The 72,089-nt window shown below is 44.8% G+C and overlaps 1 protein-coding gene across 1 annotated transcript; it reads left to right on the forward strand.

The window, feature by feature from the left end:
- Positions 1-19,275: 19,275 nt before the first annotated feature.
- Positions 19,276-59,346, forward strand: LOC120838167 (cytochrome P450 3A14-like). Its single transcript, XM_040207944.2, has 14 exons — positions 19,276-19,411; positions 25,480-25,576; positions 26,634-26,686; positions 27,707-27,803; positions 31,423-31,548; positions 38,213-38,450; positions 39,786-39,916; positions 41,410-41,485; positions 43,064-43,133; positions 44,147-44,255; positions 45,234-45,325; positions 53,548-53,688; positions 55,015-55,177; positions 59,189-59,346. The coding sequence occupies exons 1-14, from the start codon at positions 19,353-19,355 to the stop codon at positions 59,264-59,266; spliced, it is 1,530 nt and encodes a 509-aa protein (XP_040063878.1). The 5' UTR covers positions 19,276-19,352; the 3' UTR covers positions 59,267-59,346.
- Positions 59,347-72,089: the final 12,743 nt, after the last annotated feature.

Consider the following 72,089-nt stretch of genomic DNA (forward strand, 5'->3'; position numbering starts at 1 on the left):
CGTACAAGCCAAAGCGTGCACGTGGTGTCCAAATTCTTTGCCCATCACGTGGCAAGTCACGGAGACGTAGCGATTGTTTGCGCGCGAGGTCCAGCCATCCGTCATGATGGAGTAACATTCTGCTCCGCTACTGAAAATGTCTCGCAGACTCTTTCTAGTTCTTTCTTTTTGAACTCGTATAGATCCGGGATGACAACCCGCAAGAAGGTCGTCCGCGATGGCACGATGTAGTCGGCAATGGCAAGCTTCATCATTTAAACGAAACCACTTTCTTCTACGAAGCTGTACGAATGCATTCCGCTAGCAATGAAGTTCGCTATTATCGCCGTCATTTGTTTCGCTTTGGGTGCAGTCGGTTTCAGTTTGGGCTTGAAACTGTCGGCTACGGACGGTTGCTGATGATTCGGTTTACTCCCGCTCTTGTGTTTGACGCCACTCCCGCGTGCTTGACGCTCACATTCGAAAGTCTTGTACGACTCAGGGTGCCTTTTCAGGTGCGTTGCGAGGGTCGTTGTCGTACCCGTTGGAGTTTTCAGCACTGCCTTGCATTTGAGGCACCGGGCTTCATTTCCCGGTGGCACTTTCAAGAAGTAGTTCCATATCGGATTTCGATAGACACCGGCTCCACTTTCATCGTTCCCGGCTGCCGTCGATGACCCGTCAGCCATACGAACGAACACGCAGCACCTAGAGCGAGCACACTTCGGAATCCTTTGTGGAGCTGCGACGGCTGCGACGCAAGATTTTCTGATCGGTTTAGCATGTCTTGGATTGGATTAGACATTTTTTTTATTTCTTGATGCCGATGCAGCTTTCAACAACCGAAACCGAAACTACCAGATACAATCGGCCTCCCTTCCGCTATTCGTTAGTGCCGAATACTTCGAACTTTTTTGAATATCGGGATTCGCGTCGAAGCGAATACCGAATAATGTACTATTCATTCGAATATTCGGAAAAATCGAATATTCGCACATGCCTAGTCCTAGGCGATCGTAGACTCTGCATTCTTTGACATATGGCACCACTTGCCATGCAACGTCGTGGACAGTGCCGCTAGGGTCATCCATTATACAGAGTTTATGTCTTTACAACCGCGCCGTCACGTAACAGAGTTGAGTTCGTGTATTACCATTTTCGAAGTGATCGCAAAAAGCTGACTCACAAAAAGGGTGACTAAGATGCAGAAAACCTGACTGGAATTCACAAATAAAGTAGGAAAACCCTAGAAGTTGGACTACAAAAAAGTAAGAAGCTTTTAAAAAAAAGTTTAAATAAGGAGGAAGAAGGAGAAAAAAATACATCCTCCTTTTTAAGAGATAATGATAAGTGTGCAGCAACGAATGAGGATGCTTTTGGCAATAACACCTTCATATTTTATCACATCTTTTTTTAGTAAACTTTAGGGTAGACGGCGCGCTGTCTCGTGTTGTGACATTATAAAAATGGTCCTATGTTACTCTAACCGAGAATGACATTGTTAATTCTTGTCTGTGCACTTACCCCTTCTAGCGTTTCAAAGAGGCACAGAATCACTTGGTGTCCTCCTTCCTCTCCGCGTCTTCGATCGCAAAGAAAAAACAAAAAAACTAAAAAAGCGGACATAGCGGACATAGCTTGCCCCCACTTCTTTTTTTTTTTTTTTTTTTCTAGAAATGCCTGTTTAGATTTTCTGACATTGTTGCTAGAGTTTAAAAAAATTAGAGGCTTGGTTTTGTAAAGAGGTCTTAAAAAATCAGAGGCTTTGTGTTGTAAAGAAAGGCTTTGGCAGTGTTGCCAGATTGGGCTATATATAGCCAAATTGGGCTACATATTTTTCTAGCTGGCCTCAAAATTTCCTGGTTTGCTATGTGGATATTTTCGGCTATTTCTAAAAATGCGGCGAACCTTTGTCGAACCTCAGGTTCGACGTCGAACTCTAAGGTTCGGCTAGTTAATTTTCGACCTTTTAATCAGTTTCAGGAAAAAAAAATTGTTTCTCTTTTGGCTAGTCAAGCGGAGAGAGAGGAAGGAGGAAGGCTTTAATCTTGTCCAAACTTCGGGTTTTTCTCAATGCACAGTGAAGCAATGCTTGCAGAGTTCAAGCGGTCTCCCTACAGCGCAGTGGAGCGAACCAAATAGATTGCACTATTACCACAGGCCCGGTAGCGCGTCTTCAACCGGACGCATATGACCACTGATCTCAATGCATATGACTCTGCCCGGACGTAGACGGAACTCTCCAAATTCGGTTTTGGTGCCCATTGCGAGAATCCTCAGGCACCCAAGTTTGTAAAAATGAGAAGTCCGCAGATTCACCGCTGAGCAATTGACTACCTTCCAGTCGTTGCCCACCCCAAGAAAGGACAACGCAATCAGAACTAGCGCGAGCCGGAAAGAGTGACACTTATATTCTTCGCAAAGAAAAAGAGACGGGTGAGATATTGGTAAGGATTTTATATATTGGGGTTCTGGTTTGAAACTCCCAGTGTTCTGACTGTTCTGCTTCTGTATTTTGCTCCTTTACTGTATGATCATATCTCCCGGGCTTTACAATAAAGCTGTCTTTGTGTGTTTTGTACTTCTAAAAACCTACGAAAAAAGGGTCAGTGTTGTACCAACTTTCATTCTTCCGAAGCTTTTTTTTTTTTAATTCACAAGTACCATAATGTACACAAAATGTGGTGCATCAGAGGGTTGAAACAGATTGTAACGTGTATTGCATGACTGAGAAATTGTCAATATAAGGCGTAAAAATCATTGTTTTTATCATTGGCTAATTTGGGCTATATTTTTTTTACCACTTTGGCTATATTTGGGCTATACCTCCCAGTCGTTTGGTGGTCTTCTGGTGGGACCATCTGGAACGGAGACAGTGTCAATGCGCTCGACTTTACCAAAATGCAAACAACCTTTCTTTTAGAAGAGAAGGAAAGGGGGGGTGGTGTCCTGAAAAAAAAAATGTAGCGGATTACAACGAATTCGTTACATAAATATCTAAGGGAATTACTTTAAAAAACGTTCAGCTTATTATAAACTAATTTAACTCTTGCTCCGTTTTCTTCCTCCTCAGCCTCACTTTTCAATAATTGCTTTCGAATTTCGCAAACTCTTATTGAGAAGTCCTCAAATATCGATATCTTAGTGGCTTTTAGTTTAGTAATATTACCTTAATATTGCTCATTTTTTCCCGGTAATCGATGAACTTGAGGATAGTTGGATGGGACTCGTTTTCAACTTTTCGGACAAGTCTATGGTATCTCTCAATACCAGTGACCGTTATTCCAGTTTTTGTAGAAAAACCTCGTCTTGGGTGTAGCACAAGGGTGCCCTGGAATATCTCGGGTCAAGTAAGCTTGATCTTGCGAGATTCACTCAGTTTCGGTGACCTAAATTTTGGTCCAAAATCGTTGCTTCTCTGCATGTTATGCCTTATTTGTCGACACCTTTGCATGGGATGGGGTACCAGTTCTCCTAAAGATGGTGCAATGTCCATCGCGTACGCACTTTATCCCAGCCCATATTTTGCATGGGTAGCGAAAAAAAAACTGAGGTGAGCTTTTTTCCGTGTTCGTGAAAAAACGGGTGAGCTTCTGTCCGGTGAGCTTCTGTCCGGTAAGCCTTTGTCCGGTTACTGTCGTTTTTACGGAAAGTTACGTTAATTTTCCCAGTTCAGGACTGATAAATTCTATTTCCTGTCTTGATGAGGTAACTGAGGCCGATGAAACGTTGTTTTCTGCGTTCTGGATGAGGAAGGATTCGATGATCTCACGTCCGTAGTGATTGCGGTGTCTCCCCTTTGTCTTTGTTCCCGTCAAGTCAGGCGCGCATCCAATGCACTCTTTCGCGCGAAGTGCGATCGGATGAATGGGGCTGTTAGTTCTTGAAGTGGCCTCGTTTTCGTGCTCTCGTAAGCGGTCATTGATACATCGGCCGGTTCGTCCTATGTACTCAGCCCCGCATTTGATGGGGATGGAGTACCCTTTTTTTGTGCAGCAAGCCCGAAAAGCCTGGTGTGCTTTTTTTTCGCAAGCTGGCTTGGCTTCTTTTCGGTTGATCATGTTGCACATGCTTGCCGATTTGAATCTACTGGAAAAGACAACTTTCGTGTTATAGCGTGAAGCAATGGATCGAATACGATGGGAAGAGTTATGAATGTATGGTATGCTGGATGTCCTCTGCCTGCAAGACGCTTTTGTAGTTACTTTGGGGTTAATAAGCAGATAGAAAACGGACACAAGGCGTTCCATTTTATATTCGGAGCTTAGGAGTCGTAGATTTTGGCTCTTCGTGCTATCTGTTGCCAAATGCTGACACGATTTCGTTTTGGCTGATGTGATTAAAATCTTTATACCTATTTTAACAGACTGAATTAGCACTGCGAAAAGGCATTCGGCAACAGATGCGACAAGAATGCAATTCAGAGCACAAGGAAGATTGGTCCTGGTATCACACAATCCCACAACCCTCGTATATATCCCCATTTTCTAAGCCCCCGACTCAAAAAGCGTTCACATCCACCCCTTTCTTACTAATTCCCCAGGTTATTGCCCTCAACTCTCGTTATCGCGTGACCGTTTCCGGTCAAGCCCAGGCACCCATGCATCCCTCCATTACTTGTTTTAATTTGGAGGTCACAGTGGTCAACACATGACTTATGCCTAAGCCATATGTTGCCGAGATCCTACAGCTGAAAAATGCCAAGTCAATTAAATATACCGCCAAAACAGCCGAGCACAGACAAACAACTAGAAGGAGAGCTGGTACTGATGATTGTGTTTTCTTAGATTATAAAAAAGCGTTAGGTAAGCTATCACGCCCACTATTTTTACACAAATTACCGTGCTAGACATTGACACGGTTATTCTAAAGGGGATACTAGAGTGTCTATCACCATGTTATAAATGTGTTGCTTTAAATGGTAAACTTAAAAATCTGTTGAGGTAACATTCGGTGCACCGCAAGGCTCTGTTTTGTGACCCTTGGTATTTTTTAGTATATGTTGATGGGATTAATGGCGATGTAAATTCACGCGCACGATTGTTCGCGGATGATTGTGGGGGCACAGACATAACACATGAGAAGAGTTCCAGACAGATACAGGGTGGCCTCCACTGAAATGAACAATGATATAAAAAGTGGAAGATTAAGTTAAACGTAAAAATATGTTTCCATATTAGTTTTACTCGTAAAACGAAAACGAAAGTTCAAACGTGTTATCAACTGAATAGAGAAACCGTACCAATACAGCAACCAGTTAAATATCTAGGCGTCACGATATCAGCAGACTGCACTTTAAAGGCACATATTGACGATGTTCTTGTGAGGACCGGCACAGCGCTTGGATTTTTGAACCGAAATTCAAAGTTATCAACTCCAGCTATATAAGAGCTCGCCTATTATCTTGTATGTACGACCAGTCTTAGAGTACGCCTGCACCGTCTGGTATCCTTCTCAGAAAAACCAGATTATTGCACTAGAAGGAATTCAGAGTCGAGCTGCTCGTATCGTCCAGTGCGGTATGACCGTTTTTCGAGTGTAACAGGCACAAATAAAGAAGTAGGATGGTCTGCATTGACATTAACACGAAGAAATATGCGCTTGAAGTTGTTTTACAATTTATGTCACAATATAACTTTCATTGATGGCTCATCCTAATTATTGCATCCAAATTATATTTCGAAAAGAAAAGATTACAGTCGTAGGGTAAGACAAGGCAGCACCGCTATAGGACTGAATTTGGCAAGATTTTTTTATATTTTTGTTAGGACTACTAAGGAGTGGTATGACCTGTCTAGGGAGATTATTTGTGCCTCAGATTTAGAAATATGTTTCTCAAGTTTATCAGCCCCCTGCGAAAATGCCTGAGGCCGCTGCAGGACCATGATAAATAAAGAATACAGAGCTTAAATATCAAATTATTTTTGACCCCATGGTTGTGATCCTTCTGATTTGGACCATTACCACTGTCCCCAGGAAATATCATTTTAATATTTACACGTTTGTGGAGCTAATCAAGTAGGACAAGGCCATGAATAGTCATATTTCTTAATATGAAGGTTACAACAGCAAGCTGAATCTCGTTCCTGAACTTGGTGCACCCCTACTCTGGAATATTACTCCTAAAAATTGTATTTTAATAGTGCCTACGATTCATGTAAAAAAACGCGTAACGATTTTGAAAAGCTGAAAGGCTTCGAACTCGCTCAGAATCACAATGTGAAAAATGTCCTAGGAAAAGGAAACGGTAATAGGCAATAGCGTAATAGGGTAATTGGGCAGGGCTTTTCTTACTCAGGGAAAACAGCCTGTGCCAGCAAGGAAAACAGGAGGACAAAGTGAAGAAGCATACAGCATATGTGCGAGTTAAATCGCATGAAATTGAGAACATCCGGACACCATCCAAACAGTAGGGAAAAAATGTGAATAGGCTACCCTGAAATCCCAAATACGGCTTCCAAATAGGCGCAATTCATTTCAAATTTTTTATTGCGATTAATTTTAGGTTTTTCATTCCGTGCGATTTGCGGCTTGTTCTCACACGTTCCCCTTGTGAAAAGCCTTATTTGTATGCGAAATATCGTGGTCCAATAAACAGATGTGATCAGAAAATGTATAAAAGAACATATAAGAACTATTCAAGAGTACATAAGTTATAAGATACTAATGAAAATTGTCTTATAATGTTTTTGCCTGTTATTTCATAGTCTTATCTAACATATGCGTTTGTTGGACCAAAACATGTCTTATACATATCAAATGTTTTATTAGGGTTGTTCTAACGAGAGACGTTAAGCTAAAAAGAGCACGCTTCGAGTGTCAATTAACGTCTTGAAATACTTCAGTAGGGGTTGCCATTGAAAGAAACGTGCGATCACTTAATTTACTGGCTTACATCGTGTTATACTAGTATTCTCCTTCGACATGTATAGTTCGCCCATTGAAGCGGTGCTTTCTCGTTCTTACGTTAGATAAAATTAAAGCTATACAATAGGAATTCGTTATCAGAAAAAAATGAAATGATACGTAGAGTACGCAGATGTGCTTATCACACGTAGGACAGAGGAGCATGCACTCTGTCTTCACTTCCGATCTCGATCGGCATGCAAAATCTGTTTCTTCGATGTGTACATTTAAACCGACAGTCTCTGTACCGAGCGAACGGTTCAATTTATTTTAAACAAAACCAAGGAAAGGGCAACAACCCAAAGGGCCGTTTGATTCTGGAGAGAAACAAAACTGCCTCCGCTTCTTAGCTAAAACTTCAAGACGTTTTCACACCTCATTTTATACCTTGTGGCCTACAACATGGAAAAGCATTGGACTTCCGAGTCATAGTGAAGGGTTGCGTTCACTGAACTTCCGCTCCCTGAATGTTCAGCAGACTTCCAAGAATTGGCGAGGGTTCACGTGTTCAATGAGCTTCAGAAACAAAGCAAGCATTGGGAGCTTAGCTGCTTTTTTCGCCCCTCACCGGCCACACCCTTTGTTATCCCGCACCAATGTCGTTTGTACCTTCATGTGGAATTTAGTGAACGTGACGGCTGCAATGGGCAACTCAGTTGGACGGATCGAAACACGCGACAGCTCCTCGCAAGACAAAATCGCTTGTACGAAAATTAGTCACTTGGCTCCGTCTGGCGCGCTGATGGGTCCACTGGGGCCGTTGCCTTCGTTGTCTGAAACGCCATGGTCGATAATAGAGGGCGACGAAGGAGCGGTTTGCGAACTGCGTTATTTAGTGTTATACGTTTTTTACGTTGCAGTCTCAGCCGGAATTTTTCGTCGTAAGCGAAGTTTCGTTCATCCCAACTTATTTCTAGTATCTTAAATTACGGCTCTTTTGAAGAAGGTGCTTCACACAAAAATTTCGCGCCTAACAACTCTGCCTCCTCAAGTGGAAGTTTACTGCACCGAGCCACCGGAATCCAATGAGCCATGGATGCTTGTTTTGAGGGGGCCACGGCCGATTTTTTTTATTTATTTTTTTTTAGTCGAGGTTAAGGCAATTATTGCGCCGTGTTTAATGGACGCGCTTCGACAAAAACTGCTCATACGCGACAGTAAGATTTCTCTTGAAAGTGGGCGACCTTATTCATTCTCCACCTTGTGTTTGCGTTGTTTCCGTGCTGCCCGAGTCGGCAGCCCGTAAATTGTATCGTGTAATTCGATCACGAATTACATAATACTGCTGCTTCCTTTGTAAGAACTCTGCAAGCATGCTTGTGACAGTAGCCCTGCTTCCTTCTCAATCTCCACAGTTGTTTGTGATTGATTTATTGGTTTTACTTGCCATGAGAACGATGTAATTTGAATTATCGCTTTGTTTTGCACTCCACGGGAAAGTTTTCATTTTGTAATCGTGTCCCGAATATGCTGTGTGTAACGATAATGGTCCACTCAACTTCTGCGAGCGATCGAAACAAATTTTTTTTGTCCGCGTATGAGATTGATGCGCAACGATATTTATACAATACGGAGGAGATTCATACGAAGTCCGGCAGATACAGAGCAGACGCATATGGGATGTCTGGCTGAAACCCGTGACACAGTTCGATCCCTACAGTGCTCGCATGATATCGCGTCGATACTAGGCCGGTGGAGAAACGACCGTACAACAATGCGTGCCTGATATCTGGCCGTTTTGCAAAAGTAGACATTCGTCCGATTTTTTTATACTTTTCGTATGGAATGCACGACACAGTAAAAGTACGCCTTGCTGCTTGAGCGGCGGTCATACAAAAACCAACTTTCGAAATGTCTTGTGCTCTTTGTGATGCCACATTTTGTATTCTTACAAAATGGAGAAGAAAATATAAAAACACAGTATTATAAGTCGGTTTGTCTTTTCCTTTTGTTTTGCTGGCGTGAGCTTAGCCGGCATTCATTCCACGCAATCAAAATGTTTGTAACCCTATCGGGAATACAGGACAGTTGCGAGCCCCGATATCTTTAAACCACCTTTGTAATGCTTCCTCGGTGTCATCCAAGAGCGGAGTCTTAAATGCAGGCCATGAAAATGTGTTTTGTCCCGTTTTTTCGTTGATGCCTCTCATTTTCTTGGGTAGTTCACTTAAAGTGCTTTGAAATATCTTGTGAGCTCCAGCAGCCCTGCACTTCTTGCCTCCTTTTCCACATGCTATATAATTTAAAACCCTTTAATGGGCGGTGGGATAAATAGTTTCCACCCAAGCCTGATCTTCACTGGGCTCTAGAGAATAGGAATTCCCGACATCGTACTGTTCTGCCATCTAGCGGAAGTCATGCAAGAAAGAGCGTATAAATATATATATATTTAGGAAAGTAAACGTACCTCGAAGGCTTTTCGTGGAGTTTTATTAGATATAGGTCGACGTTATATATATGTATATATATATATATATATATATATATATATTGGTGCCCTCTGGCTGCGCAAAATCATGGCAGTACTTTTCTGAAACATTCCCGCGCACAGCGCTCGCAGGCCTTTGTACTTATGAGGCTGACTTATGATATCTGCTGATCAACAAAACTTTAAAGCTACGTAACCTTCGAATCAGGTGCTCTGATCAATCGAATTAATCTGAATGCCTTGAAAGCACATCTGCCGTAAGCAACTTTCTCGGTACTCGCGGAAGTGGGAAGTTTGATCGCCATAGCCTAGGAGCAACTCTCTTTCAAGCAGCTCTTAAAGCTTCAGTCCTTGAAAGTAACACATGTTTTCGTTTCTAGTAGGCTTTGAGAAAAAGCAGAGTAAATTTCTGTCTTCAACATTAAAATTAATTATTTTTCTATTTTTGAGAAGCTGTTTGGCCGTACGAATCATATTTTCCACCCTAATACTTGTTTTGTGCTTTTCGTAAAAAAATATCTGAACTTGGCACAGAGCTCTTATCAACAATTTTTCATACGAAAGAAAACAAGAAAAGTTCATCACGGGGCGTACTAAAGGTCGTGCATGAAAGGGGTAAAGTTTTCTTGCAAATGTCAACTTTGCCCTCTTAGCATTCGCATCCACGACAACATGTAAGCCCATTTGATGGTTGATTGTAATGTTCGATATTTACTATTATCCACATTTGACGTCATGTGCATGTGCCTGTGTTATGTTCTGCAGCTACAAACCCCTCCCATTCCTCCACTACGCATTAATGGAGTGCGGATAAACCTGCTACGTGCCTTCAAAGCACAAACAGGTATTCAGCTCGACACCCCAGAATTCAATACAGTGATATCTCATTATTATAGACGCCTCCGTTGCCCCAAAAGATGCGTCTATACTGTGAGTTGTTCATAACAACAAAAAAGAATGCAAGTATTTACCCAGTTTGTCCCCAAACATGGCGTCTACGTAACGTAATATTCATATTAGGAAGTTGTAGTAGATCGTTTTCTCATCCGCTATGGTATCCGTAAAGAAAACGCCGCAGCTGGGCATGCGCACCGCCAGCCTTGTCTGCATAGTTCAAGGTCTTGTCGCGGATTACGGAGCGCTATCCGGGTGCTTAGCGGGCTGCGGAAACGGTCTACTACAACTCCGTATTAACGGGGCCCATATTAACGAGACATGGCTGTATACACATTATGCCCGAGTTCCACTAGAGCGACAAACAGAAACAACCGACAACGACGAGCCTCAAAACTGGATAATACGCCATAAAAATACGGACAAAACGAGGGAAGATCTAGACAGGACACGGCGTAACTTTCAACTGAATACTTTATTTTGGGGAAAACAAATTTGTACACAGTTAAGAATCGACACGCGCTGGCAGAACACTGTAAGGTAAAATACAAACATACTTCCTCGGAAATAAGGGCACTGGCTGCGAAGATGGCGAAACACTGTCAGACTACGACAATCAGAAAGTGCTCACACAGGAGTTACTATTGTAGGATTTTATCAAGCAGCCCTCGTGAATTTCCTTCACTGTTTTTGTCTTGTAACCGCCCATAACACGAGTCTTTTAAAAGTTGGGCATGCACTCGCAAAGGTCACAATAAACCGCTGAGTGGCCTTCTTGATAAAATCACACGATAGCCACTCTTATGCAGCCGCATCCTCAATGTCATTCTCTGGCGAACCTTACTATCTGCAGGGGCGGTGATGCTAGTTGCTGAGTGTGTTTGACCTTATCTTACATTGTTCTGCCTGCACGTGTCGATTTGTTTCTGCCCAGACGCTTTACACACGAGCCAGATTATGGACGCTATTGCTGGCCCTAACTTGTCTTAGCGAGATACCGAGCTACTGAAACGGGCGTTGACGAGCCTCCTAGAAAGGCAAATGCTGTGGAGGACACAATACAATGTAAAATGACAATAACCTGGCTTGCTATAGAAATGATGAACTGAAGTAGACGGAATAAGAGGAAGACAAAACTGAAGGTCGATTATGACGTCACTCGTGCGCAGCTGCTTAAACACATCTATATAGTATCTTCCCCCCAAATAAAGCATTCACTTGCAAGATACGTCGTGTCCTGTCCAGATCTGCCTCCTGTTTGTCCGTGCATTTTTTTTTGTGTTATCCAGTCATAAATAATCAACTAGCCCAACTTCGCTTCTTATGCCGCAAGAGCATGCAGCACGTTCGTGAATGCATCTTTGGCAGGTTTGTAATCTCATGTGCTTATTCATGAAGAGCGACAGACAGCGAGCCTACCAAAGGTATCTTCATGTGCATGCTGTACGCATTTAAGGCGTGTCGGTGTCGGTTGTTTTTGCTATTCGCTCTAGTATGACTCCAGTATTGTCTGATTAAATATCATAATTAAAGACTAAAATCTATTTTCACCAGAATATTGCTAGCATTCAATGCATTTATTGATTCAATAGAATCAAGTCGGTCTGTATTTTCCTGTAATCTGCTTGTTTGTGTTTATGTTATTTTAATTACAATGGAAATTGTTCTTAGTATCTAAAGGGTTGTCAGTACAACTTGACATCACTTTTCAATTTGTTAATAACACAGGCCGGTAAAATAAATGTATATTAAGAAGCAGTTGTATACGTTTCTAGAGAAGAAGTTAGAAAGAAGTTGTTTTTTTAGTACAGTTGTGGCTATGGCTTTGGTTCACTGTCATGAGAAACACAAAATTTTATCTGTCGGCAAAACAAAATCCCATTTTGAACGATCTGAACAACCTTCCACGTACTGCATTCTCAGAAATAAGTTTTCTTTTAGCAATTTGGAAACGCTCAAGGATAAAAATGTTGGTACTCGGGGATTTGACTGATTTTTGAGCAGGTTTTCTTTGCTAAGACTTCTAGAGGAAGGAGCCCCATATGTATATTGCTTGTGTTGAATTTTGAGGTTACGTAATTTACTTTTATTTATAATGTATGGACAGTAGTATTCTAGAACTCGAAGTAATTAAACCATGCTTGTCACCGTTTAGTTTCCGTAGGTCCCGCTTTATGTACAATCTCCTGAAATATGAAATACCCACTGGGAGCCTGTAGCTGGGGAGCGGGACGCCTCCCGCGCTCCAGGCGGTTTAATTCTACCCTGGGCGAAAACCCACCCAGGGCTGAACTAAACGCAATGCACATTTATCAGTTTCCGGTTTCGGTTTCGCGGCGTAGAGCAGTTCACTAGCATAATGCAAAGGCCCTTCCTACTTATTCTGCAACTGCTGATTAAGAAAGACTGGCCTAAGCCAAGCCGATATTTTTTTACTATTAAAGTGCAAGACCCATGCCGTTCTTTTAATGAATAAATGCACTCTCCAACACCTTTTTTTTTAACTGAGGGACTCGACTGTAACTTTAATATTTCTTTGTTTGGCAGCGCTTGTTCTGAGATTTTAGAAACAACTGATAAAAATACAGTGATGGCTCTGCTTGCTTCGAGCCTTCGTAACCATGTCTCTGGGCATAAATCCAATTAAATACGTTTTTCCGCCAACCCTAAACTCAAACTGTTAAGTCAGCTCAGGCCCGTTTAAGACCCGAGTGATTTTCTTTTTCTCGAGCAAGAATGCAATCTCCCAGAGTGCACGCAGCGCCCCCTCCAACCGCCATGTCTGCGACCCACTCCCAGTGAATCCCTCATAATGAACGAGACTGTATATACCACAAAAACCATTTAGGACACCTTTCTGCTGCATTATATTTTATTTAAAAGCATCATTTTATGTAAAACATGATTACTATACCATGCGTCACTGACACATGCGTATCCTGCTTCTCGAGCTACTGCTATCTGGTTATTCATCATCGTCTATAAAGTGGACATTAGGTGGACCGCGCCAATTGCTGTGATTGGTGCTCGGACCGGAAGAGCCACCTACTAGATGACAAGCCCGGTCACCAGGCATAAGATAATCGTTCAGCAACCAGCTTTATATCAACTAAGCCCGCAGCATGTACTGAACATGAAATAAAAACCACTGTGTCAAACGTGATTCTATTTTGCAGCTCTATTCGCATGCCCACCACACGCTAAATACAGCAGCTCACACATGTTTTAACTGTCATTCACCTGTGCATATATTCCGAGAAAATGACTTACCAGCTTTATTATTTGTGAGGCAGTAAATCTAGCTCAAAGTGGCATTCCGTGTTTTCAGATCGCAGCAGCAAAATTGGAGCTGCAGTTTGGCTTTATGCCACAGGAAGTTCCTTTGAAGGACAACACGGGATACCCTGGGAGTAGTATAAATACCCCGTTTGATCAAGATTGAATGACGAGTAAACTCCCACCTGGTTTACACTGGATTGACACCGTTTTGTCAAACTTGGCTGACCACTGAACTGCCAGCGTGGCCCTAGCTGCATATACACCGTAGAGGTAAGCTTGGCTAGACAAGAAACCCCTAGTGAACTGCCTGGCCGGATGGCCATACTAGGGCGAGCTTGCGACACGGTTCAAAATGATGGTTCGCCCAAAGAAATCTTCCCCGCTTGCCCAAGCTGGCTCAAGCTTGGACCTGTGAATTTGTGGTACTTGGGAGATTTTTAAAATCATTACATGGTTTTAAATTATTACACGCTTAAAGATTACTTTTTCAACAACTTTAGAAAAAGCAGGAAATGTACTTGTTTTAAGAACATGCTAAAAATGTGATGCAGTACAGGAGCTAAGATACCAAGCACCTTTTAGCCATAAAGGCCGAAATTCCATCTTCCCCACATGACATTTATGGGACAAGTTCTTTTATGGCCGCGACCACGTCATCAATAGTCAATAAAGGTATTGAAATCGGAAGGGAATTCTCAAAATACAGGGTTGGCGTTGTTGGGCTGAGGGACATTGGGTTTTTCTATTGATGAGAATTGTCTTGCAAAAAGACTGCATATACTCAATGAGTCAGAGACATGGCCTGTGAATCTTCAATGTAAGAGTATAAGCTCTACTGGATGGCCTACTATAACTAACATATTCCCAGAGGCGGTCGGGACAGCGCTTAAGGTTAGACACGCTTCACCGCAAAACGATACTCCTTGAATAAAACGTAACATTTGTCCAAGCCAGACGACTTACATCTTTTGTGAAAACGCGTTTTCAAAGTCAGTGCTCACAGGAGATCACGTGAGAACCACGAAGAAATTTTATCTCGGCTACTAGGTTTTATCTGTATAAAACGGCTCATAGCAGACTTCAAAAGCTCCGTGAGGTCCTAGCCCCAAGCCGTGTGTTTGGCATTCAAATCATCGCGCGCGAGAACGTCGTCTTTTGGACAAAGACGAGCGAAGCGCTTAACGAACGAGATGTTTAGCGGTTGCCTTGTCCTAAGGTTTAGCGGCGTGTCTGGGTTCACAAAGAAATAGAGGTGAGTTGAGGTGAGGTAGATTTTATTGGGTCAAAAACTGTTAGATCCCCGCGTCAAGCGAGTCTCTCTTAGGGAAAGACTCTTGACGAAGCGATCCCCTCGGTCGACAGACGAGACGCGATGTTCCCGGCGGCGTCCGAGGCCAGCGGGGTTAGAATTTTCTGGGTCTTGGGTCAGGATCCCGCAGGAAGTATTCCCAGGCGCCTGGTTGCCTGGCTTGCTTGATGAACTCCTTATTCTTCGAATGAAAAAGTAGCTCCGGGCACCCCCAGAGTATATGGTGGATCTCTCCACAGTTCCTGAAAGACGGGTCGTAGGCATCTGGAGACCACAAGTGCAACTGCGCCAGGTTGAGGAAGGTCTCCGTCTGGACTTGACGGAGGATGGTGTATTCTGCCTTACTGAGAGTGCTGTAAGCCTCTGGATAGGCTCGGCGTTCTGCTCGGTAGTGGTTCAGCACCCCCTTAAAGGTGTAGAGGTTATCGTGGCTCCACGAGGCGAAGGTCGAGTGCTCACTTGGTGTGCTAGCCCGGTGTGTAAAAGCGCGGGCTGCGCTGTGAACACTCTCGTTGCCTGGGAGTGACGCATGAGCTGGAGACCACAGGATGCGGACTGCGTGGTCGATCAGGCGATGAGCAGTGGTGATATTGAGGGCTATGTCAGAGATGTGGCCACGCATGTACTGGCGGATGGCAATCTGGGAGTCACTGACGATGAATTTTGTGGTGCTGATGGTGAGGGCCAAGGCGATGGCTGCTTCCTCTGCCTCTGCACTGTTGCTGGTATGCATGCTGCCTGCCGTGAGGATTTGGCCGGAGCGATTCGTAACTGCAAGGGTCATTCGATCCCTGTCAGCTGAGGCTGCGTCGACATAGGTCACCTCGTAGTCGCCGTCGTAGCCTTGCTGTAGAGCGTTCTCAAGAGCCTTGACTCTGACCATGCGTCTGCCTGCGCCGAGCACTGGATGTATGTGACGAGGTAGAGGCGAAATCTGAAGCTGCTCGCGCAGCTCCTTTAGAAGCCAGCCTCGCGTTCTGTGCCCTGTTGGGTGGTAATTGATGCCCAAAGATGTGAGGGTGGTTCTTCCCGCTGTGGTCAGTGATAGCCTTTCGTAGTGAGCTATCCTCTGTGCCTCAATGATCTCCGAGAGGGTGTTGTGAAGCCCAAGCTTCTTGAGTCGCTTGGTCTCTGTTGAAGGTGGTAGACGAAGCGCTTTCCTGTATACGCAGCGGATGATGCGATCGATGGCATCCTTCTCCGTGAGTGTCAAGTCCAGGAAGGGTGCGATGTAGGTGATCCTGCTAATCAGGAAGGCTTAGATAAGGCGCATGACGTTCTGCTCTTTCATCCCGTACCGTTTTCCGGCGATTCTTGCTATGAGTCTTCCTACTTGCTGTGCGTGGTTACGGAGGACTCCGATGCCGTATGTGTTCTTGCCATCTCTTGCCGTCACGGGTTTCCGTTGACCTCAACCCGTGACGCTGGTTGTTGCAGAGCTACACTCTGATGAGTCGAGAGGAGTGAAGCACACTGATCGATGAGCGTACAGGGCGGAGCGGATCCACGGCAAGGGTGCGGCATTAGCCTCAATGTCCCAAGTAATTCCATCGTACTGTGGCAAAGCAGGGAGGGGGCCGTTGACTTCTTGTCGAGCGAACGTAGCGGGCGTGTCGGACGACGACTGAAGATTAAATTTTTGAATGAAGTCTGCCTTCTTGCGGCTAAGCGAGCGACAGTTCCACTGAACAATCGTAGGGAAGCTAGTGATGTTTGAGTGATAACAGTGAGGAAAGGGGGGGGGGGGAGCACAGAACGGAATGATGCCCTGCATCGTGAGGCGCTAGATTACTGCACGGGTATCCACAAAAGGGGACAGTGAGTTTTGCATGGCCGCAATTTGCTGCGTGGCTGCCAGCATTTGTTTTGTGAAAAGGCCGATTTGTTGTTGCAAGCCAGTAAAGTCTGCCCCTGACGGAAGGGGGGGGGGGGGGGCGTCTCATAGTGGCGTTGACTAGCTCTCACTTCTTTTGCGAAGCTGGCCCGAGGCGGCTCTGGTGTTGGGACCTGCGTGCGGTCGGCGGTAAAGTTGTATGCCGGTGCTTAGGGTTCTGCGGCGAGCATGGGGCGGGAGTCAGTCTTCTCCTTCGCAGACCTCGGTGAAGCGATGGAGGCTTTGCGGGCAGGAGACGGCACAGCTGGCTGAGCGGAAGCCAGAGTTTCGGGTACCACTGGCGGTGACGCCGGCTCCTCTCTCGATGTTGATAAAGGCGACTGACGACGCTGCGTTATGCCGCTGTTTCGTTATGTTATTGCGAGTTGAATTTCTTGTCTTAAGGGCAGGACCGGGCCGTGGCGAAATGCGTTCCGCCGCAATTTCGGCACTTGGGCTGGGCAGAAGAGCAAGCGTCCGCGCCGTGCTTGGGAGCGCCGCACGTGGAGCAGAGGGCTTGAGTGTGCTGTTGGGGCACTGGGCACTCAGGTGCCCAATGCGGTGTCACGTGTCACACACATGAGTATGACGAGGGAAGGGGTGCACCCGCACAGTGAACGGGCCCAGTCCCACGCAGAACGGGAGGCTGCCTGGTCGCGTCAAATGTGGTGAGTGCCTACCCAGACTTTCCGGGAGGACGGATATGGAGGGTAGCACATTTCAGGCAATGAATTTTCTCAGGAGCTGCACGGAATCCAGGCCGCCAGCGTTCTTTTTTTTTTTTTTTTTTATGAATCCGCAAATTTGGCCGCAGCGAATGGTCTCATAGTCTTGTACCGAGATCTGCTGAATGCCGATCGCGATGTATGTTGCCTTGATCAAGGCGTCGCGCACTTCAGATGAAGCGGCTTCGACCGAGAGTTGATTACTGCGGTCGAGGTACCTCACTTTGTAGGAGAGCTGCAATGGTATAGGAGACCGGAGGTCTATCTGCGCAGTAATCGCAGAGTCGATGGCAGGAAAGGCCGCGTCCATGATGCAGCATGGTTTGGTCGGCCCTAGAATGGCAGTGTGAGAGAACTTACAACGGAGCGATGCTGCTGGACGCGCCGCGGACAGGGCCGTCTTACGTCGGCGAGAGACAGGATGCCAACCGTACTCCATGGGGCGAATCAGGGTTCGAGCGATGTTGGATGCACCGGGGTGAGGCGGTGGATTTAGTCGCGGCGGAATCGAAGAAAAAAATGCCGCGAGTAGGGTGCGTTCCATCGGCGGCGGTGCGGATGCGGCAACTGCTGTTGAGGGGCGGAAGCTTGCTTTGAGGGACATCGTCGCCGAGGATGGAGAAGACATTCTGAGTAACGATCGCAGGCTGATTCCACGCGGCAACGAGTGACACGTCAGGAAGCGACGTGATGGCGGGAGCAACGAGCGTGGCCTCGGTGGGTTGAGTTCAGTTCTTGAGGCAGAGGAAAGTACTGAGGGCCATTTGCGGTTCCAGTGGTCGTCACGGGGTCGTGACGGGCGTGTGGGCCGACGCCCAGGCGCAAGAAGGCAATGCAATATTTGTTTCCCGCTTTAGAAAAAAAAATATTTTGATTACCTTTTTCGATATAAAATCCAATAAACTCTTCTTCTCAAGTCGTTATTTTTCGTAATTTTACTTGGACCACCACAGGGTAGAATAACCGCTGTTTAGAAAGCAAAAGGAACTTTTTCACAAATTTATAATCGTTTCTTTCCTGTAAGTATTTTGTTGTACGGCTTCAAACATGTTTCGCCTGCAACGCATCTACAGGGATTCCAATAGAAGTAATAATTGCCAGGTCCCCAGCGGCAGTTAAAAAACGAATTGAGAACATTTACATTTTTTTTTATTTTGTTAAATTAAAACAAAATATGTTAACAATAAAAATTGCGCAAGCATCAAAACATAGCAAGATAAAAGCCGTTGGAATTTCGTAACATAAATTTTGAAGCGTTTCGAAGAAAAATCTGGTTTTTACTCAATTAGTGATTGGTGCCGTGTTTTACACCCAATTTAAAGGTCAAAACCGCGCCTAACGCCATAGAAACAAATTTTTCGGCTGTTTAAATAAAACTATCTTAGGAAAAGGTCAAGAACCTTGGAAATGAAGCCAGGATTTTTTTTTTTTTATTGTTAATGGTCGAGCGCAACGTTTGTGACGGTTGGCGTGGAATGGCCCAATAATATCTTTTCTGAAGATGTATAGAAGCAGTTTTGCTGGAATTCCTCAAATGTTTTGGAACTTTGCGACTTCTAAAGTGCGCAATCAAACATAGTTTTCATATATTTTAACCAGAGTCTACAAACACTCTAAACTATTTAAACATACGTAGGCGAAGCCTGACGTCAAAAAATGCCCATCTTAATTGGCGTCCGACGGTAACGAACAATATAACATTCGGTCAAAACAATAATCTCGATCCTTTCGAGCTGCGTTTCTGCATTCTCGGCTATGCAAAAATATCTTTGTGCCGAGGTTAGCGCCGGGTGCTTATCAAGATTAAACCGGTTGAATGGACACTATGATAGATTATACGTGACAAGAGTCTGCTTCAGTCGCCTTTAAATCTAGACTTCCGCTGGTTTGTAACGAAAACACCTGCTGCCGTTGTGTTGTAATCACCATAGAACCTGGTGTGCTGGAAAAAAGCAACAGATGTATGCCGTCGCGGCTTTGTTTACCGTTCTGATCATTCTGGGAATCATACTCTTAAGGTGAGCTCGTTCATGAATTCAGTTATTTACCGTTAACTCTTTCCTGACCACGAGAAAAGTCTTAATTTTTGGAGGATTCCTGCAAACGCTTTTATTTTCCTGACTAACCAATTGCGTACGGAGCAATATGACACATCAAAATGTTGCCAATTGGTTGTTCTTTTAAAAAAAACAGACGTTGCTACAATGCGAAAAAAATATTTTAAAATGTTATTCCTTGAATGGACAATGATGTGCAGAAAACGTAATGAACGCCAAAACTTCTACATCTATGTCAAAAAAAAACTAAAAATTCGAAATACAGAAAATTTACCCCACACCAACGGCTATTACTTCTGAAAGTTCTTGTACTCTAATCGACGTTGTCTATTTTTGGCTCGTCCGATAGTTAGCTTCAGTAACACGTTTGTTTTTCAACGAAGGAATGCTTATATTGGTTAAACACAAATAGTGCACCTAACATCTCCAGCAGAATGCATTCTTTGTGTCCTACCTTGGTTTTGCCATAGCTTTGATCGCAGATCCTTCACATTTAGTATTTCTGTCCACCTTGTTGGGAATATAAAACGTTCCCCCCGGCTCAGATGATCATTGGAAATTATAGTGGCGCTTACCGACAAACACCTAAGTGACGCCTACATGTTTTAAATTGTCCCCAGAGCTCTTGAGGTCTAAACATATACCCCAAGGCTGGTTAATTATGTGAATACTGCCATTTTTATTAGGAAGACTGATGAAACCAGTTAGTTTTGTTAGACAAGTGCAACCATCGTTCCCAGTATTGTTTTAGACAAATCACCAGCTTGTGATAAAGCTTAAACCCACATTGAAATTGAATCTAAAGTTCTTCGGCTATCCACAAGATTGTGGAGCATAATTCTCCGCACTTAATTTGATTTCTTGGCGACACTTTAAAACCACCGATCACCGCTGATCGATGGCCTACAGGCGCGCTCAGGAAAAGGTAACAGGCTCCGGGGGGCATCACTTGTTGCTGTTTGAGAAGTAGAGCGTATCCCCGAAACCTATTACGTGTTTTTTCACCACACAAAATAAGCGACCCATCGTAAACTTCTTTGTCTCCGCCCAAATAAAGCACTGGTGATCCGGACCAGACGCCAAAGTTTAAGAACTAACCGTTATGTTGTTCAAGCGTTACCAATGTTTTCTGAAACGTTGTTGGAAAATGGGGCGTGGTCTCGGCAGCTGACGGCAGTGAGCTAAATGCATTTGTGTAAAATATCCTTTGCCATTGGGATAAGATAACATGTTAGTTTGAAACTTTGAAATCGGCTCCGTACTGCTAGCGCTGCATTTAGGCGGGGAGTGAGCATTCGGCGATGCGGAGGTTTTTCCGTTGAGGTGACAAAAACACTGTAAACTATTTTTCGGGGACACCCTGTATATTCTATCTGTGCCATCAAAGGTAATGAGCATAGAATAAGCTAATTAAGTTAATATTCATATATGCAGGCTTAAAATAGTTTTGCAATGCATAAAATGGGATAGTGATCGCTCATGGAAATATAGCTAGCATAGAGGTAAAACATCTGGCTGTTTATTTGTATAAGCTGAGGCATTGAAATATAAATGGCTTGTCAAAATTCTTTTGTGACATGTGCTTAAAATTATATTTTAATCTATCTAAATCAATTCTAAACTAAGATAATTTTTTGGGTATTCGGAAAAGTTGTAAAAATATAGGGGAGTTCAACTTACATTAAAGTGAAATGGTTAAAAATTTCAAAATTAATTTAGATCCCTAAATTTAACTGTGCCCTATAGCAAGTCAGTGCTTTAAATAATACAATGTTAAAGGTTAAATTAATTAGCTTAAGTATTACAGCGAAACGAAACAACATACGCGAATTACGATCCAATTTTTATAGTAAATAAATTATTAATTTCGTGAATTTCGCGTTAAAGACTATTGCAGAAAAGATCGTTTTATACAGGTAGGTTTCCAATGTTCAACACAACAGAAATGTCTTTTTTGCACGAGATATATGCGACACCGCTGTTGATGATGATGGGTATCCTAATACTTCTACTTTGTGGACTCTATATGTTTACAACTCACAAGCTAAGTAATTTATTTCAAAATTAACTTTTAAATCAGTAATTAAATAACTGAAAAATTATATGTTTTAACTTAAACGCTGTTAAGCGTAAAATTTAGTGCCGAGACTCATAATCTAAGCCACTGTGTCACAGCTATAGAAGTAATTTCAACGTAATGAAACTATGGACAGTGCCCGAAACGTTTTGAGCACACAGCAACACTTTTTGTTAAGTTTGCGTAGGAAGTGCAGACTTTCTGCCTAAAATTATAGTATCCCACAGCCCTTGCAATGTTTCTGTGTCAAAAAGACGCGAAAGACATGTGATTGATTGCTCGAGCTGAATCTGTGGCGCTTCGTCGGTACTTCAGTTAAAATAAAAGTTGTTTGGCAGACTGATAACATTGAACAGAAATTTGGCAGTTGCATTTGGTGAACAGTAATTGTTGCCTTGCAAATTGTTTGACAAGGCTCGAACAATCACTTGAAGAAATGTCGGTTGAGGAACGGATATTTATAAATTCCTTGAACTGTGCGAACGTGACAATATTGATATTAATTATATAAATAATCCTCGGAACATTGGGTGAAGATTTTACTTGCTCAAATTATCTTCTTAAGACTCTCATCAAATATTCGGCGACGGTCATTGCCACCTTTCGGTACTCGTTGTTTGATAAGATAAATTGCAGTAGGGGCCACTTTTTCACTGAAGATAATTTATCATGTCGTAGATTTTTAGCAGTTATAATGTAGCAAGCAATGTTATTAGATACCTGCCGTTGGCAAACTTTCTAAGACGCTTCTACGCAGAAGGCGAACCCTCTCATCCGTCCAATGTTTACTGCCAGTTGTTTTCCGCACGACCTCTCTCGCATGCTGCGGCTTATTTCCCAGCTGCTGTTGAAAAGATCTGCCGTCGTAGGCAAAAAGGATAGCGCTGCAATCGAGTGGTGACGATGCACAATAACGAGAAAAAAAAATAAGGTGAGAGATGTGTGGCCGATATCCGTATTAATCTAACTTTGTTACAAAACAATTTAGAAGTGCGAAATTTTAGTTAATCAAGAAGGCTTATATTTCCACGCGCGTCGTTGAGCGAGCGCGTAGGCGGCCGAATGGTTACCATGCTTGGCTGTCACACGGAGGATCTGGGTTCGATTCCAGCGAGCTGAATGTTCTTTTTATTCTTTCTTCTTGGCGTTCTCGCAAATTCGAGAACTTCCTTGTCTGAACGAGTTACGAGTGTTCTAAGCGCCGAACGTTCTAGGCCGAATGTTTCAGAAACCCACGGGGCTACAATATTTGCTCCGAGTGGCATGCCGGAGTCAGCCTCGCCCCAGCGCTCGATCCTGCTGTCAGGGGTATTCGACGCCTGTGACGCTATCCTTTTTTTCTATTTGTTTTGGGCACAAGTTCGCCCCTTAAACGTTTAGTTTGCTTCAGTTTTCATTGCATCATCAATTGTCATTGTTGACATTTTGGTACAGGTGCGGGGTACCACATTCGATGCCGTGAAACGTACCCCTCAGAAGATCTGTCGAGTTCGATCATTTTCCAGTCCCGGAAAACCAATCCCCGCCGACGAACCCCAGACCCCACCCAGCCGCCGTAACCAAGACCAGCCTCCAGAGTTCGGTCAACGTCCAGAGCAGCCGAAGAAGAATAAGACGCCAAGGATGAACACCACGTCATAGCAGACGGAACGGCACCGACGTCTATCGTCTACGTACAGGCCCCACCTAGGAAGGGCAGTGAATTTCAGTGGCAATCTTCATGAAGATGTGGACGACTGGTTGAGCCACTGCGAGCGTCGCCCGGTTCAACTAATGGGGGCCTGAGCAGGGCCTGCGGAATTTTACTTCGCTCTGGAAGGCACGGCGCACACCTGGTTCGAAAGCCACGAAGCGTCAATTTCGGCTTGGGAAGACTTCCAGTCCGAGCTTCGACGCACCTTTGCCAGCCAGCAGCGACGTCAGCGGGCCGAAGAACCTCTCCAAGCAAGAAGTAAAGGGCCAAACGAGAACGTTACAAGTTTCTTCGAAGACGTTCTCCGCCTTATGAGCCGCCCCGAGCCCTTCCGCCGCTCTCGTCGAGACAGCCTGTCCCCCTATCTCGTCGGGAAAACTAAGTGCGGTAACGCCTGGAGTTGGCATTGCCGAACGCGACCGAAGTAAAGAGCCTCCAAGAACGCCGGAGCGCTCCTACTTTCTCGACGCCACGCATCGCAACGACGCACCTGCTACGGTGGCCAACAACCTTAACTTTGGTATCGACGGCCACGGCACATCGGTGCTAGTTGAGGCTGGACCAGACTACTCAGTATTGAGAGGGAGGCTCTCTCGTTGCCTTCGAAAATCTCGACGCAATGGGATGGACCTGAAATACGAACCGCCGGAGGACACCTCGTTACGCCTCTTGGGGGGTGCACTGCTCGCGTTGAGAACCACGTTGAGACGTGGCCTGTGAAATCTCCGCCGTTTGCCATTATTTTTGTTCCTTTCGCTTATTTTGTATCCCGGCCCGTCGCATCGAAACGATGCCCTAAAATGGGGGAGCAATGCCACGCGTGTCGCTGAGCGACTGCGTACGTGGCCGAATGATTACCGGGTTGGCTGTCGCGCGGAGGATCTAGGTTCAATTCCAGCGAGCTCAACGTTAATTTATTTATTCTTTCTTCTTGGCGCTCTCGCAAATTCTAGAACTTCTTTGTCTCATCAAGGTACGAATGTTTTACGCGCCGAACGTTTTAGGTCGAATGTTCCAGAAACCCACGTGACTAGGAAAGGCGCTCCGCGTGGCAAGCCGGAGTTAGTCTCGCCCCAGCGCTCGATCCTGTTGTTACGCCCAAATCGACTCCTGCGACGCTAGCCTTTTTTTCTATTGTAGCGTGAGCTACGCTCGCCGAGGTTTCGCAGTTTCGCGTGGCTCCTGGAGAGCCGTGCTGTGCATGCGAGAGGAGCAGTGACGTCACGCGGCGCACAGCTGGCGCCCCGGAGCCGCCGCCGCGCGCGACTCGCCGGTCTGCGCGTTCCAGAGGAGTGACGTCATAGCCGCGGCAGACGCACTGGCGCCGCCACGTGCCCAGCTGTGCGCCTCCGTTGCGCAGTAGCCAAGTCTGACGCTGCACCGGAGCCGCTTGATAGCGCCTCTCATTTTACTTCTTTTCTTCTTTTTTTTTTTTCTGGGGGGGGGGGGGGGTGGCGGCACAAGTTCGCCCCCTTAAACGTTTAGTCTGCTGCAGATTTCATCGCATCATCAATTGTCCATCGTGACAATATAGGCAGCGCTTTACAAATAATCTTAATGTCCGAACTGGTTTTTAAAAATTACCACCATATATCGATATTTGTTTCCTTGTTTAACATAGATTTCAGTTGTTATGTCACCAAAAAGAAACGACTCTCCTTAGCTGTTTCTGAAATCTCGTGAGTAAAGGTTCTTAGTAATTGTCCTATTTCATTTTCTTGATTAGACAGTTTCTTCCGATGACTTCATGATATATTTTTCGATTTATATAAACTATCAATAAAAATGTAGGTTTGTGTTAATCAAATATTTTTTATAAAATCGGTGGCCATATTTTTTAAACTCAATATAGCATAAAAACAAGTGCGATTTCCACCAATATGCTAGGTGAACAAGTGCAATAATTTGAGAAATGCTAAACTAAAAAACATATAGGATATTTTTCAAGTGCCGACAGACGACAAATGTTTCATTATTTGTGTGCTTTTACAGAAATCGTTTGACCCTTCTCAGTTACACTCTGCAGATGCATTGTTTTTTTACGCCTATGGCCTTATCTCGATCTGGTACAAAAGTAAAATGGATAAGAATAAAAATTAAAGAATTATATATGTAATTGGAAGGTTATCAAAGCCGAGCTGACAAGCTATCATCAATAAACTCTGACTCAAAATATTTTTAACAACGCCAGATGGGGCAATAAAAATTGCAAGATCAACATAAGAAGTACCAGATATGTATTACATGTCTGTTTTACAGATGGAGACGGAAGACCTTTTCTTACTTCAAAGACATTGGAATTCCTGGGCCCAAACCAAACCTGCTTTGGGGAAACCTTTGGGAATACCACGAAAATGTGATTTTGGTTGTTTATTCTGATCTGTGAGCTAACCGCTTAGAAAGCATATATCTTAAAATACAAGACTCAAAGGAGAGAAAGAACGGCCACGTCTACACTTGTTAAGTGTCGTTTCTATCACCTCAGGGTTATGGAATATATGTTGCAGAGTCTCCTGCACCCTTGCCTTAACTTTGTTAATTTTCGCATAAATTTATACACCAAGATATGGTGCTCGCATTCGATTAAAGATGAGGATCTTACAGTTTTATTTTAAATTACTCCTTCTAAGAGTGTAGTCTTCGCAATGACAGAAAATCTAGTGACCTAGAATGATTTATTGCTGTTTTCGAGGAATGTTCTTGCCCAAATATAAATCACCCTAATAATTGTTAATTTAAATCATATCTCATGGGTTATGTTACCGTGTAATAGTTTCGTTGCTAGTAACAGCGTACTAAAATTTAAAAAAAAATTAAATTCGATAACACAGTTTTTTTAAGTCTGGATTTTCACGATAGTTCACATGCATGTTTTAAGCAATTGTCTTACATCTAAGCATAGAACTGAAAAGGAAGGTACGATTTATTGTTGAGTGATGATAAGTCATTTAACATGTTCCAGTAAAATACTGCTTACCAGTATGTTTCAATGATAGCATCAGGATAAAACGCGAAGAGCAGATGGCTTAGAAGATTGGTTAGATATTTATGTCATTAAAATAATAATCAGAAGGGAAGTTGCAATTTGCGCCTAACATACTATTAACATATCATTTTAAAATATCTACGGTATTTTAGTTGTTCAGAGTTCATTTACCAGATATCATGTTAACATGAAGACAGCTAAGTTAGCTGTCATCAGGAAAGACGCTACAAGATTTTTTTTCGAAGTTTTTCATACCTCTTAACAATATCGTGTCAATCAACCCCTTTAAGTGGGGTGAATGGTATGCACTTTAAAGCATTCACTAAAAAAAACCATTGACCTGATTCGGGAGACGTTTTTCGTACAGCTTACTTAAACGATCTATGCAACTCCTTATTGACTTATTTTCTATACTTATTACCAACAGGACTTATACCAGGCTGTGAAAAAATGGTGCAAGCAATATGGCGATATATTTGGGTAAGAGTCTCTAGGCTATCAACTTTGAAAGAGTGGAGAATATAACAACTAAAAATATTTACCTGAAATTTAAAATGTTTGATTGTCCTAACTTTTCTGCAGATGTATTTTCAGCTAGGTTTTGACAATAGTTTCCGTACAGTTCACTTTCATAGCGCGGGAGAATTTTCGCCATAAAGCATATACACGTTTGAATTAGTCTTCCGCACATAAATATGGTCTTTCATTTCAACTTAAATAAAAATGCACGTTTAACCGACTGTAATAATTTATAAATTAGGCCGATATAGGTTTCTCGTTATACAATAAGGCCGTCTTAAAAGAATAACTTCAACTGCAGCAGTTGTTCATAACACGAAGCCTATGAACCACTGGGGAACCGATGCGTGTAATACGTATTATATGCATCATAATGAGGGTTCCGTGTTTTCGGTCAACACCGATAATACTCGAGAATTAACACAGGAGTCGGTTCTATCAAAATAGGGGAAAATGTAAAAAAAACCACCTCGAATGAGAAAATCAAAATCTCCGGGGGAATACCATCATTTATCTACAACTTTTTCGTGCTGACTTGAAACACAGCCCTTAATAAACTGTATACGAGGCCGCATATCTCTTCGCATTCACACACTTTTTCATCTTTTCTCGGTACGATGCGTTTTCCGAGTCCCTACGTCATGTGTATTGTTCCTTGTAAGTTCTGATAACCAACGTCAGTGCCGTAATTGCCCTATTTTCTTTAGTAGAAGCCCCGATAAGCCTGTATTTTTTCGACCTTTATAGTTTTTATAAAACACCACGAATCTGTAAGAGGCGCAAAATAAAATACCCCTGAATTCAAGAAACAAATTAACCCCAAAACTCTGAACCCTTATTATAACCAGGCATTTAGATGTTCATTAGCAAACAAAATAAACAGATGATCATGATGATACAAAAAATATTGTCACAAATTATAACCATTGCCATGCTCCACACATGCGTACCTTTCTCGACTCTTTGTCTATGATTTTTCAGCTTCTACAATGGAGATGTTCCAATGCTCGTAGTGCGGGACCTTGAATTTCTCAAGTACGTCTTCGTCAAAAACTTCTCCAATTTCACTGACCGTGGCGTGAGTATTATTTTTGGCACTAACTCCAATACACATTTATATCGTCTTACTTTTTCCGGAAAGCATAAGGTGTAAATGTGAATATACGGCGGCGAATTTATTCCCCTCAACTTTTCTACACCCGTCTTTGTGCACTTTTCACGCGTTTTGCGAACCTCGGTAAATCTTTAATAAACAGCTAAAAAGAAAACAGATATGCAAGGAGCACTACCGTTCACAGAAAACACGTTTGTGTTTAGTTCTGGAAAAGCGAATGCAAAAGGCCATATCATACATCCGCTGAGAAGATGGTGGCTGATACCAGGGCTGGGCAGATATACTTCAAAAAGTATTCGGGAATACAAATACTGAGATACGTGTGTTTTAAGACCCAAAATACAGATATTGAAATACATCTGTCTTTTATGCAACGCGATATCCCTGAAATACCTTTGCAAAACCGGTGAGAAAGTATTCCGGAGTACAGGTACCAGATACAGATACATATAGAAAATACATTTGTTCCCGAATGGTATTAGGTGGGGAGGGTTCAGTTCGTGGAGAATATGAATGGTAATTTATGCTCGTGCTATTTTTTTGTGTCATTTTATGCTGTTCCCCTTACCTTGAACTCTATATTTATCATTAATGCCGCTAAAGAGAACATGTCAGTCCCGTTGAGCCACATAGTTACAGGACGGTAGACTACGTACCATGCTTGACAAAAAACGTCTGCCCGAAATAAACCCTGTTTTGCCATGAGGGCGAATCTTAAACCGTCTTATTATAAGCATCTGATTCACCCATAGCCTAGGCAGATTGGACAACAGGACCGTGCTTTTTCTTCACTCAACTCCTTTAGAGCGTTCGATCTGCTAAATCAGAAAGAGTGGAGGGCTTTGTGAGAGGAGCTGATTTGGTTATTTTAGCCCCTAAGTTTTTCTTAAACAACAGTTTTTTTTAATGTTGGTGACTGGGATTTATTATGTCATAGTTATTATATGTCATATTATGCCATAATATATATTACGAAGCAACTCGCATTAAACAGATGTTGTTTTATTTTAAAATTTATCTTCAAAATGACAACAAACATAACGAGATACCTAAGCCTGGCAAAGTATCGCGATAAAAGCGACACATCTCAAATGTATCTCGCTACTGAGATAGAAATATATTTTTCGATCGTATCTCGATACAGATGTACAGATACTCGAAAATATCTCTAAGATACTATCACAATATATTTGCATTGCGATACTGCCCAGTCCTGTCTGATACCGTAGTTGCAAAGGGCTTGCAGCTTTAAAAATTTTGTCGAACTCAAGGTTAAAGCAAATATGTACTGATTGCTTTTTTGTTTAACCTAAAAAATTCGAAGTTTTCGTTTGATAAATTTAGTCACTTCAGGTTGTTTCTATGGAATGCGATGTCGTGAGGACGATATTGTCTTACACTAGAAGCTGGTACATGTTTTCTGCTTCACAAAATTGTCCTCAAATATATTGTTCGACAAATGTATGTTTCAGTCACAGACCGACCTAGTGTATACGAACAAATTAAACAGCTTTAAAATCTAAAAGCGACCTTTCACATTTCCATAATTATTCCAAGACACGAGCAAATTTTAAAGCTTTTAGCTCCGGATAATGGCGCAAAACGTGTAAGCTAACCTTATGCTACGGCGTACTCATTTCTTGGCTTTACAGTGTAGGTCAGTATAATCCGTTCTTTTTCGTTGAGTAACGCATTAAATTTTTAATTTTATTCACAGCTTACGATAACTTGGCAAGTGAGTAAACTGTTCATATTCAATCATAAATATTTAGTCGTACAAAAGCCACATTTCATTTACTGTAAGATGTACTATCGGGGAAACATGAAATGCGAACAGAGGAGCGCGTGGCTCGCGGTACAGGCTGCGCCACCTGGATGTGAGCCGAGGGGCGAGGGTCTGTGGCCTACTCCAATGTGTTCACGCCCCTCGCTCAGCGCTCCCCAAGCTTCGGCAGCGCGCCTCTTAGTACGATGAAAGCTATCACCGCTATCTTTGCTGGCTCAGCGCGTGCGGTGCGAAGAAGCTCGCCGCACGCGCCGAGCGAGCAAAAATAGCGCTGATAGCTTTCAGCGCACTGAGACGCGCACTGCCAAAGCTTGGGGAGCGCAGAGCGAAGGGCATGAACACGTCTAAGTAGGCCACGCACCCTCGCCCCTAGGCTCACTTCCAGGTGGCGCAGCCTGTACCGCGAGCCACGCGCTCCTCTGTTCGCATTTAATTATTCCCCGTTAGTACATGGGCCAGAGATAAAGGACGCCAGGTCAAATTGCGAGCCATTTCGGAAACAACATGGTACATTTGCCCTGACGTGCGTGCCAGAGCCCGCTTCTTGAGTAACCAATGCGCAGGTCGGAGCAATGCGGAACGCAAGTCGTCTGCTTCTGTTGCAGGGGTTGCGGGGAAGTCAGAACGCCGAGCTCTGATTGGTTCGGAATGAAGGATAGTGGGTACACCTCAAGACAGCTTGCTTGGAGGCCTACCCACTGTCCTTCAATTAGAGCCAATCAGAGCTGGGCGTTTTTTTGACGTCATCGCAACTCCAGCGCAAGAAGCAGACGACTTACTCTCCGAAAGAACCACGCGTCTGCTAAAGATCCCGAGATTGAAGCTAGCAGCCCCTGTGGCTTTGGCTACACACAAGCCCGCTGCTTATAAACAGATCAGCGTTTGCCCACACCAAATGTAAGCGCTGCGTGCGCACCTAAACCAGATTCACGTGGCGCGAACCGTGTGCACATGCGCCGTGTGAAAATCAACACCCCCGCAGCGGAGTAATGTCAGAACCGCACGTAGGTGTTTTAGTTCATGGTGAGAGGTAGTGGACTGAGCTACATTTCGTCTACGGTGTGTACTGTAATGTCAAACAAACTAAACAGCCGAGAGGTGCAATGCTTACACGACTACTTAATTTCGGCCTGGTGAAAATGAGCTTTACATTACTGTCGTCCAGCTTCATTCCCTAACGATTTTGTAAGCAACCCGAAGAACATTAGGCAAAATAACACTAAATACAGATAAGTAAAGCAGGCATTATTCAACAGTTTTTTTTAACCAGTCATCTGATTACTATCAGGCTGTCAGGCTAGAGCAATGAAATTACCATGACAGAGCATTCAAGATGGTGTATGTTTACCATCTCGATGACTTACCCGAGACTGGGGTGAAATCTGAGAAACGTCAAACGTGGAAGAGAAAGAAAAAAAAGAAGGTGACAGCAAGACAGGGTCTCGAAGCCTTGTTCTCTTCCACGTTTGATGTTCTCAAGTTTTCGCCCAAGTCTCGAGTAATTCATCAAGATGGTATGGTAAAGAGATTTCTCACTTGAAGAATAAACAGGCTTTATAGATTTTATTCGGAGACGTGATCAAAATAGTCGATAATTAAAAATGGGGTAAAATCGAATTTATTTGTTTGTTTACACAGTTTACATAACCGCCATCTGTTGAACGAAATGGAGGAGTGGGTAAATGCTGAAAATAAATCGTGTCACCTTTAGGATATCTACGTATTCTTCACTTAAGGTGCTAGGAAATAAAAATAATTACGTGTTTTTTTTTGTTTTTTTTTTTTTTTTTTACGCAGGTAACTATAAGGACCGACGAGATGCATCCAGTCGTTGGGCGAGGTTTGATCCACGTGAAGGGCTCCGAGTGGAAGAACATGCGCGCCTGCATCACTTCCGGTTTTTCCGCCCTCAAGCTCAAGCTGGTGAGAGTCGGGCCGATCGGCTGTATGTAGGCCAACGCGCTGTTTACAAAACGAGCCAACACAAGGTGGGAGGGCACTTCGTGTGCGCTGGGGCCACATTCGCGTGAAGTGGAAATTCTGCACATGCTCCCTGTGAATAGTAGCGCCACCCCAGTGGCGTTACGTCGAGGCCTTATGTTGGTGTTCTCTATAGGCCTGTTTACATCAGGTTTCGTGCAGCGTCCCCAGCGACCTCTGTAAGATATGTTTATGTTGCGCCTCGATTCCGCGTCATCGTGCTCATTGAACGGAGGTTCGCGGCGGCTAAGCTGGCACGATGGCAGTGGTCAACGGAAATTTGTGAAAGAAAACAACGAGGACAGAAAATTAAAAACCTGAACGGGAAGCACGGATACCCGAAGGGCATCTCCGGTCGAAAAGGAAACCAAATTAATGAATGGGTATCGCTATAGTGGCAGGAAATGTGATCACAACCGAAATACTGCGTCAAAGTGACGCAGTATTTCGGCTCTAAAGTTAGCAGCTGGCGCCTGTCCGTTTCGTACGCGTCTTTTTTCGTCCTGTATTTTTCGCGCCTTTTCAACTTTTTATCGATATGTGCAAACTAGCCCAACCAAAGTTTTATTCCGATTTTGAAGAAGCGACCAGCTACTCGTTTGGCGGGTGGCAGGCGGGTTAGCCATTAGTCAAGGACCACTGGGCGACGCGTACCGCGGCACCACGGTGAAGTCACCTCGCGGCCGTTCTGCTGACGGTCAATGTTGCTCTCCCTCTAGCAGGTAGTTTGGGTTTTGCCGTAGACGCCGGATACCAAACTTTGAACCCTGATATTGCCGCCCGCAGTGCCGAGAAAGCAACGCTCGGTCACGAACTTCTAGAACATTCGCGTTCATTCCGGTTCTGGTTGTACCTTTCGTCCTGTTTTCTTGTTCTCGAAAGTGCCAGTTCATCCTCGCTTCAAGCACGCGACGCTCCAACTTTTTTTGCCGAACTTTCGAGATAGTGACGCACTGTAGATAAGCAGCTGCCCGCGACCTTGTCGAGTCAGTCGTGCTCTCGCTCTCTGTTACGCCGCCGAATCGCCGCCTGCTCTCCTGCTGCCTCGACGCTCTTTTTTTACTTATTTTGTTTGCCACAAGTTCGCCCATTAAACTTTTTTTTCAGTTCACTGTTCATCTTCTCGTCACCTTCTTATGGCTAGTCCAAACAGTTGAGTTTGAGTGTGCTCGGGTGTGTTTTGTTCGGACTTTGTAACCGCTTAACACAAGAGAACCCACATTGAAGGAAGGGTATGTTGTAAATTGAAAAATTAAAACCGACAGGTAGAGCCCAAGGTCCACGAGGGCCTGCGGGAAGCAAAGATCTCACATGCCGAAGACGGCGGCAGCCGACGGGGCACGGGACCAGCGCGCCAACGCCGGGAACAAAGAGACGCCCGAGTCAATTTAAAGTTCAAGCCACGCTGTTTACTGAAAGGCCCGCAGCACAGCGCCGCACACTGGGGGCAAGGGTGGTCGTGATGGAGGGTGGCGCCATCTGGGTAGTGTAGAGTTCACTAAACAAAATATTAAACACTATAGGGCACATCTCGAATCATGGAAAGCTTTCACAATTTAATGGCGCGCGCCTCCTGCGGAGATTGGTCGCAAGTGCGCCTGCACTGCATTTTCCTGTGGCGAGGAGGAAAGCAGGCGGAAAGGCGGAGACGTTCGCAGACGACCGACGCTTTCGGCGCCTGTTCGCAGCTCGTATTGCACACGGGGCCCATAAACCACGTGACGACGACCGAGCAGTTGTAGACTTTCTGTAATACAGGCTCTCTACTTAACACACTGACACACTGGCGTCATCTAACGCGTAGCCTTGGAACACCTTTGACCTGCGCATGTCAGTAAACGTGACTTCAGAGTTAAGTTTGGGCAGCACACTTTGTTCCCGACGGTTTCGAAGTTTGACTATGTGAACTGAATTACGTTAATGCTCAGTTCATCCAAACAAACAAACATAAAGAAGACAGTGCAACGTAATGTTTTTATTAGACCCCCAAATCGACCTGAAAGTTTTAGAACACGTGAAGCCACCACATCCCTAGAAGGTGCGGGTAAAATTGAATGTCGGTTTGGGAATCGCATTTATCGGCCGTTTTCTCAATAGCTATATCGAATTTAATGGGTATTTCAAAACCTTAGTTAGTTCAGGACCCTCGAAAAACCACCAGATTTCCCCTCATACCTCGGCCAACCTTGCGTACATTTTAGGGTTCCGTGTTTTCGGCATTTATTTTTCTAAAAATTCGGGGGTTGTATATTCGAGCTTATGTTTTTTAACATTTAATCGGTGTTTTCATTGTCTGCTTTTAACACCAGAGAGAAATCGGTGTGTATCGGGATTCGGAGCACGCTCTTTGCGACCCAAAAGACGCATATCAGAAAACGCACGTTCTACATTTGTTAATCCTTTCTCGGGAACCCTACAAATGCAGGGTTCCCTTTAATTGTATTTCCCCCTTGAAAAATCGAAAACTTACGCTCGTGCGACGTCTATTTCCCTATAAAAAATATGATCGAAGCTCGCACCACGCGCCTTTCTGAGCGGAAAAATCTGGAGCACAGAATTCAGCTGAGGCGCCGTGGTGTGACGACGGGTTAGTAAGCTCGTACAATGAGTTATCACCAAAAACAGACGATCTCAGAAACGTCTTTAGTGCACCTTCAATGCCCCCAATGTCTCTCCCGTGTCCTCTTTTCATTCATGTTCCAGGACAATTATGCCTGGCCTAAATTCTTAGAAATCGTCATGCTGGTAAAGATAAGAGAAGGAAACGGGGCAAGGAATCTGTTTTCGATAGGAAGGAACAACCCCAAACACAGCTCAGTTCGGCTGGTGTTCTGTGTCAACAAGAAAAGAAAAGTAGGATAGAAAATGTGCTCCTGTGAAGCTGTTTTTTTGTTTTTGTTTTTCATCAAAGACAATTTAAGTTTTTTTTTCTTTTTCACCTTTCTAGAAAAGCCGTCTCGGTGGTTATATTTTTTTTTGTGCTTATTTGTATATACCGAAAACACGGAACCCTTTTTTATAGTCCGCGTTATTTCTCAGTATTTGCTGAAACCCTCGCGAGCTGAGGCGCAGTGACAGCTGTGGTGTATAGGTTGTGCTGTCCTTTGGAAACATATTTAAGTGGTCTTTTTCGCTCCGAGGCACACTCCTTAATATTAAAAATGGCGATAGCGCCGAGTTCCACGTAAATCCAAGTATGTCATAAGTTTAATTTCATTATTTTGAGTTTCTAATAATTTTTACTTCAAAACATTTACAAGATGTTGGAGGATTAAAAGAAAGCTGTATACTTTCTGGGTGCCTGTGTGATAGTTTTCTACGAAGTGTCTTTATAGTATAATATATAATTAAGGCACGTCGTCTTATAAAAAAAAATAGCATGCTTGCAGCTGTATTTTTTCGCGGACCTCCTTTTATCATGTATTCAACCTCAATCATATTTTTAAGGGTAGCCATGGGAAATTTACGCCGGGCCGGAAGTGGTTAAAGGAATCTACGGCATTTATTTTGCCTGTTAACCAAAATTTTGGTGGTAATCGTTTTGGCTAAAACCCTGTTCAACACATTAATAGAACAAAACAGAAAAAACTCGAACATCTTGAAATTTGAAAGCCCGACGTTTTAAAGCCAGTTTGGCTTCTTGATCACGTGTTACTGTTTACGCCCTTGTCTAGTCTTCCAAAGTGCACGGTGTCAGGCTTTTCAAAGTTCCCAGTGTCTTCGAAAATTAGAATGGCTTTGGCGGTTTAGACAGAGATGGTCCGCTGAAAATAGCGTTGGGCAAGTCGGAACACTCAATCAATCAATCAATCAATTCTTTATTTCACATCAGAAACTGATGTAGGCTGCAGGGGCAAAAAGTCAAAAGTTTGACTTGACAAGGCCTCTGCAGCCTTACAATTGGCACACGGCGACATACTACACATGAAGTAATAATATTAAGTTTTCAGCTTTTAACATTAAGCGAATAAATAAATAAATAAATAAAAAAAGAACCAGAAGAACAGCATAAGTTAAACACGCTGTTAAAGATAACAAAAAATCATATATATATATATATATACATATATACACATATATATATACATATATACATATGCATATACGCACATATATATACACGCATACATACATACATACGCATCATACACACGCGCATATACACACATATATATAAGGCACATAGCATATTTAGGTACATGACAGGACTAGAAATAATAATCATACTACCTCAAGGATAACTGAAACATACAGAACACACGACCTCACAATACAAGCGAAATTTTAATACAGGAAAAAATTTCTAATTGTACTAAGATTCAGTCTCTCGATATTTGTTAAATTATGCTTCTGAAGTTTATTTAGAATAAATGGAAGATTATACCTTAGCATTTGGAAACCGTAATTTGTGCGATTTGTTGGCATTTTCCAATGCTCCCCCTCACGAACGTCATATACCCGGATATTTGGTGTTAGGTTTGAGATATGCGCAAGGAAAGGCTCGTTAGAACGGAGGGCTGATCTATATCGTGTTAGTAAAGTATACTCATATAGATTAGGGACAGTTATTAGACGTAGTTCTTTAAATAATGGGGGTGTATGTGTATCGAAAGGAACATTGAGTATTGTGCGAACAGCCGTCTTTTCAAGAAGGTGTAATTTGTTAACATTTGACAGAGATGTGGTACACCACACTAAATTACAGTAGTTCAAATGGGGTAAAAAAAGGGCCCTGTATATAAGCATTTTTATGTGACGAGGCAATAAATTTCTAAATTGACATAATTTCCCAAGCACTCTTGATAGTTTTTTAACAACATTATTAACGTGATAATCCCAAGACATCTGTTCATTAAAATGCACTCCGAGCGTTTTGACGTTCGGCACCATTTCTATGACGGAGGGGCCCAAGATGATATTAAAAGAAAAAGAAACATGTCTATTCTTGGGTTTGAAAAGGACAGCCTTGCTTTTGGTAGTGTTAATTATTAGTGAGTTAACTTCACTCCAATCATACAGTTTCTCTAGTGAGGCATTCGTTTCTTTAACAAGGTCTTCTATCTCTGTACCTGAAAAAAATAGACTGGTATCATCGGCATAAATGATGAAGGATGGGGCTTTGCTGATATTAACAATATCGTTTATGTATAGATTAAATAACAAAGGACCTAAAATGCTACCTTGTGGTACTCCAGCTCTAATGGGTAGGACAGAAGAACTCTGTCCATTTATTACGACATATTGCTGGCGAAATTTAAAGTACGATTGTAAAAGGTTTAAAGGTACACCGCGAATTCCATAGCGATCGAGTTTTTTTTATTAGGGTAGTATGGTCAATACGGTCTAACGCCTTCGAAAAATCAATGAAGACGCCTAAAGTTAACTTTTTTTCTTCAAACGACTTTAAAATTAACTCCTTCTGCTCTAGCAAAGCGAACTCCGTTGATCGACCTCTGCGAAAGCCGTACTGTGAGTCAGAAATTAATGAAAATTTAGTGCAGAAACTTGTCACTCTATTGTGAATAATCTTTTCAAGACATTTCGAAAACACAGGTAATATTGATATTGGCCTATAATTCGAAAATTCATTTTTGTTCCCTCCTTTAAACAAAACAATGACTTTTGCAGTTTGCATCTTTTTAGGAAAAATACCACTGGACAATGAGAAGTTCATAATGTGTGTTAACACAGGTAATAGAACGTCCAAAACATGCTTAATTGGTTTTATCTGCAAATCGTCTATATCACAGGAGTTGCTATTTTTAAGAGATGACATAATTAAAGTTATTTCATTTTGATCAGTTGGAAAGAAAACTGCGCTGTGTTCGTTTCTAGGCTTCATATACGTCATTGATGAAGGTATATGTATGCTACTAACAAGGTTAGTTAAATAACAATTGAAAGCTTCAGCGAGAGCTTTTCCTTGCAATGTTACCCCATCTCGTTGTATTACGTGTATAGCTGGTTTAGAGGGACAACGTTTTAATACTTCATTTAGTCGTTTCCATACCACATCTGTTCTATCCATGCATGACTCGTTGAATAAATTATTAAGGTAGGTTTGTTTTGCCTGACGTAGAGCATTGTTCAATGTATTTCTAAATTGCGTGACCTTTCGTTAGGCATCTACCTGACTAGCAAATATTAAAATAGAATAGAAAAGCGTCTAACCATCGGGTGCTTAGAGTTCTTTTTTCTTTACTATTCTCATAATTTCTAACCAGGAAGATGTCTACAGAAAGGTAGACGTTTAAGACAATTATAGAAACATCTAACTTGGTAACCCAAAGTGCAAGTCACCGTACATGTTTTGCTGTTTTTGTCTGAGAGCTTGAGAGGCACCATGGCAGACAGCGCTGAAAACGTTTACACTACATGTGACGTCACCCCACTGGAGATGGCGTGAAAATTTCAATGTTGATTTTTGGCATGAAATTCATTCGCCGTTCTCTCAGTGGCAATATTGAATATTGAGATTTTTAACATTATGCAAGGAAAAACGAGGCCTCAGTATTCCGGATATAAATGTCGTTTAGGCAGATTAAAAAAAAAAACGCCAGAGCTTCAGTTCATAAGCTTGATTCTGTTTTTGACTCCGTGTGCGCAGATGATGGATCACTTCGCTAAAGTTGGCGACGTGTTCATGAACGTGCTCGGCGAGATAGCCGACCAGGGCAAAGAGGTAAACATGCTGGAGCCGTTCCAGGGCCTTACGATGGACTACATCGGTCGTGCAGCGTTCGGGATTGACAACAGTTTTCAGAGGGACCTGAAGAATCCATTTCTTATCACGGCGCAGCGAGCAATAAGGGAAATCATGACCGGACCCTTTCACGTGCTGGCCCGTAAGTTATTTTGTCTTTGTTTTTTTTAAAGAGGTAGCTTCATATAGAAACTCTCATGGGCACCGCTTGCTAATGTTGGCATTGGTCGTACCGGAGGAAAGCGATAGAAGATTGCGTGATCTGCGGGAAGCCGTTAGTTTGATAGCGCGCGAGACCATTGAACACCGCGTAATAGAAGACGAGTAGGCTGTGTAACGAAACGGCCACAAATTTTAGGCGTGATAATGCCTGCGTGCCGAGTCTAGCGAAATAAAGCGCATCTACCACATGTAACAAATCGTTTTTGATATAACGATATTAATTGAATAAAACGCGTACGAGTATGGAGTATAAAGCATTTATTTCTTAGTCACGAGATCAAATTAGCAAAACAAATATTAAACATGAGGTCAACTTACACTACTGAATGATACACAGGGAAACCGAACGAAACAAATGTCAAGACACAACACAAGCGTATTCAATCAGAAGTCACACAGGCAATATCGAAACAAGTGTAGATCGAAACGCGAAACACATTTGACCTTCGGAGGCGAAACTCATCGATTGCAGATGCGATTGATTATAAGACGACGGTAAAAGATACATGAAATATATCGTACCAGCGTTTCAGCGGTCATGTGGCCTCGCGCCTCCCCGAGCGCTGACCGACGGGTATTGCACTGACTCCGGGATCGGCTATACAGTTCACGACTCTGCGATTAACAACCACCTCCTCAAGCGCCGACGATAGTTCAGTGAGTATAATATTAAAAAAAAAAGTTCCCATGCGTTAGGGCCGCTTCAGAACGGTGGGGTATTGATGCGTGCATCGGTCGTCCCGGTTGGTGGTCCCGATAGACCAATACCGCTGGCGACGCCTTGATACGCAGAAAGCAGCAGCAAGACATTGCCTGTACGGTCTGTACCTAGTTCTTTTCTAGCTTACTTCGCAGGAAACCACCAGAATAGCGTAATGTATAAAAATAAGTAAAGTTCGCAAGCACTTCAGAAACTTCTACTCGTCCCGGGAAAACGAACGCCCATAACCTTTCGTCTGCCTTCGCTTTCTTTTTTCTTGTCGCTCACTTGTTATTTCTCTCGGGACAACCGATGCCAACGGTCAGAATTTGCCGCTTACTGTTCCCGGCTTTTTTTTTTTTTCCGCTTTGCGCTTTCCTTTTTTTTCCTTCCCCTTTCTCGGCTTTACCTCCCTTTGGTGTCGCGTATTCAACTCTGAGCAGTATGGTCACCCTATGCTTGATGGACTTTTGAAAAAAAAAAAATATTGCAAATCGACAGTTCAAAAATTTAAGTATAGCAAAAGTTGGCCTTTGTATGTTTTCTATTTTTCAGAGTGCACAACTTCGTTTGGCGTTCTGGCTGCTCCAATTTTTTGGCTGAGCCGAATATTTGGGACTTTCTCATATAAGGATTTCGGTGAAGAGACGGCGAAGGTCATTGAGCTCCGTAAAAAACACCCAGAGGTTGGTTTGCTTGTTTTTAAGCATTATATCATGATTACTAATTGTGAGAAGTTATCAAATCTTACCCTAAAAGACAAAACAAAAATCTCCTGGAAACCTCAGTGGCTTCCAAGTGGTTTATTATCAGGTTCTTCTTGTAACTTCATACTAAAACTTTTTTTATTCAATTCACGGTAACAAGACACAGTAACAATACTATTTTATACTGTTGGACCTGCTGTACGTCATAGGGCTGTTATGTAGGAAACGGCCGATACCAGAAAGCGACCGACATGACAAAAGCGGCCTGAAAGTAACGTCATCAAAATAATGTTATCACCGCCACGTGAACACAAGACGTGACGTGAACCTTCTTGTCACATGACTTGGTCATGTGACGACAGTTAACTACATTCGGCGAGCTTTTTCTCGCCGTTTAATTGAGCATTTAGTTGATTTGATATATCTCGAACTTTGTTGCCGTTGCAATAGTGACACAGGTGCAGCAGGGCTCCATTGGCTGGCGTAAGCGATGATGTGATCGTAGCGCCAACCAATGGTGTCCTATCGCTGGAAGTTGCCGTTTGAGTCTTGATACACAAATGATTTCACGAAGAGTTACAAACTTCACAACGTCTGCTTCACTGTTTTATCAGGTATGACCCAAAGTACTACTGTAAAGGTTTCCTTTAACGCTATAGTTATTATCTGTTACGATGTCGGTTCGCATTTTGCGTCAAGTTAAGAACGAGGCACGCGTGTCAGTTGGGCTATTCGTTTTAACCAAATTGAGAATTCGACGTGATGGCTTCAACTTGATGGAGCCATTTTTCAATATTGTAATCTAACTGTATGTCTACCTAATAACGGAAAGGGGCAGTAGTATCTAAACGATGAGGTCTGAAAACTGAATTAACAAAATGCTATGAGCTTTTAGTGCAAATAGGGTTAGTAAGACCGTTAAGTTACTCGCTTACAAATATAAGCGTACCAACTCCTTCAATCACTGTAGAGTACCGCTTATAAATCATCCCATCAGGCGAATTTCAATGTTTTCTTTTTAATCTGTGATTTTTTGTTTGTTTTTTTCAGCTGTTCCAGGGCGCATTTTTGTTTTTCTGAGGGGGGGGGGGGGAGGGACTGAAACAAGGGTTTGATATGGCTGCCTATTGTAAAATCTAGATTCAATAAATTATTTAGGGCTAACGAATGATTAAACAAAATGAAAAAAAAATCTTATTTCACTCGACTCGATTCGAGACCCCGTCAAGCAGCACTGGCGATCGCCATTTATTGGGGCAAAAAGCGTCCGATTGAAATCGAGCCCCCGCCTAACGCTGACGAAGCCGTCGTCTTCCGATACATGCTCAGGGTGCGTGGTGCAAAAACTACGGCCAGACTCAGATCATTGGCGCAGCAGCTGCTTAAATAACGCGCACTTAAAAAAAAAAAAGAAGGTTTAACGGAAACGAGTTGTTACGTCTGCGTTCACTTCTTGAATTCTCTCTATTTAGCTGCGAAGGAACGACATGCTGCAGAATCTCATCGACGCGGAGTACGAGGAGCTGGCATCGACGCGGGCATCCTCGGGTGAGGAAACAAAAGGCGCTGTGAAAGATACGTGCTAACGACTGCAGCTTTATATATATATATATATATATATATATAGATAGATATATTGTAAACGACTTAATTTTTGGCGAATTTCGCCCATCGCTCACAATTCTGGACAAATAGGTCACGCGAACGATTCTGGCAAAATGTAAAGACATTAGAATCTATATCGAGATTCCAACGCGTCGCGAAAATTAGAATCCGCGAGAATTATTTCAAAACTTCAGCTTTGATTTAAATCGCGGAATATTGAGCCCGCGAAAAATAATTCGTTTACAGTATATAGTACGATATTTTTTATCGGTTACGTCTATTTCGGAACGTTACATTCTCACTACAATGTTGTTGTTTTTTTGTTTTGTTTTTTCTTGTCACTAATAGCTAAGAAACGCGGGATGTTTCTTATTATTCTTATATTTCTGTTGTTTAGTTTTCTTAACGGCTAATGTCGCGTTCTCATTACCTCCATAACGATAATAAGACTCCCGGGATTCGTCGCGCATTGCTCTTGTCAAGCCGTCGCTCACTATAACCTTACATTCCCAATTTCTGGCATCGTATCTGAACCGCTACCACCATACGTGTGGCGGAGTCTGAGGTTTCGGCGATGCGTACACTAGTTTTCACGGGGGGAAAAAAGAAAAGAATTGGCGGGCTGAGACGTGCCGTCGAATGCCAGTAATTTGCAATAGCACGTGATTTAATTCATGAGAGGGGGCTTGTTTGTGTCTGGTCGCACCATGGGCGGAAGGGGGGGGGGGGGGGGGGGGAGGGTACAATCAGTGTAGTAACACTCCCTCCACCCCCTTCACCTCTGCACCCCACCTTCTAAAGGTACGACCAATGCGAGTGGTTTCCGTGAAAAAGCCATGTCTTTAAAACAATAGTGGTGGAGGGAGGAGGGGATCACCATTTCCTAGAATCGACACCTCTTAGGCAACAGGGCCGTTGTGCAAGTCTTTACGTGACCTACCGCGAAGGCCAGCACGGTGTATGGGTTGGGCACGTGTGCTGCATCTACATTCGGCTAGGATCGTGCACAGTCAACGAAGACAAAGAGTGTTCTAGCGGCACGATGACGTAGCACTTGTCTCGAATCCTTGTCCCCCTCCGTGACGTCTGGTGGGTGACACGACAAAATCCAGCACTCGCGCCTTGTTGCCCAGGAGAGGGGTTAGGGTGGGTTCAATACCGCTTAGAAGGACAGGTCTGCTCGTGACGTCATCATTGGTGGGTCCCCGACTTGCCCCAAGCGGCAAACACGCTGAAGTTTGACGAGAGTAGCCGCGAAGCGGAATACGATTCCGTCTTGGCGTTGACTGGTACTAGCGTCGCGCTCGTTGAAAAGTACACAACCCACAATTATCCTGATCTTGCGTAAATATCGCGCTATTATGTTCAGATCATTGCCTTTTAATAATGTTTGCTTGTCTTGCTAAGCCCTCTTCACCCCAATTCTTTTTTAATTTTTTTTTTATTTAACCACTATTGTGTCATTAGGCTTGAAAATGAGAGGCGATAAAAAGTGTACTTCAATTTAATTCCACTTGGCAGGTGTTAGCAAGACCAGGGCATTGTCTTCGGAAGAAGTAATCATGAATACAACTATACTATTTCTTGGAGGGTGAGCTTGATTCACTTGTTCGTTTGATTTCGTTAACGCGTTTGGTCTGTGTAATGTTTGGTTATCAAAAGAAGATTCGCTATGAGCTCAGAAGTTTACAACATTTTGTGTACGTGTCATACAAGAAACCGATCAACCTTCGAGCTTGCAGTGTCATCTTCATGTTTGGTGATACTTCGTTCTTTATGGTGTGACTTTGAGGAGAAGTTATGTATAAAACTTCATTAAAACTAAACTAAGACAATAAAAACTTCAGAAAAATTTCACCCGTACGTTAGAACAACAATTCTTAGTTCGATACGTTATTTACAAAAACGACTAGCTATTTAATGCCTCATAGGACCTTGTGCAATACAAAGGCATTCACAATAGTTATTTATGTTCTGTAAAAATGGTCTGATATATCAAAGTATGCCAGTGAGCAGGTTAAATTGGCCAATACACAAACATTAAACAGATACACTACCCTAGGTAATAAACGCTCATAGGCGACCTAGTATATACACTACTTTTTACGATTTTAGGAGCTCAAGTAAGTACAAAAACTCATTGTCTAATCTCGATCCTTTGCATCTGGCGACCAAGCAATCCTGAGATAATTGTAGCGTAACCAGCCCAGAGTAATCTTATGCTGCCGATGAATCTCGTGACTGTAACTATATAGCTGAAGGCTCTCTCAATTTGGACAAAAACCTTCCCGAAATTCCCTTTCACGATGGAGTCCGATAACTTCAAGTTCTGAAGCTTTTTCTTCTTGTCCGCACGGCTAGTATTACATCTTGGGGGAGACTGTGGCTTTCTGTTATACGCAGTTTATTTTTGCAGAGAAAAAACGTCCTTGTACACATTTTCCCCAGACTCTCGGTATAAAGCAGGCTCCCTTTGAGGTTTTTTGTTTTTTAAATATAATATAGCCATTCTTTAAGGTGCCTGTGAAGGCCCATAACAACCTTTGCTCAAATATAAGAATATTTTGAGATTCTAATACTGATGCACGGTTATGTCACTTGCAGCTTTGAGACAAGTGCAACCGCACTGTCTTTCATTACGTACGCTCTCGGCAAGCACCCGGATGTTCAGGAGAGGGTTAGGCAGGAAGTCAAGGAGGCGCTCAACGAGGGTGTAAGTTTTATTCACACGGAATGTGCTTGTACGTTGGTTTTCTATGAAAACATTGTAACGTTCGACCATCCCTTTCGACAGTTATGCGTGTGTTAGAGCTACATAGCGCATATAGGCACCATGGGGCCATTTCAAAAACAGAACTGCAAGAATGCTCCCAGAGGGAACTAAGCCCGAGACTAAGTGCATGGTTCCCAGCCAGATATGTACTACACTGGCTAGGCTAACCAGAGCAGGGGTGTGAGGTTTATAAAGTCAAAATTTAGCACTAACTTTGATCACGCTGACTCAATATGGGGAGCACAGAATGTGCTCGGCTAGCATAGGCATGAAGTGTGGGTTGGGCATGCTGTCCGTGCGTGATGGGGAGTAGGGCTGACGTGTGAGGGTTAGTGCCACCACACATTTCATAACTCTACTCATTCCGTGTCCCCCGGTTTTTGTCAGAACGATCAAGCTAGAATAAATTTGTATTCAAACCGAATCTTTAATACAGTATTTTCTCTCAGTGTTCAGAGCATTATGAGGAACTGGATATATAAAGTTAATTTGGAATGGACTCATCTCGAAGCCAACCACGTTGTCGAGAATGAAGGCCATAATCGGTGAACCGAACAGAAGGAAAATAACTATTTTAGACTTCTCGCAATATGGAAATACCCAACTTTATGTTTGGACAAATAACTGACAACAAAAATTAATTAAGGATGGACTAACATGCTTAACTTGATCCGTGTACACTCAAAACAAGTAGACCTCAGAAACGGTTTCTGAGGTCTACTTGTTTGGAGTGTACATGGATCAAGTTAAGAATGTTAGTCCATCCTTATTTAATTTTTATTAAGTTAGTTATTCAGGTTTAAAAATGTGCGAGTAAATATTGTTTGTACCCTTTTATCACAACAAAAATTTAAATGTGTTTTTGCTAATGGGATTTGTACTTACGGGGGGTTTTGTTAATGGAATTTGTACTCACAGGGGTCGCTGGACTACGAGACAGTCACAAAAAGACTAAAGTACGTCACGCAGGTTATCGACGAGGCAATGCGGATATGGCCACCAGGTCTCACGTGAGTGCAGAAGTGCTTTTATTAAGTGAAAAAGCAAAAATAATTTGTCATTTGCTTTTATATTAAGTGTTTTGCAGCTTTCGTCTTGTATGTTAACTTGAAAATAAAACCCAATTAAATTACAAGACTAAATATTTTTTTTCGATTTCATTGCTCAGGGTTGAAAATCTTTACCAGTTTTGCTACAGGCTTTTTTTTTTCACTTTAACACTAATTGCCTAAATATTTACAGCCCTTTTGAAACCCAATTGTCTTACAGAAAGTGTTAAGTAAACCAAAGACGGTTCATTGTTTTCAGCCGTAGTTCTTTTCCTGGTCTATTCGGCGTTTCAACTTAAAGTTCAAATTAAGAAACGACAAAAAAAAATAAAAACAAAACGAAGTGGTGATTAGCGATGCAGGACAGCGGTTCAGTGCATAACAAGAACATAAACAAAGTATTACACTGAACTTTCGTATGCATCCATGCTGTCTTTAAGTAAACCCTTCCTACTCTCTGATGAGCTGGTAAAGATTGGCTAAATTCGACTGCGTCCTAACAATTACGTGTTGAACTGCAGGAAGCTGCGAACGAAGCCAGTTTGTTGACCGAACGCCTCCTTGCCGCAATGCTGAAGCTTCGACGTCACTTTCAGAGGCAAACGCACGGTGTGGATTGGACACGAATATTGCGCATGCTTTCGGCTGAAACTTGTCCAAATCTTGAGGACTTAAGTTCCGACTGAAAGGTGACGTCGTGTGCAATTCATTCCCTGCGCTTGCTCCTTTACGTGGCGTAGAAACTTCAGTCATCCGGCCTTGTTGTTGAAGTGGTGTGGTTGACCTCCTTGTTATGATGTTCTGAGACGCTGTTCGGGTCTGAACAAAATCCATGTAAAGAAACCAATGAACGGAGTGCACTTAAACTTTTCACGAGGGTGTCTTCAGGTGGTTCATTTGTCATACACATATTTTATAAGTGTAGGTTTTAGAGAGAAAAAAATGAGCCTACAAAATCTGATTTTTGTGTCGAAGAAAGGAAAACGAAAAAAAAAGGAACCTTCTGGTTGACGCTTCCACTCGCAGATCGCGTTACACACGCTCGGATTTGCTGGACCCGCTTTCAAATATTCATCTAAAAAAATGCTTTAACTTTTTTTATTATATTGTGTAATTTTTGAGTTCAGTGTCAACCAGAATGATTTTGCTGTCTTTCTTTGCATAAAATGAAAATGTTTTTGAGGCTGTCTTTTCTTTTTTCTTTATATAGCATATTCTCGTAAAACTTGTGTACGATAAACGCACGACTTAAAGACACCATTGTGGAAACTTTTAATGTCCACTGTTCATTGGCTTATTTATACAATTTTTTTACACCCGAATCCTCGTGAACACCTTGAGATCACGGCTCCGCGTCACGCCGAACATACAAGACCCGGGGAAAGCTGACAATTTCGATATCTGGGAACAAAAGAGGAACATGGACGTGGGCGTAGCAACCGGGGGGCAAGGGGGGCGCTCGCCCCCAGTTCTTAAAGTGTGTGGGGGGGGGGGGGAGGAGGAAGGGGGCAAGGCATGTGTTTTGCACCCCCCCCCCTGAAACAGCCGCCACTAGGCAGGGGGGGGGGGGGGCGCCCGAGAGATAGCAAGGGCCGGCAGCGCCCAACAGACACCAAGGGCACCGCCCCCCGGTCCCGGGGGGGTTGGGGGGGGGGGGGGGGGTCTGGTTCGCCCCTTCACTCACAAACAAGTTGGTACGCCACTGACATGGACGCCAATTTATTTTAGTCTTTCCATTTTTTTTTCGTCATTTGTCGATTACGCTTTCAGGCTTACGGTTCGTTCTATACATTTGCGTTTTCTGCTCGAGTGCGTTGCTTTTCTTGTAACAGTTTACGGCGAGTGAAATACACTCTAAGAAAAAAGTTGACCTCAAGGGACTAACGGCAGCATTTGGTCCTCTGAACTCCCAGTTGCTCCTCGAAAGGACCATCTGGCTCAAGCTAGGTACCGTGCGCAAAAGCTGGGGACTAACTGCGCTCGACTGGGACCAACCGATAGGCGTGCGCTAGCAAAAGCATCCATTAGTCCCCCTCAGACAGGGTGCATCTGTATGATTTAGTCCCCGAATGCAAACGGAATGTTCGCCAGGAGGACGGATGCTATTTCGCTTGTCTTGGGGATCGGCGAGACTCAGCCCAGCACGGCTGAAAGTGTTGACGAAACTCGGACGAAACTGGCGAATTTGTTTAATGTGCCAGGAACGTTAAGACATTGCATGGTAGAGCTTCACGCGTTGTGTGAAAGCGAGTGAACGAATGTGTTGACTCGACTTCTTCCAACTATCTCCTCAAAAACGATATGTTGACATTCCAGAAGTCCCATTTACGTAATTTGCCTTCGCGCAAAAAATGTGCATTCATCCAAACGCAACACCTCCAAATACTAACACTTTTTTTCTTTTAAAAATGAAACTTAACAGTTTGTAGAAGCCACGCTTTTAACACCGGAGTCTCGCAGTCAGAATAAATGGTCATTTCAATCCCTAAAACTGAGCATTCCCACCGGCGATATAAGCAGTCGCGCGATGCCACTAGATCGCATCGCAAAAAAAATTAGATGGTCACACCGGCGTGTGCGATAAGCGAGTCCAACGCCTTCGTTGGCGAGTCGTTTGTCGAAAACTCTCGCTCCGAACGCCGTTGATTTGCTCAGCCGCTCCGCGACTAGATCGCATCGCAAAAAAGTTGAGTCGAGAAGGGACTGCTGCAATCGCGTCGCTTTTTGCCCGCGATGGTCGCTTTTGCGATGGAAGTTATCGCGCGGCTAGATCGCATCGCCGGTGGGAACGCGCCTCCGTCTCTGTGTGACAAACCTTTCTGGTTAGTCCAATGTCGAACTAAAATCCGCAACGACACACTTGATGCACGGCACGTTCCACTTAAAGAGCACATTCAGGGGCAGTATCCAGACGCCTTCATGCCATCGTCGTCGCTGTTTCCAAAACAATCCAGAGGCCAGATTCACGAAACGATCTTACGCCAAAAATGTGCGTAAGACAAAACTTAAGAACAAATCCGTATTCACGAAACGAAATTTTCGTAAGTTTTGCGCAGGTTACGACGAAATCCTACGACAACTCCGAAGCTGTCTTACGCACTTCTTACGATCAAATCAGCATGGCCGACAGCGTCGCTCATTTGGTCGCGACAACCAACGGATGTTTATTTTTCTACGTGCGCTTCTCACGCGTCCCGACTTCAAGCAGCAAGAAACAAGTAAAAACTACTTGAAACAGACCACGACAAACGAACAAGAACGCTGGATCCACAGACACCCGCGAAAAACTCCAAGGGCCACGAGTACGGACTCCGACCGATCGGCAGATAGGCCTAGCAGGCACTCCGACTCGGCGCAGCGATGATCTGACGGTCCTTGGCGAAGACCGTCTGCCCACGACCGGCTGGCGCGCTGAATGGAATATGCCCGCGCGACCCTTGTGAACCCTTCCCGTATATAGTTTGATCGCTGACCTCAATTCTAGATTAAGAGGTCAATCTCTTCCTCTTGTCATCTCCTTGTTTTCCGAGGCAACGGTGACGAACGCTGTCGTCGAAAAGGGGCTCTCATCGCTTCTATCTCTGTTTTGTGTGATATCAAGCTCAAATAAATGCCGTATGGATTACCTTCGCAACATGGTATGTACATTTTGTTATTAGTATTCCATTTTATTCTGACACGACTGCACCTCCCAGTCGATCGATGTAACAGTTCGTGGGTCGCAATGCCGGTCCAACCTTTCTTCGCCGGGTGTCACGTCAGCATCGAGTTGCAATTGTAAAGGATCGGTCCCGAAGCGCTTATCAATTCGCGGTCCAACAGCGCAAATCCAGCACTTCGATCAAACGCGCGCGTCCGTTCCGTAGTGTGAACAGGCATTTACGTGGCTCTTGCTTACACTGTCATAGTTCAAACGTATCTTTTTTAACGTCGGCTCGCTCCTGCATCTCCGAGGCCGCAAAAAACGTCGCGGCAATTTGTTCCCATCTACGTCGCTCTGCAAACGACTGCGGGCCGTCTTTTACCAACGATGACAGTTGTGTTGACTTGGTAGCGATCGAGTTCGTAGCAGTCAATGGGGATGGTTACGCATCCCGGCCTCGGCATTCCGGCGAGTTTAAATCGGGTTAGCGTCGACATATCACTGCACGGATACGAACCCGAGACCAGCGGTGGCAGAAAGGCCGCCTGTGTTTGTTATGAAAAATCCACGTGCTCCGAACGGCTCCGAACGGCTCCGAACAAATGCCGAGCTCTCCGATTGGTTGTTCGTGCTGCCGAAGACGCCGTCGCCATAGCAACAGCACCGGTAAGTTTTAGTTTCTCCGTACGACAACGTCGCTTTCCTCCTCTCACTTAAGAACGCGTTCGTGAATACCGATTTCTCCTCTTCTTACGATGTTCTTAACTTACGAACTTCTTAGCTAAGTTGTCGTAAACTAAGAAGCTCTTCGTGAATCTGGCCCCAGATGAACTACGAAGAACGAACCACGCCCGGAACGTCACACCTGGCAGCACCCTACTAATACAAAACAAATGCAAACTAAAAAAAAAAAAAAAAAGCCACTTGAGGAAGTTGAAAATGCTTAAGAGAGAAAGAGAAAAGAAAGAAAAAAAAAGTGTCTGCTTGAGGTCACTCGACCGGCGTGTTGAAAGTGGCGACCGTCTCCCGTCCTTGGAGCTCTTCGGTGTCCTTGTGTCGTGTGCAGTGGGAGTGGGAAAAGAGATTATCTTCTGCGCGCACTGCCCCCTCCCCCCAATCCCCTACCCCGCATTCTTTGCTCCTTGTACACGCGGAGGGTTGGGCGTTGGTCAGATGGTGTCCGTCGGGAAAACGGGAAGTGTCTTTGTTTGAAAAGAACCTGTTTTTAGTAAGTTGAAAGTCGAAATACAGCCTTCGTCGGAGGCTGGTCGCCTTGTGTCGTCTCCGATCATGCCGGGATCGGGTTTGGATTCGCGGTACTGAAGCACTGCACTTGATCTGTTCTGACGTCGCAAGCCAAGGGAACTCGATTAAGGTATGTCGAAGTGCTTCTGTTTATGGTGTATTTATTAACTGTGGCTTCAGAAAGTGTTTTCTTTTGAGCGCGTTCTCTAGCTTGCAAAGCGCGCGCCATGCTCTATTCTTTTTGGCACCCCGGTTGCTGATTTTGTTATGCGGCACAGAGACCTCATATTCTATCGTATCGAGCGAAACGCCAGTTCTACCGATGGCTTATTTTTGTGTGTGTGTGTGTTTCGCAGACCCTGGCAGGATCGCTTGACCATAAACGCCTGTCCACATGCAGCGGAGCGCTACAGGCATAACGCTGACCTTGCGCTAAGCGCGTGCTGACGGGATCGGGCAAAAGCTTTGTATCGCACCGACAAAACTCATGCTCACGGCAGACGAAAAGTAGCTCATGACACGTGAGCAGCGCTACATCAGCGCTTCGCTGCGTGTGAGAACCGGCATTAATGGAGACATTTATTCGATTGTACACTAGACTTTCGCGTTGATGGCGGGAGATCATGCCGTCACTTTGAAGCATAGTTTGAGCACGAACGCGCTGGGTCTGTAATTCGCAGCGAACGGTCTACTAAAATCTAATATTGCGCTGGTCTGCTGTCAACAGACTGCGTGTTGGATGTGAACCATTGTATCACTTATGCAGCCTATTTGTTAATTTATTATGCGTGTGTTATAACTTATATCTCATATATTTGTCAAGCGATTCGGTATTAATGCTGCCCTGTTACTAATAATCCAAATTCCTCGCAAACAGGAAAGAAGCTGCCGGAGCCCCAATAAGCGGTGCTGGGACCACGACCGACTTGGGCAGACGTCCCAGTGTCCAAGCCATCGTCGACGCAAGTGCGCTCTTCGGAATCTGGCCTTATCGTGGATTCTACCGCCCTGGAACTTTGACTTCAGTCATCCTTGAATGCGATGTGTATCTACGAGGCAATAAAGCTACTTTTAACCTGAACTCCACAATTTCGTTTCGGGAGATTTGTGGCACGGGACCAAATGAAAAAAATAAACCTTTAGTCCCAGAAGCCTAAATCCAAGGGCGCAACGTTTAGACCCAGGGGTCCAAGTGCAAGGGCCTAACAGTTAGTCCTCGGGGTTCATTTGAACCGGTGTAGCAGTTAGTCCCAGGGGTCCAAGCGCAAGGGTCTAACAGTTCGTCTTCGAGGTTCAATTGAAACGGTGTAACAGTTGGTCCCAAAGGACCAAGTGCAAGGGCCTAACAGTTGGTTCTCGAGGTGTAACTGAAAGGGTGCAACAGTTAGTCCCAACGGTGCTAGTGCGAGGGACTAACTGACGGGGCGCAACAGTTGCTCCCGTTACAGTTGCTCCCCTAGGGGACTAATGGTGGTGGCAGCGCATTTAGTCCCCCGAGGGACTAAGTCGCGCTCCCTTTTTTCTTAGAGTGTACTCTGGTACACTGGCACCAACTGTCAGGTAGCCCCGGAGCCCTCTTGATTTGGGTGTAAATATTTTATATTTTCACGCACCATATCTCCGCCGTGGGATAGATATAGTCAACAATAATGTTAAGAACAACCTTTTCTTATGGAGCGTGTGTAGATTTCATCTCGGAAATACTGCACGAACTTCAGCTTAGTTTAGGCCCTACCAGGGCTATTTGACAGATGGCGGCAGTGTACTAGTGTGTTTGCTCATTGTAAGACTTTACAAGTGAATGCAGTGCCCTCGAGCGTGCCCAAACGCAGATATCTGAACCAGCCTCAACATGTGACATTAAAGTAGTTCACCCCTGTGTTCCCAGTTAGCAGCACTCCACAGAAACGCCTAACTTGGCACGAGCTCGGCAATCCTGTCAGTTTAAATAGGCCTAACTTGAGCCTAACACGGTTTTGCACCAAGACCAAAGTATTTTTCCTGGTCTTTTTTATGCCTTTCCTCTGGCTCGCCATTTAATCGCCGAAGTGCCAGACTTCTGCCGAAGATGTCACGTATGACCCCAAGAACCAGCAGCGAAGCCTAAACCTGGCATTTGTTTAGGAATTTAGTCCTAAAGTTGCGAGATGAAAACCGAAAAGCTAGAAGTGGCGCCTCACTCTGGCACGTGTTTTGCTATTGAGGCCAAATATGCGAGATGAGAGCGAAACAACCAGCCGTGGCGTCTAACCTTGGCATTGTTTGGTGATTTAGGACAAAGCTACCCAGATTCTGGCTGAAGAATGTGAAGACTGTTTCTACCTTTTCTTCTTCGATTTTTTAAACTTCATACACTGTGCGAAAATTATAAAGGAGATATTAGAAACATAAGAACCCAACCTCTATTCATCAAATATAATATGCTTCAGGCAGACCAAATATACTATTTTAAACTCTTACAATGGATTCACAAACATAGAATATACTCCACACCAAAATCGAGTTTAGGTCCGTACCAACTACGAGACCCAAAACGAAGGATGCCTACAATAAGAACCAATTATGGCCGCACTGCTTTGTCATATCAGATAACTAAGATGCTAAACAGAACAGACATGACTATTGATTATAATAAAACATTTTATGCCTTAGAAAAACAGTGCCGAAGCTTTCTCGTGGGCAGTGGTATGAGCTTCTCACTTGTGTGATATGTAGGCTAAGCTGTTATTTTTATTATGTATTTATATTTGACTACAAATATGGCTCTTGGCATATATTCGATCATTATTCATTTCTAGACTAAATTGCTGCCATCAGCCCTATTTTAGGCTGTAACCTTCTTCTAACGTTTTATTCTTTTTTTTTATATTAGTGATATGATGCTTCTGTGTCATACGACGTTACATGTGTCATACGCCTCGAATCATGCTTGCTGTGTAACATGTTTTTGCTGGTTGTTTGATTGTGCCGTTTTTTTTAATTTTTTACAAGTCACAATGTTGAATGTTAAAATACCTGTTCCACTGTGCTTTTTAATTTCTACTGAGTATACTTTTTGCTGATTATATTCATTGTACTGTTTACTGTTGAACTGTTGGGGGGGGGCAGAGACTTTGTCAGGCTTCACGCCTTTATCTCTGCCCCCTGGGCGGAAAAAAACCCGCCAAACAAATAAAGAAAAAAAAATTCGCCGACAACAACCAAATTTTGCCCCAAAGAGTATGACTTGAGTTTCCGCACGTGCATGCCTGTTTCGCTTTGGAACATGGGCAAATGTCGTCATCCTCATCCACAGGTTTACCACGAGGCAGGCAAAGGAAGACTTTGAGTACCAGGGTATCAAATACAAAGCCGGGACATGCATCATGTCTCCAGTGTTTGTGATCCACATGGACGAGAGGTTTTTTCCAGATCCCACGAAGTTTGATCCTGACAGGTATTACTGACATGAAGCCTTTTTGATCATCATGACAATGAAAACGTGTATTGTGTTGAAGATAATAGTTACTGTGTATTGGTAATATGATAATTTTATCAGTGCCATTAAGAACACTCTTCAAGTGCCTGTGCAATTTTTCTAAATCTAAGTTTTTCACTATGATCAAGCCGAGTTCGTTTATTTATGCTTGTGTCAATCTCCAAGCTTCAGGTGACCTCGAAAAAACGAAACAACGTAAACAATGTGCAGGTAAAGTTTAATGTCAACACTCATGCCTAATGTCAGTATTCAAGTACAGCGGTATCCATTTACTGCCACAACGTTGTAGGAATGTTGGCGGAAGTAGCGAGAGAATTCTCAAAAACAATCAAACAAAACTGTACAAGCTTGCTTATGCTGACGAACTCTGGTAAGGACAGAATGTGGGGTAGGCCTTCCCAGAAAAAAGAGAAGCGCGCAGCGCTTTATGGCTACCTCGCGCTTCTGCGTGATTTGACCACCGGCCCTCGAAAGCTCAGTCGTCAAAGCACTTGGCGCTCAATCTGGAGGTGACGAGTTCAAACCCGTCGGGCACTGAAGTAATTCTATACGGTCCCCTATACGCGTAACGCATTTCGGTGTCAATTTTTTTTTTTTGTGGTTTGTTGTTGCAGTTGGACGTAACAGAACTCTATGAAAATCGGATGGTAAATACCGATTATTTGTTCAAAGTGGGTTCATGATAGCTTTATACTACCTTGGATCTGCCTAAAAACATTACCTCATGCATTGGCCCACGGTCGCTGTCATTTTAAGAAATGCAGGCAATGATCACTATGATGCTTTCTTGAGAATTGTTATTAGATAATGCCACAAGCTCTTTGGCAGCGCACTGATGATAACACGCTCAGGAGTTGCTCCATCCTGTTTTTTTTTTAAGTTGTAGGAGGCTACATTCATCTACTGCTTAAGAAGTGCAGGAAGAGGCTTATTAGTACAGTGAAAAAAAAAGCTGGTCACTAGGGACACAAATTGGCCCTAGTGACCAGCTCGGGATGTCCCCACCATTTCCCCAAATGGTGGGGACATCCCGATTTTCGGGTAACGCTCGCGCACCGCGCAGTTAACGCTGTTGCGCTTTCACGCTGCGCAAAGGTAGAGGTCTGCCACCGATTACCGAGATATCGTATACGCCCGTCTTCCCGTCCCGACACCCGTCGTCCCAATTCAGAGGAGACAACGAGCGTCGAGTCCTCCCAAGCACGCAAAAGCATTCGGCGCCAAGACCATCGAATTTTCGCGCAAGATGTATTCTCCAGAAAATTATTTTACCGTGTGCTGCAGGTTCAGCGAGGAGAACGAAGGTCGTATCCCGAAGTTTGCTTTCCAGCCTTTCGGAATGGGACCCCGAAACTGCGTGGGAATCAGACTTGCTTATGTAGAGCTCGCCTACACTGTTGCCAGGATGACGCAGCACTTCCGTTGGGAACTCGGCGAATCACAGAAGGCAAGTGAAATCCGACACCTATGCAGCGAGCAAGTGTTCTATACTTCATTTCAGCTTAGGTCCGAGCGCGCCCTATGTTATGAGCCAAAGGACCAATCATACAGCTCAAAAAGCGGAGCGTCATGGCGTGCTCTCTGCGCTTTATAGAACTAGCCGGCAGAGGAGTACGCGCAGAGAAACGGCGAATACCGGCTGGTCCTATCAACTGGAAAAAGCACGCCATGACGTTGTGCATCTTTTGCTGTTTGATTGGCACTTCGGCTCATGACATCGGCCGCGCTTGGACCGAAGCTGAAACAAAGTATAAAAGGCCTCTTTGCCATATCGGGAGACAAAGAGGGGCATGCCAATCAAAGGGCAACGTAGAGAACGCGTAGAGTGTGTGTGTGTAGGCGTTGTAGAAGGAAGTTGGGGGGAAAGTGGGGGAACGGACAATGTCTACGCGCATAGGGCGCATTTGTCACTGGCTCTGGGGGGTATGGGGTTGAGGAGGAAAGCGGGGAGGGAACGCGTAGAGAACCCGCAATGACGAGGCAGCAAGAGCTCTCGCCGTCATTGGTTGAGGTCGGGCAGTAACAAACGCACGCGGCTGCATTTGTGGACAAACAAACGCACGAGGTGCGCAAGAAACAGACGAACTTGAATTCCGTAAAAGATCTAGGAGCGCGCCAATTGATTTTCGGGGCCAACTCTTTCATGATGACTTTCGTTCGAAACTGGAACAGAACAAGAAAACAATTTTTACAGTGGTAAAAAGATGAGAAGGAAAAAAAGACACCCTGTGCTGGGTCATCATGCAGCTTCATATTTTGCGTCGTGTTTCAAGCAACATGATATTTTTTAGTACTAATGACTTGCTTTGCCGACCCATTGTTAGTTAAGATTCTTGTAGAGGTAGGGGTGGGAAGTGCGGGGGGGGGGGGGGGTCAACCTTCGAGCGTGTTTTGTGCATCACGGTTAAAAAGCGTTGTGTTCTTATCAGGAGGTGTGACCTTAAGTGATAGATGCCGAGCAGTCCAGAAGATTTTTATTTAATCTGAAGTTGGTTGTGCTTTGTAGGTTGCCTTTAATTGTTGTTGTTTCTGTTGGATATTTTTTTTTATTATGTGTGTGTGGGTTCAAGAAAGCTGAGTTATCATCGAGGGCACTGTGTTAAGAAGCAGAATTTCAGCAGCTGTTTGATTTTTGTCGTTACCCCCCACTCGATCGGCTAATGATTGCTGGCTCAACACCGACAGTAGTGCTCGGAGTAAGAAAATAAGACCTGGTTGTTTTCATTTATCCATCAAACGCCCGGATACTGATCACTCAATCTGCCGATACAGTAGCCACGCTTTATTATGCCTTTTGTCGCGGAACGCCTCTATGCTCGGCTAATTTAGCATGAACTCAGCGACAGCTGGTCAAGCCGGGGGTGAAGACAAAATCTGAACAGCCGCTGAAGACTGGATAATGGTTAAGCTTTATTCAGATAGATGACGTAAGATGCCGTGCAAACCACACGTTCAACATTTTACGTTCAAAGAAAACACGGTCAATGGTCCTGGATTTGTTTCGCCACCTACTGGAGCCCAGCGCGAGCAACGGATTGTCCACGAATGCTGCCTGAGGGTTCGGCCTGGACTCGTGTCGAATCAACACGAGTCTCAGCCGAATAGCGATGCAGCGCTCCTGTGCAGTCTCTATCTCACACTGCCACCCAGTAGTCGATTTACATAATTCAGCACCAGAGTCGGTGGGAGGTTGAGGGTGAAGTAGGAAGCTCCTCCCAAGGTGGAAAGAGGTTGAGTAGCTTCTACTTCGTTCTTGACCAGTCCCGGACTATTCGGCCCTTATCTGGGTGTTGAGCTTACGCGGGGACAACGAGCATGTGAAACGTGGTAAATGTATTTTCGCGGGCGGCGTTTTGGACCCCTTATGAATGCGAAAGCATTAACTGTTCCATGGAGCGAAGCCGGCGTTGTCTGTAGCAGCGATAAACGGCACCCAAATTCCGTCTGTAGCAGTTAAAAACGGCACCTAAGTTCTCACTGGCTGAGCGAGACGACTCCTAAAGTTTCATCGGCCGAAATCACAGTAACGCAGATGCTTCGTCGCGGAAGCCGGCCGGACGCTCAAGGTCAAAGCGGACTCGCCTCAGAAATAAGAGACAAAGAAAAGTACAGCAACGCAGATGCATCGTCACGGAAGCCGTAGAGCCGGCAGGGTTCACCGCGCCTGCGCAGTGGGGGAGCGTGATGTCACAGTCGTAGCGCCGTGTGCGATACGAAGACGTGGCGCACTGCTTCCAGGAATGCTCTGCGTGTAAGAATGCTATCGCATTCCTACACGTAAGCAGTCTTTAAGCGCCGTTTTGTAATTTTTTCCCTGGGTAAGCTCAGAACAGTCCAATTTGGACTTCTTTCACCGCTCAGATGCGATGGTCAATGACCCAGGTAGGAGCAAGAATTAGGACCGTTTATATAGCTGTTAAGTTTGCTTTTTTTTAATTGTACCAATGCGGCGCCCGAGTGTGATTCTTTACGGCGATTACAGGGCCATATCCAATCCAAATTGTTTTAACGGTAGATTGCGCAATATGGTCGTTCGATTTTCTTTCTCTTTACACACCAGCACGTTGATTGTGGGCACTGCTATGCCGACAGTAGCGCGACTGCAATAGCGTGACGTCAGAAAGATGTGCTGGTGTATAGCGGTGACAACGAAACAAAGTGGTGGTCGTGGAAGGTCTCCGGAGCCTTGTCATCCATGCGCAGAGCTTAAGGTAGCGGCGATCACTGTCAAGGACGCCTAAAAACAAGTCACGCCGCAAGAAGCGTGAGGGCAATGGGGAAAGCAAGTCGTCTGCTTATTGCGCAGGAGTTGCGGTGACGTCAGAACGACGCCGCGCTCTGATTGGCTTTGATTAAAAAAACAGTAGGTAAACCTCAGTGCCAGATCCCAGGTCTAACCAATATTTTTTTTTCATTCATCCAATGCCAGTTTGGCGTTCTAACATCATCGCAGCCCCTATGCAAGCGAACTTGCGTTTCAAATAAGCTATACCCAGCTTTTCTTAAAGGGGCACTCTAGGGGATTCTAAGATCATCTCTTTATGGTGACGACTCAATCCACGGAGCCCTAAGCACCCTAAGAACCAGAGATTGCACTTATGGACGGGCGACTTTCTTATTACAAATCTAATCAAAGATTCGTGACACGACCCCTCTTGCTGTGCCTTGGAGCATACACCAGGGGGCGCCGTCAGGTGACGATCTCGAACGGCAATTCCCGTGTTACGTATCTTACACCCAAATATTTGACGTTTTCGTTCAAATATCATGCCTAATGTGCCTAAATAGAGCAATATAGTAACGTTCGGTATCTCCACGCCATTATCTATTTTAATTGGTAAAATTTTATGGACGTTGTAGGAACCCAACAACCGCCCCTCCGTGATAGATTAGTTCCCTTTGAGTTCAATTGCGGTGAGTTTACAAGGGTGTCTCGCCTTCTAGAAATGGCCCTTTATTCACTAAAGCCTAACAAATAATTTGCCACCAAAAGCAAGCTCCTACATAAGCATCGGAGGGCCCGCGATCAGTGACTGTAGTTGAAAGGTCCATGACCGAAATGTCTCAAAAACTCAATATAATATTTGAACGAGTTCATGCCATCATCATGATTCATCAAATGTGAACTGTTTTGTTGTGACTTAAGGCATGTATAATTTCAGAACTTTCTGAAATGCCATAGGGGCATTTCAGCATGCCCCTTGGGCATGCTGAAATGGCATTTCCAAGAACAGTACGGCATGGTACTGTCCAATGCCCAACAAAACAATGTGACCCCAAAAACAAGCTTCTACATAAAGCACGCGGGAAGCCCTTTAAGCTATTATTCACTGTAGTTGAACGGTGCATGATCGACATGTCTCAGACCCTCAATCAAATACTTGAACGAGTTAGGCCACCATTATGTTTCACCACATGTGGACTATTTTGTTGCAACTTGTTGCATGTATAATTTCAGGGAGAAATGCCCTTTGGACAGTACGGCATGGTATCGACGCCGGGAAGAGGACCTTGGATTGTCTTCCACAGACTATGAACGCTACAGCTTGCCCAACGACCATCACTTTTCTCCTACCCATCCATGCGCCGAAATAAAGCTCAATGGCTGAAGCTACACGTCATGTGACTTTGTCACGTTACCGCGCGGCATCGGCGGTACTAACAGGACCGAGCCACAGATTCGACCCTGAGTTGAAAAGACCCGCAACTGGCAGCAGTCAGCAAGGACCACCACGGACGAGCTCCTTTATTTACTTTTTGTTTTAGTTGTCACAATAAAATTGTTTTCTGCGACCTTGTGAAATTTCAACAAAAGAGTAAGTCCGTGCGACAAATAAAGGCGCCGGTACTAATTAGACACTTTAGTGATATTTGGGCAAGTATAGCCCTAAAGAGAGAAAGCATATAAATATGTATAAAAATAAATGTTTTGAGGGAATGTTTATAGACAGCCGGAAGCTAGATAGCCGCAATAGTCGCCTGGTGTCTCAGTTGTAAGTAAGACATTTAGTCAGTGTGGTACCACTTTTAGCCTGCGCCCGTTTGCTGATCAATGCGGGTAACTCTCTATGCACAAAATCTCTCCAGAATGGATTTTGAAATCAAGTGACCGGCTCTATGGTGAGAAAGTACTTAATGTTCCAGCCGGCTCCTCACCAGACTTTACTGTTTTCTTTAATTTTTTATGGACACGACATTTCCAAGAAATAACTTACATGCCGCTCCTAAAGTTCTCGAATGCCGTTAATTCCACTCACATGTCAAGACTCCTCATCGATTTTGTGCACACAAAAGCGAACTCATCAGCCGGACCAGACGTTACGTAGAACTACAAGTGTCTACGGGAAGGTTGGGGGCGGGGGGGGGGGGGGGGGGGAAGGGCGGGGGTTATGATAATAAATTTCGGGTGGCCTCAGAGGAAAAGCCGACGTCTCGCTAGGCTGGTTCACATAATGCGACCGACGCTTACGATCCCTACTGCTCCACTGACTGTCGTAAAAAGAGGTTGTGTCGGAGGCGGACTGCGGAAGCCGAAAGCCCACATCAGGCGCCCAACTACGAGCCCGAACCAACGACCCCGAGGTTAAGTGTCTGGTGCTCTACCAACGGAGCTAGCCGGGCTCGATTCGGCTTTCCTGCAGAGCCAATCACCGACGGAGCTACGTACCTATCTTGAAAAATCCTCCGCAAGAGAGGGACAGAGTAGCCGATCATTCACACTGGAAGCGGATCCGCGTTCGCAAAGCGGTTGCGAACGCGGTTGTATAAAGATCCAGTACAATTGCACGCGCACTCGATGACATCAAGTGCGCGTGCAATTGTACTGGATCTTCATACAACTGCGTTCGCAACCGTTTGTCAAACGGAAAGAGCACTGTCTATTTCCGGTTGCTTGGACGGCGCTGGCTTGTTTATGCTCGTTATGTTCTAGACAAATTATATTATATCCTCATCTTTATCGAACAGTTTTGAATCTTGTAAAAATTTTCACACAAAAAACGTACATGGCAAAGAAATTGTTCAGCGAAATTATTTTTCATTCATTCTTCAATAATTCGTATTTACTGTCGAATGATCTTTCTCACGCCTCGTCATAGTTGTTAAAACGAACAGCACTTGAAAACAATTTGAACACGTGTTAACTACACGTGGTGATAACGTCACATTTAATTGCATTTAGCAGTCAGAACGCAGTAATTATTCAACTGTCTAAATCTGCCAAACGAGCACGCAATGTCACTGTTTTACTTATCATACACGTTTTTGGTTCGTTTATATGGAAATGCGCCACCAGTCTCACAAAAAGGCAAGTCAACCCTGACGCCATGTTGAAAAGTAACGCGTGAAATGTCAGACGGCGCACGTTTTTATGTCACAATGCTTTTCGCGTTTTAGCGCGTAAAGATAGAAGGAGAGTGGATGAGTTGCCCAGATTAGTGAAAAACCTGATTTAATTCGTTTTGCACGTTTTGCATTATGATATCCAAAAGCCTGAATCGGGGTGGCAACACCCGTTCAATGTGGCGAAGCCCGTTTGACACAAAGATTTGCAAGTGCGGTTTTAAAATTTAAATAGAGTAACTCATGTTATCTATGAAAAGTGTGCGGCTATGAGTTTGAATACGGCTTCATTCGTGCGCGAAGTAACCTTTAAACTCCCCTTCGAAAACGTCTTGCAACAATAAAAAAAAAGTTATATTTTCGGGGACCACTGGGTAGTGGACACCATTTTGAAGGATGTCCCCGATTTGTGTACTAGGCACCCCGCTACGAGTTTCGTTGTGTGGTGAAAAGGTCGTAGGTGAAAAACAACTGCCACTTCATTTCACGCTGAACATTTTTGTTGTTGTTGCGGTTTTTCGCCTCGTATTAAGAGTTGTGAACTCAAGTGAGTATTACTATTAATTTATTCAAACACGTGAGTGGGACAATTTCTTGCACGTTTTCAGGACACACTAAGGTCTGCAAATGACTTCCATCTGCCAGTATTGTACTTAGATTGCAGCATTCATTCCCAAATATAGTTTCGTCTGGGACAGTATAAAGAGTCAGTCATATCTGTATTCACTGTATGTAAATGATCAGCATGGACTATAGGAATAGAAACTGGGGGGAGGCAATCACGAGGGACGTCAAAGCGCCGAGCTATGATTGGACTGATTAGTGGGTAGACACAAAGGACCAGTGCCTTTGCGTCTACACACATGAATATTAGAGATCAGAGATCGGCACTTTGCCGGTCTGTCACAGGTTGAAAGGTGAAATGTTTACTAGCGCCACTAGATAATTGGTGAGCTTTAAAACATAAAAGTATATGTAAATGATCGCTTACGTAACCACTTATCGTACCTGCACTACCAACAGTGTTCATATTTGTAATAAAAAATCGATAGCAGTTGATGTAGAATAGGTCATTCTTGTGGGAGACGGAATGACATGGTCAATACTGCTACTACTAAGAGTTTCATTAAATCGTGACGGAACAGACAAGCTCTCTAAAGTATTTACATTTAGTTCACCACCAAGAACAAGAAAATAGTTATTAATGCGAAAGCATTAACTGTCCCATGGAGCGAGCCGACGTCATCAGCTTTGAAGCCGCGCCAAACGACACCTTAAATCTGTTCTCCAAGTGAAGCCAGCCACCAGCTATGAAACCACGCGAAAAGCCTAGACAACGGCACCTAGTTTCCCCGATCCCAAAGGAGCTGAGCGAAGATGATAGACTTCGGCTTCGGTCCCATTGGCTGCCGCGTGTCGTAGTTTCAAGAAACAAGGCTCCCATTGGCCGCTGCGCGTCAATTTCAGCGACCGCCGCCCCATGGCGCTGAGTGTCCGTCAGCGCGGCGGTAACACGAATCGTGCAAGGTCAGAGCAGCGAGGAAGAGGGCTCGCTATGCCGTCGACGCAAATACGCCGTAGACGAAATAAGGGAGCGGAAGAACGACGTTCATGCTTTCGCATTCACAACCCATAAGAAGTGGTTTTCACACTAAAAAAATCTAAATATATCTCAAGAAAAAACAAGCGATTGTTAAAATTGCCAGCTTGGGGGCGATATATTACAGATAGTAGCTGACGCCCGTGTTTCAGGCTCACAAGTTTATAGTCATCTGTGGTTACATTGAATGTGTCAAGTATTTCGCACTGAATATCTTCTTTGACACAAATGTAAACCCCGCCTCTCGTTTTCCAGATTGGTTTAAGATAAAAATGATTGTAACTAGATAAGAACAGAACACCTTCTTCACTTTGGTACCATGTTTCGAAAAGCATTCTTGTTTGAAACATGAAAAGGAAGTGGTGTAATAGTGTAATGGAACTGTCAGTCTTACATTGCACCGAAAGTATATTTAGGTGCAGGATAGAAGACATGCCTTTTATTTTTGCGTGTTGCTTTCCTTCCTCATGCAACGAGGCTTGCAACGAAGCAAGAGCCTGCCTGCCTCCCTTCTGTGTTTATAAATATTAAAATAGTGCAGGAGGAAAAAATGTGTTTCATTTATGTATGTAAATGAACTGAAACTGTTATTGTTGGCAGCATGGTAAACCAATTTCTAAATCTTGGATTCTATGAGGCAAAGGTGGATGCCCACTGTTGGTTAGAATGATGTGATCAATCTAGGACAACATTGGCGAGGTTTAGGCTGACAAAAGTGGCCATAAGTGTGGAACCAATATAAAACATTATTAGGAAAGTGTAGCCAACATTGGCCCGGAGGACGTTAGAAATATAGGGCAATCTTGGGAAATCGGGTGCAGCCAATAGTGACTAAAGTAAGTGTACCAATAAAGAACAATATTGAAGAAGTGGCTTTAGCCTCTGTTGGGTGGAATATGTGTGCATATATTGGGAAACTTTGTGCAGCCAATATTGGCTGAAATGTAAACAGGGATATTCGATGATATTGGGGCAGCTCATGTAGCAAATATTGGCTAGAACTTGTGCATCAATATCGATTAATATGGGAAAAGGTCGTGCAGTCACAAGTGAATATGTACCAACGTTGGGTCCAATATAGCACCAAGGTACACTTTCGAATATTAGCCAATGTCTTGTACCAATATTAACCGACATGGCAAAAATGTAGGACCCACGATAGTGCTCTGCCTGGGTTCAGTATTTTAGAGAAAAGTTCATTGATGCCCGATGTACAAAAAACTTGTAAGGGGACATATGGCTCTATACATCCCGTTTTACATAAAAAGAAGGGAGTTTGTGACTTTTTTTCCGTAGTCATGTTATCGGGTATCCGACAGCTGCGCTTGCGAAATGCAGCCGACACTGTCGAAAGCTTTTACGATCTTTTTACGCGTGTATGTAAAATACACTTCCCCATCTTTTTTTCGGGCCTAGTTTTATCATGCTATCCACAAGTGTTCGCTGCTGTCACCGAGAACAATAATTTCATTTGGCACATCACATGATGAAAGTCAAAGTTATCTTTTTTTTTCTATTTTAAATTTTTTTTTAACAAGTAACGAGGAAGTAACCTGCTCAGGGTTCCTAACCTACACGAAGGAACCGAGGGACCGGGACATCGGCGCCTGCTCCGATTGGTCGGAGCTGGCTAATCTCCACACGCGGTGATGTCCTTGTCCCTCGGTCCCGCTTGGCCCTGCACTGTAGATTAGAGACCCCAAAAAGACCGCGCTAAAACAAAAAGTTAACTGCCTTTAGACCTTTGCAAAACTCGCCCTGTGCGCGCTGCCATTTTTGTCTGCTGGGCTGTGCAACGCCTTCGGAGCCAGCGTTGTTGCTCTGTTGTGCGGAAAATCAGACGCTGCGCCTGTATCCACTGCTCAGTGACTCGGCATTTTTCGCCCGAATGATTAGCGATGGCAAGCTCTATAGACCATTCTATTGCTTATCACTCGGGCGAAAAATGCTGAGTCACTGAGCTGTGGACGCGTGCGCAGCGTCCGATTATACCGCAAAGCAGGTCAACAGCGCATGCTCCGAAGGCATTCTACACCCGAGCAGACAAAGATGGTAGCGCGCGCAAGCTATTTTCAGAAAGATCTATGCCTGTTTAACTCCAAGTACGACCTCAGCCCACCCTACAATCCGATGGAGTCATTCAAGTAGCTTCCAAGAGTGGATCGTCATGGTGCTGGCCATCTTTGTGCGTTTGATATATCAACGGCTAGACCAATCACTCACAGCAAATATCCCGGCACCCTTTGCTCTTTTTTTTTTTGTGTGATTGCTTTACTTACGGTGATGGCTAACGCACAATGGTGAGTTTTAGGGAACCATGTTTGCACATCCGATATGGTACGATAGGCCCTCCGGCACGCACTGCGCTTATGGGAGACTTTTGCGGTAGCGCATGCGCAGTTCGTACCGGAGGTTTTATCGTACCGGATGGGATGTTCAAACACAGTGGCTTAAAACGCCCTAACGATGACGAACGTGACGACGAATCACTTATTGCGCTACTTGATTTGGCTCCATCAGATGCTTCCATAGGCTCCGGACGGACTCTGGGTGAAATAGAGAACTGCGTCTGCGAAAGTAGATTATATCAACCGCCGAAACATTGTCCCCGTCAGTGCTATCCCAAGCACCAAGTTGAATGTTGGACCGAGCTCTGCAAACCTTCGCTGGCCAGGGGGGCGCCAACGAGGGGCCATTGCTCGGCAAAAAATATGAAAACTTACTCGGGCCGTCGTTATCCGACGAGGAAGGAGCAGCCTCGTACGCATTACTGAAAAAAAGTGACCGATTAGAATTAAAACTGTTTTAAGGAAATGGTAACTGATTACGGCAATCGATTACTGCAACGCAAAAGTAATTGAAAAATGATCACAAAGTAATTTATTACTTTTCGCATTTCTTCGTTTTAACTTTTTATTACGAAATCAAAAATGCATACTTCTGGTCAAAGTGATTACATTTTCTATTTTTCTGTCATTCACTCTATGTTAAGCTTCAGAAGCAATTGTGGGTATACGTGCTTGTGCAGGGAGAGCACATGATCTTCATCGCGGGCGCATTGAGAACAAGATAAGGTATTGTTAATAGGATTCGTCACTTTATTCAATAATAGAGATCAACAGAGAAGGAGACAGAGAGAGAAAAATTAATAAACAGCCACATGCTGAACTAGTAGAAACACCAATCTAGTAAATAAAATAAATCGGAGATATGATAACATTATGTTCTTAATGGGTTATATTGAGCACGAGCTCGGACACGGGAGCTCGTGCATTCAGTTCTTCGGCGAGCTGGAACCTTGGCAGATGGTCATGTCCCTCTGACCTGCTCTATTGGAATAAACCCTCAGTACACCCCTTGACTCGGGCCTACAACAATTTATATTTATTTATTTATTTATTTTATATACAAGCTCGCGCTGGTGAACTCTTTCAATATGAAAAGGGGGTCTTTCTCATATCTAGATGAGGTCAGTGCAGAAATGAGTCGTCTAAGGCGCGGCAAAACCGCATCGTGACAACCCGTACACAGGAAACGAGGCACTCTTTTTTAGTTCTTTACGGGTCAAAAAGAAATGTCCAACGTTGGTGCAACATGTTCGAGTCACGCGCGGCCAGACAGATTTTTACGTAAGAAACTAACTCAATAATTTTAGCGCTTTCGGAAACATATAATTATTGACTTGTAATTGATTACAGAAATATAGGTACTGAATTAAAACGCACTAAACCACAAAAAAAGTAATTGATGCGTTGAAGAATTATAATAAAACGTAATTGATTACAAGTAATCAGTTACTAGTAGCTTGTTACGTAGAAGTCTGAGAATGAGTCTTGGTCGGCTGGCCAAGTAGGAACGAGTTCGGCCTGAGCCTGGTGATAGTGTCACGAATGACAAGTGATGAGGCGGCGAATGACTGAGTAAACTGAATGTTTAATGGGGCGAACTTGTGCCCAAAAAAACTAAAAGGAAAAAGAAAGATAACAACAGAGCGTCGCGGGCGTCGAAGGCGGCGAAGCAGCAAGATTGAACGCTGGGGCGAAACTGACTCCGCTCGCCTTGCGGAGTCCCTTATGCACTCTCCTGGTTTTCTGGATAATTCGGCGTAGAACTTTCGGTCCGTAGAATATTGGGAACTAGATCAGACGAGAATGTTTTTGAATTTACGAGAAGGACAAATTGAAAGAAACAAAAGGACATTTCGCTGACTGGAATCGAACCTACACCTACCGCGCGAAAGTGAAGCGCGGTAACCACTCGGCCACGCACGCACTTGCTCGCCGACAAGCGTGGCATTACTCCCCCTTTAAAAGCGCATCGTCTCGATGCGATGTGCTGGGAAACAAAAACAACGAAACAAAAAATAATGGCCAACTACGTAGACTTGTGCAGCACAATCCTATCGAGCGTATTACAAAACACAATTCACAGTCCTAATGATCGTACTACGGTTTGAGTCGCACGACGTGGTCGACTTCCGGTCGTGGAGGATGGCGTGACAAAGTCCGTGTTCCGTCGGGCATAACCTTGTAGTTCAGATCCCCAAGTCGACGAAGCACTTTGTAGGGTCCAAAGTAACGTTTCAGGAGTCTCTCGCTGAGACCGCGGCGGCGAATCGGTGTCCACACCTACACCCTGTCTCCGGGCTGGAAGTGGACGTCCCGACGACGAAGGTTATAGCGGCCAGTGTCAACACGTTGTTGAGCCCTAATCCGGAGTCAAGCGAGCTGACGGACTTCTTCTGCCCTTTGGGCAATCACCTGGGCGTCGTCGCTTGCGTCGACAGCCGGTTCGTGGGGTAACATAGCGTCCAGCATTGTCGTTACCTTGCGCCCATGCACCAGTTGAAAGGGTGTTACTCCGGTGGTCTCTTGTACGGCCGTGTTGTAGGCAAATGTGACGTACGGCAACACCTCGTCCCATGTCTTGTGCTCTACGTTGACGTACATGGAGATCAGGTCGGCGATGGTCTTGTTGAGTCTCTCTGTTAGCCCGCTGGTCTGAGGGTGGTACGCCGTTGTGCGCCGATGGCTGGTGCGGCTGAGACGAAGGACTTCTTGCGTCAGCAGGGCCATGAATGATAATCCACGGTCTGAGATCAGAACTTCGGGAGCGCCGTGCCGGAGGACGATGGACTCGATGAAAAACTTGGCGACTTCAACAGCCGTTCCTGATGGAAGGGCTTTTGTCTCGGCGTACCGCGTGAGATAATCGGTTGCGACGATGATACATCGGTTTCCTTGCATGGACGGTGGGAAAACTCCGAGTAAATCCATACCAATTTGCTGGAATGGGGCAGATGGCGGCGCAATAGGCTGAAGAAGTCCTGCCGGTCTCGTCGGTGGCTTCTTCCGTCGTTGACACTCATGGCAAGATCGGGTGTAGTGGTGCACTGTCTTCGCAAGCTTGGGCCAGTAGTACTTCTCACGTATCCTGGCAAGTGTCCTGCTGTAACCAAGGTGTCCCGCCGTCGGGTCATCGTGGCAGGCTTGAAAGAAAGGCTTGAAGACTAGAAGGGATCACCAACAGCCCCGCCGTGTTGTTGTCGCTGAAGTTCTCCTTGTAGAGCACACCTTGTCGGATGGAGAAGGTTGGCAGTGTTCGTACAAAACCGCGGGGAACGGCGCTTCCTTGTCACTCTAGGTGCTCAATGAGTGCTCGCAGCTCAGGGTCGTCTCGTTGGAGTGCTGCCATGTCACTGACATCCAGAGCGCCGAGGAAACACTCATCGTCGTCCTCTTTGGTGCAGGCAGGGCCGGCCTCGACTGGGGCCCTCGACAGGCAGTCGGCGTCATTGTGCTTCCGGCCGGACTTGTACAGCACGGTCATGTCAAACTCCTGTAGTCGTAGCTCCACCGGGCGAGGCGTCCAGAGGGGTCCTTCAGATATGCCAGCCAGCAGAGCGAGTGGTAGTCTGTGACCACGCGAAAATAACTTACATACAAATATGGGCGAAACTTTGTTATTGCCCAGGCGACAGCCAGGCACTCCTTTTCAGTCGTTGTATAGTTCCTCTCCGCGTTGGACAGCGTCCGACTTGCGTATGCGATAACTCGCTCTGCTCCGTCCTGCACTTGGACGAGTACCGCACCCAGTTCGGTGTTACTGGCGTCGGTGTGGATCTCGGTTTTAGCAAACTGGTCGAAATGGCCAAGAATCGGGGGCGTCTGGAGTCTTCGTTTGAGCTCGTCGAATGACCTCTGGTGTTCTTATGTCCCCTCGAACTTTAGCGCGTCCTTCGTGAGGTGTGTCAGCGATGCGGATAGTTTGGCGAAGTCTCGAACAAAGCGCCTGTAGTAGGCACAGAGTCCGAGAAATCTTCTTACGGCATTCTTGTCAGGCGGCGGCGCAAATGCAGCTACGGCGCGGGTCTTCTCGGGGTCAGGTAGAACACCTTTGTTGTTCACGACGTGGCCGAGGAACCTTAGTTCCCCATAGGCGAACCGACACTTTGTGGGCTTGAGTGACAGGCCGCTGGTCTTGATGGCTTGAAGCACGGCTCGTAGTCGTCTGAGGTGTTCGTCGAAATCTCGTGAGAATAGCACGACATCCTCCAAGTAGACGAGGCGGCTCCGCCATTTGAGAGCTTCCAGCACGGTGTCCATGACGCGCTGGAAGGTGGCTGGTGCTGCAAAAAGTCCGAACGGCATCACTTTGAATTCGTACAGTCCGTCGGGAGTAACGAAGGCAGTTTTCTCCCGGTCACGCTCGTCGACTTTAATCTGCCAGTAACCACTCTTCAGGTCCAGCGACGAAAAATATCGGGAGTTGTGCAGTCGGTCTACCGTATCGTCGATTTGGGGGAGCGGATAGACGTCCTTCTTCGTCACAGCGTTCAGTCGACGATGGTCCACGCATTCTTTCCGTCATTCCGTCATTCTTTTTTACAAGGACGACTGGGGACGCCCATGGACTTCTTGAGGGTTGACCGATGTCGTCGTCGAGCATCTCCTGGACTTGATCTTGAATCACTTTCCTTTCCTTTAAGGAGACTCGATACGGCGACTGGTGGACAGGGAGTGCGTCGTCGTCGGTAATGATGCGATGTTTCGCCATTGGTGCTTGGCGAACTTTCGATGTCGTAACAAAACAGTCACTGTATTCGGCGAGGAGATCAACCAGTTGCCGGCGCTTCGGAGCTGGGAGCTCGGAGTCGATGTCGAGCGGCGGCGGCGGCAGCGTCGTGCTCTTCTGCTGTGGCGACGAGGTTTCCTCGGAGATTGCGGTGACCACGGCTGGCGCCTGAAGCTCCTCGACGTGGCCCACGGTGGTACCCTTCGTTAGGTGCTGCGGCTCCTCTTGAAAGTTGGTCACAAGAACAGTTGTACGTCCTTCTTGGAAATCCATTACGTCTCTTGCGACACCAATTCCTTTTCCGAGGAGCAGTTGGACGCTGCCTTCCAGAAGAGCATCACCGTGCATGGCTGCGTCAGTTATAACGGTGACAAAAACACTCGACCGCAGTGGAAGGTTCACATGGTCGCCCTATTGAAAACTATTTTTTTTTACCGGAATGTCATTTCCAGTGAAAGTTTGTTTTACTGGATTATGGGACTGTTTTCACTTCCAGTAAAGCCGTAGTTTACCGGATTGTCGCCGGATTTTTTACTGGAATGACACCGGTTGTTTTACTGGAATGTCACCGTATTTCTACCGGAATGTCACCGGATATTTTACCAGAATGTCGCCGGATTTTGACCGGAAGTTAATTCCAGTAAAAATCTATTTTACTGGATTATGGGATTCTTTTCACTTCCAGTAAAGCCAGAATTTACCAGAAGATCGCCAGATTGTCCGGAATTTACTGTGTTTTTTCTTTCTTTTTTTGGACGTCAACGGAAGGCACTTAAGAGGAAGCCTGTGAACCGTGGTTGGTTATGTTTACCAGATGCTGGACGGTTCGGTAACAAGTAAAGTGGTTAGTCCATATAGACCTGAAGGTTCTATGTATTTATTTAACAGGGCCGATACCAGTGAAACAATTTGCACAGCTGTAGACAAAAGTAATCAGACGAAATGGGAACAACCAAGTTCTTTGCCCCAAAATATATCTTTCAAGGTACTCACAATGCCGCTGGGTAAATTCCTAGACGCACGGTAGTTCAACTAATAAAACCGCGCAGGTGCACCACACGGACACACACAGGTATACTGTCAGCATCACGTTTAGCGAAAACCACGGACGCGCGGAGCGAATATCCGCCGCCGTTGAGAGATCCCGGGCACACTCACGATGTCGTCCCTGATGCCGTCGCCGCGGGTGCACCAGGCGAAAACCACGATCGCGCGGAACGAACATCCGCCGCCGTTGAGAAATTCCGTGGCACACTCACGATGTCACGCCACTGAGCCGTCGCCGCGGGTGCACCAGGCGTCGATAGCACGCTTAGCGAAAACCACGATCGCGCGGAACGAACAATCGCCGCCGTTGAGAAATCCCGGGCACACTCACGATGTCACGCCACTGAGCCGTCGCCGCGGGTGCACCAGGCGTCAGTAGCACGCTTAGCGAAAACCACGATCGCGCGGAACGAACAATCGCCGCCGTTGAGAAATCCCGGGCACACTCACGATGTCACGCCACTGAGCCGTCGCCGCGGGTGCACCAGGCGTCGATAGCACGCTTAGCGAAAACCACGATCGCGCGGAACGAACAATCGCCGCCGTTGAGAAATCCCGGGCACACTCACGATGTCACGCCACTGAGCCGTCGCCGCGGGTGCACCAGGCGTCAGTAGAACGCTTAGCGAAAACCACGATCGCGCGGAACGAACAATCGCCGCCGTTGAGAAATCCCGGGCACACTCACGATGTCACGCCACTGAGCCGTCGCCGCGGGTGCACCAGGCGTCAGTAGCACGCTTAGCGAAAACCACGATCGCGCGAAACGAACAATCGCCGCCGTTGAGAAATCCCGGGCACACTCACGATGTCACGCCACTGAGCCGTCGCCGCGGGTGCACCAGGCGTCAGTAGCACGCTTAGCGAAAACCACGATCGCGCGGAACGAACAATCGCCGCCGTGGAGAAATCCCGGGCACACTCACGATGTCACGCCACTGAGCCGTCGCCGCGGGTGCACCAGGCGTCAGTAGCACGCTTAGCGAAAACCACGATCGCGCGGAACGAACAATCGCCGCCGTTGAGAAATCCCGGGCACACTCACGATGTCACGCCACTGAGCCGTCGCCGCGGGTGCACCAGGCGTCAGTAGCACGCTTAGCGAAAACCACGATCGCGCGGAACGAACAATCGCCGCCGTTGAGAAATCCCGGGCACACTCACGATGTCAAGCCACTGAGCCGTCGCCGCGGGTGCACCAGGCGTCAGTAGCACGCTTAGCGAAAACCACGATCGCGCGGAACGAACAATCGCCGCCGTTGAGAAATCCCGGGCACACTCACGATGTCACGCCACT

Source organism: Ixodes scapularis, unplaced genomic scaffold, assembly GCF_016920785.2.
Source record: "Ixodes scapularis isolate PalLabHiFi unplaced genomic scaffold, ASM1692078v2 PGA_scaffold6__148_contigs__length_123643588, whole genome shotgun sequence".
NCBI lineage: Eukaryota > Metazoa > Arthropoda > Arachnida > Ixodida > Ixodidae > Ixodes > Ixodes scapularis.

Excerpts from the sequence above, each read along its gene's own strand:
- LOC120838167 (XM_040207944.2), top strand. The coding sequence starts at position 19,353 with ATGTATGCCGTCGCGGCTTTGTTTACCGTTCTGATCATTCTGGGAATC. Across the intron at positions 26,687-27,706 it reads CAATATGGCGATATATTTGG|CTTCTACAATGGAGATGTTC; the intron begins GTAAGAGTCTCT and ends ATGATTTTTCAG. Across the intron at positions 55,178-59,188 it reads AACTCGGCGAATCACAGAAG|GGAGAAATGCCCTTTGGACA; the intron begins GCAAGTGAAATC and ends GTATAATTTCAG.